The sequence below is a fragment of the Larus michahellis genome, chromosome 1, assembly GCF_964199755.1.
Source record: "Larus michahellis chromosome 1, bLarMic1.1, whole genome shotgun sequence".
Lineage (NCBI taxonomy): Eukaryota > Metazoa > Chordata > Aves > Charadriiformes > Laridae > Larus > Larus michahellis.
This window is the reverse complement of record NC_133896.1, coordinates 114,631,024-114,703,112: the sequence shown is the minus strand read 5'-3', so window position 1 is coordinate 114,703,112 and position 72,089 is coordinate 114,631,024. Positions and strand designations below refer to the sequence as shown.

At 42.4% G+C, this 72,089-nt stretch overlaps 1 protein-coding gene across 6 annotated transcripts; it reads right to left on the bottom strand.

The window, feature by feature from the left end:
* Positions 1–23,127: 23,127 nt before the first annotated feature.
* On the bottom strand, positions 23,128–59,760 carry CXADR (CXADR cell adhesion molecule). Of its 6 annotated transcripts, none has more exons than XM_074599917.1 (9): positions 59,604–59,704; positions 54,728–54,860; positions 42,314–42,483; positions 41,422–41,626; positions 40,905–41,060; positions 38,743–38,865; positions 38,265–38,403; positions 37,723–37,909; positions 23,128–23,708 (listed from the first exon to the last, which is right to left on the bottom strand). In XM_074599917.1, the coding sequence occupies exons 3-9, from the start codon at positions 42,440–42,442 to the stop codon at positions 23,667–23,669; spliced, it is 981 nt and encodes a 326-aa protein (XP_074456018.1). In that variant the 5' UTR covers positions 42,443–42,483; positions 54,728–54,860; positions 59,604–59,704; the 3' UTR covers positions 23,128–23,666. The 6 variants fall into 6 exon arrangements, with proteins under 6 accessions (XP_074456018.1, XP_074455987.1, XP_074456027.1 ...); XM_074599926.1 differs by lacking the exon at positions 23,128–23,708 and adding an exon at positions 33,532–33,936 and having other exon boundaries at positions 59,604–59,720; XM_074599886.1 differs by lacking the exon at positions 54,728–54,860 and having other exon boundaries at positions 59,604–59,744.
* Positions 59,761–72,089: the final 12,329 nt, after the last annotated feature.

Here is a 72,089-nt window from a genome sequence, read left to right as displayed (position 1 = left end):
CAGCTCAGCGCCAGCTCTGGTGAGGCCAAAGGCCTTCTGCCCATGTGGGCCTTTGGCCACTGATGGGGCGGGTAAAGGGCATCTGTTCCCATTCCATTCGTAGCCATCATACAACAGAAAGAGCAACAATCATCATTCATGGCATTAACCAAAACTGACCAGGCTCATGGTGAAAGCAAGCAAGGCAGAGACCAGCTGAGGTGAGCAGCTGCCCGGCAAAGCTGAGGAGGCTGTGTTATGGTTTGAGGAACTCACAACGATTTATTGTCTTTTAGACAATTATTCTATCACCCAATGACCCCTCCCCACCCAGGAAGGGGAATCAGGGAAAAACAAGGAAACCTGAGGATTGAAATAAAAACATATTTAATAGAATAAGACTAAATAATTGACATTAATAATACTAAAGAACCAGTATTGATCCCAGTACCAATATAAAATATGCAAGGATTATACTTAGTCAGTTCTATCAGCAGGAAGCTGTGCACTCCCAGCAGTGGACAGCAAATGTCAGACACTGCAAGTGCTAGGGCTTCAGCAGGAAGGGAAGGCTTCAAGGGGTCCGGCACCAGGGCAAGAAGTTGTCTGGACCGCCGCCATCAAGTGAGAGAGAACTCCTCAGCAAGCTTCCTAATTTGTATTAAATGTCGTGTTCATGGTATGAAATAATCCTGTTGGACAGCTTGGGTCAAGTGACCAGGTCTCACTCCTCCTCATCCCTGCACCTGGCAAGGCTTGAAAACACTGAGACCTTGAATCCCACATAGCGTAGCTGGCTATAAAGTAACTGTTTTCACAAATTCAGACACTAGAGTCTTCTAAAAGTGCAATTTTCTCAAGCATTAGAAGGTAAATTAGTCCTGTGTCGCCCAAACCAGGAGAGGCTGCAAGGACCTGACAGTGCTGGAGATGGGCTGGGACAAACAGCTGCTTCTTGCTCTGGTATAGTGTCCCCCAAACTCTTGTCAGCTCATTGTACTTCCATCCCAAAAGCACCTGCAGACCACCAGCCCACACCCCTGGGTACGAGCGGGACCCCTTGGCGCAGGCCTTCCTTGGGGATGCAGCAGAGGGGTCCAGCTTTCTGGGGCCGCAGGCCGGTGCTGGGGTGGCACCGAGAGGCACAGGATGGTGAAATCCTTCCCCTGAGCAGCTGAGCGTGAGGGGCGTTGGACTGGGTCTGAGGGGGGGGACACTGCAGGTGGAGTTACCCAAAAAGGGGTTAGAAGCTGGTCAGGGTGAGCGGAGGCTGCTGGCGCACCCCAGGCCCCCAAGTAGTCTGGGTTGTTTCTCAGTACACGGGTGCATAGAGCGGTTAAACCCTGAATAAGTTAGAGAATAAGAAAAGTCAGTGTCTCTGCTTGCTCGTTCAGTGAGTCCCATCTATTGTGGGAATGAGGGGGAGGAGGAGGAAAGCACAGAAAAAAACATATGTGGTTGTCTGAGCAAAGGCTGTCTCATCGTGACTAACCACAGAGGGACAAACTGCGTTGTGTGGCTAACTTTAACTCTGTCATGGCAAACCAGAACCCCTCGTTTTGCAGATTTAGCTGTATGTGCTGTGCCTTTTACAGTGCCCTGCTGCTGTTTTTAAGACAGGAGAAAAACAACCATATTCCCTTTCTTGCATCATATTCAGACACAAGATCAGATCTGTCCAGAAACACTTATCGTGCTGACATCTTTGCTTACACTCATGGGAAAGGCAAATTCATGGTGCTCTGACAGAGCCCTAATTCCCAAGCCAGGCTTGAGGCTTGCCCAGTAAACAAGGACTAAATTATAGCCTGGAAATGAGTAGCATGCACTGACCGGGAGGGACCTGGATGAGCTAGAGAGGTGGGCCTGTGCAAACCTCATGAAGTTCAACAAGGCCAAATGCAAGGTCCTGCACCTGGGTCGGGACAATCCTCATTATCAATACAGGCTGGGGGATGATGTGATAGAAAGCAGCCGTGTGGAAAAGGATTTGGGGGTACTGGTGGATAAAAAGCTGGACACGAGCCAACAGTGTGCGCTTGCAGGCCAGAAGGCCAATTGCATCCTGGACTGCATCAAAAGAACTGTGGCCAGCAGGTCAAGAGAGGTGATTCTGCCCCTCTATTCTGCTCTCGTGAGACCCCACCTGCAGTACCGCGTCCAGCTCTGGAACCCTCAGCACAAGAAGGACATGGACCTGTTGGAGCGGGCCCAGAGGAGGGCCACAAAGGTGATCAGAGGGCTGAAGCACCTCTCCTATGAAGACAGGCTGAGAGAGTTGGGGTGGTTCAGCCTGGAGAAGAGAAGGCTCTGGGGAGATCTCATAGCGGCCTTCCAATACCTAAAGGGGCCTACAGGAAAGCTGGGGAGGGGCTGTTTGCAAGGACATGTAGCGATAGGGCGAGGGGCAATGGCTTTAAATAGAGCAGGGTAGGGTTAGGTTAGACATTAGGAAGAAGTTCTTTACAATGAGGGTGGTGAGACACTGGAACAGATTGCCCAGAGAGGTGGTGGAGGTCCCATCCCTGGAGACATTCAAGGCCAGGCTGGATGAGGCTCTGAGCAATAGGATTTAGTTGAAGATGTCCCTGCTTACTGCAGGGGGCTTGGACTAGATGACCTTTAAAGGTCCCTTCCAACCCAACACATTCTATGACTCTATGGTTCTATGACTGTAGCCACTGCACAGCCCTCGTGCTGACTGTCGCTCTTTCTCACACACACACACACACACACATGGCACCATCATGGACAGGCTGAGGCAGGAAGGCACCTCAGGAGATGGCCTGGTCCAACCCCTGCTCAGTGCAGGGTCAGCCAGAGCAAGTTGCTCAGGGCCATGTCCAGCTGGGTTTTCAATATCTCTAGGGATGGAGACTCCACAGCCTCTCTTGGCATTCTCTTTCAGAAGTCAAACACTCTCACAGAAGAAAAGTGTTTGCTTACATGAAGTGAAATTGCCTGCATTTCAGTTTGTGCCCATCACCTCCCATCGTCCTGTCACTGGGCACCACTGACAAGAGCCTGTCTCCCTCTTCTTTACGCCCTCTTCATCAGGTATTGTGGGGGACTTGGCAGTGTTAGGTTAATGGTTGGACTGGATTGTAAGAGTCTTTTCCAACCTAAATGATTCTATGATGCTGTGATTTATAAACATGGATCAGATCCCCTTGAGCCTTTTCTGCTCGAGGTTGGACAGTCCCAGATGTCTCAGCTTTTCCTCGAAGGACAGATGCTCCTGCCCCTTAATCACCTTTGTGGCACTTCACTTGCCTCTCTCCAGTACGTCTCTTATACTGGGGAGCCCAGCACTGAACTCTCAGGCTAAAGCTCCTTCAAAGTAATAAAGCCACTCATTTTGTGACTACTGACCTTCGTCAGTCTACCACGATGCTGGGGACACACTGAGGGTTTTCACTGTCACCTCCTGTCACGGTTGCACTGTCTTGCATCATCCTTTTCCTCATTGGAGCCAAAGCTGAGCTGAGCAAGGCTGTAAAACTGTCTTCGTCTACGAGCTCTCTTTCTAGCTGTGTTACTGGATTTTTTGGGGATGACAGTATGCAAATCCATTACCAGTAACCTATCTGCGCTTGTTTCTTCAACTACAAAATGTGGCAATACTGAATTTGATCGCAAAGCCTAATCTATATATGTCTGAGAGCCTCTAGGGCTGTGTAATATGCACTAGTGCCGTTACTCACTACTTCTCAGCCTTTAGGGAGGATTAATCTTTCCAGAAAGTCTCTGAAATGGACTGCAGCATTCTTCAGGCTTATTTACAAAGTGTGGAGCCCAAAACACAAACAGAAGGTGTTTTGTGCAATACAGTCCTTGCTTTGGTAATTTCAAAATTGCCTGAGACCCAGTGGCAACTACTGTCATTGTCCATACATGTCCATACTGCTGAAAGCAGTAAGCAATAATTAAATAGCAGTAAGCAAGCATGGTGCCTGGTCACCCGTAACAGGATGGCTATTTCGCCGCCTTAGAGAGGTAAATCTGCTTGTGTTGCTCTGCAGTTTGAATCCTCCTCTGCTTCTCCTCCCACCACAACTGCTGCATGAAATTAGCTGTAAAAATTCCTATTATTTTCCCTCTGATATGAGTCAGCTGTTTTATATCACAAGACTGTATGCCACTTTTATTCTGAACTGCTGCTCTTTGGAGCTAGTTTTTACCTCGTAGTATGTGTTGAGCTAAGGAACATGCTGCAACTGGAAGCCCCGGGCTAAAACACTGATAGAAGAGGAAGTAATTTTTCAGTTCTCTGCTTCAAAAACCCAGTGTAAACCCTCAGCCTGGCACTGGTATTTATGAAAGCCAGGCAGAGCAGCTCATCTGGTGTGTCACTTTCCCTTTATAAACTCCGCAAAGGTACAGTTGGAAAGGGTGGGGGAGCCATTTGCAGGGAAAAGAAGTGTTGAAATCTAACAAGACAGATCAGGCACACTGGGGGATGACAGCGTAATTGAAAAGACATCCTGACCGCTGGAGTCCCTGTTGTTTTCGGGGCTTTTCTTCCTCACTGTTAAATGGAGGGTACTTTCTCACCCACTCCAGAAGCCCTCAGCCAGCAAGGGTGCAGCTCCACCAATGCCTCGCTCTCTTGGCAAACCGAGAGCCTGCAGGCCTGGCAGCCTTTGAAGCAGGATACCCCAGGCTGGCACGGTGCCTTCCTGGCCAGCTGAGCCCAGCGAAGGCGTCCCCGCTGCCCCACTTCACCTCCGCCAGCACTGGAGCCCCCTGACTCCCCGCCGCCACCGCCGAGCCAGCCCTGGCCTTTGCCAGCCATTAAAGAGGCAGAAAACCAGCTGCCACCTTTGTTGCGGTCAGTCCCGCTGGCTCACGGAGCAGTGCCCAAGGCCGGGCAGGGCGGAGGAAGGCCGGGTGGGCAATGGGGGTGAGTTGGTGCAGACGGTCGGACGATGTTCCGTGCCTGCCCCGGGGCATGAGGCGGGCTGAGGAGGTGCGTGCTGCCAGCTCACACCCTGTGTACCGGGCTAACTGCTTACTGGGCTGACTTCCCGACACGAAGGAAGTCGAAGAGGTACAATGCTGTTCACACCGAGGCACGTTTTAACCAGGGGGTCGGTGTGTCTTTGCTGGCTTCGTGCCTTCCCAGATTTCTCCACATCTCCTCCTCCTCTGCTGTTGCAGGTGGGCGGGCAGAGCTCCCCGTGGCGCTGCGTTTCGCCGGCTTATTTTTCAAACAAATCACTTCCCTGAGCTGATTCACAGTGCCGTCTGGCAAATGGTTGTATCGACCCTGCTTCATCGGGCAGCTTCACCCGTCCGGCCCTGTGAGCGTGCACTGCTGGGCAGAGGGAGGGTCCATGCCCCAGGCAACACCCAGCTCCGGCATCACACCTTGCCCTTCGTGTACAGGAGCAGGTCGTAGAGCGGTTGCAAAAGGGCTGAACTGTATCCACAGACATAGCCAGACAGCCAGTCCACTGAAGTTTTTAAATGCTTTATGTCACACCCTTACATCCCAGTTAAAAGGACCAGGTGTCCCCAGGAGCGGTCAGCACCTGCACGCCTTCAGCTGTTGTGCCCAAGTCTCCTGAACACAGCCGCGTGTCGACAAGTCCACGGGCATCCTGGAGATTTTCCTAGCAAGGGATCCACTGGGGCATGTGCTTTCTCAGCTCCAAACTCGGTGGCATGAGAGAAGGGAAGGCGTGCTTTGCCCACACGCTGAGCCCTCCGTGAAATTATCAGAAAGGCTGAAGAAGACTGCAGAGACAGACTGATGACAGGAGGAAAAATTTCTTTAATTATCATTTACTCTGAATGATGAAGGTGGGTAAGCGGAGAATTTCATATACTATCAAAAGTGTTCAGTATCTTGCAGAGTCAAATCCTGTTTTATTTAAGACAACTTTTCACCTTTTCGCTGAAGTACAGTCTTGAACTGTAACAACTCTAAAACCTCAGTTGGAGCTGACTTTTTTTATTTGTTCAGCCCTGATTACATATCTGGTCAACCAAGTGGTGCAGCAATGTGATGCCAAGGGCTGGAATACCACAGGACTCACAGCAAGCAGCTAATGCAACGCTCATGAATAAAGAGCTCACTACAGGGTGAAAACTAGGGTGGAATAAATCTAGGAGGCCCATTTCTGTTAAAATAAATTTTTGAAAACTACATTGGAATGCACCTACTGCCACAATGTTTTCTTTTTTTAAGTAAGCAAAACAAATTAGAGCCTGATTCTGTAGTAGGATGCTTTAGCACAGTCGCCCATTCCTAGGAGGAATTGCTGAACTTTGAAGCTTTGTTTATATGAAACCCAAGACAAAATTAATAGCTTAGGTTTTTTTAGGACTTCAGAAAAGCTGTTGGCTGTCATTTATTTAGTTGGCTGTTATTTATTTAGTGACACACACACACAAAATAAAAGCCTAGAACGCAGAATTAAAGACAACCTATAATTAAGTTGGCTTGATACAACCTGCCAGCATAATTCACGTGACCTGTAGCACGCTCATTTTCTTCAGGGCTTCTTGGATATCCACGTGTACATATGGTTAGATTGTGTGGACTTTTGTCACGTGTTTGGCTCACTTAGAGGATATGTGTTCCTTTGGTGGCCATTTAATACATTGTTTGATCTGTTTCTACCAAAAAAAAAAAAGAAAAAGAAAAAAAAATAAAAAGGTGTTGAGTTCACTGTGTCTTTACAATGAAGAGTATTTAAAACACACTATGAAATTCCTAGGTCAGGAATTCCTAGGACAAGACAGTTTCTGGAGAAGTACAGAGGCACGTCCGGTTATTCTAGCTGCAGCAAGAAGAGTTTCTTTACAGGCCTGAACATGCCTATTCCCCTGCAGTCCCTGAAGTTTTAACATGGGAAGGACCAGTGAGGGCCAGTTAAACAAAAGAACTGAACAATAGCAATGATCTTCCTATGAGAACAGAGGACAGCATTGCTTCATTGAAGGTCTCTGTCCATTTCCGCATAGAGCTCAGAAGAATCATGGAAGATGCTATCATTCACCTTCAAAATTGCAAATTACCCTTGGAGAAGGGATATTGGAGATGAGAATGGCACTTCATCTTTTTCATGCAAAGTCCGTGGAGATGCTGGACCACAGCAAAGGTCCATTTTGCCCGGTGTCATCGTTGCAACATCATACACCCAGGAAAGAAGCCAGGAAGCCTGCAAATGTGTCATGACACTTCCCAGAAATAGCTTCAGAGCTTCGACCCACCCGCTGTTCTTCCTGAGACAATGCTGGTGGCTTTGCCACAAAAAATATGAGACATCAGGTAAAGTATATTCCAAGCTCTACCAAGCAGACAAATGAAAAGTGAAACAAAAATTACTGTAAAGTTGTGTCCATTTCATGGAAGCTGGTTTTCTACTTAAGAAATCCAGAGTGATCAGAAAGAGTATTTCAAATCTGAAGGAAGACGTGCTCACAGACATTCAAGAAATATTCTGCTAGTGTATCATATGTCAGTGGTGGAAACCAAAAGCTATATTCCCAGAGTGAGATTATGCCTGAGATTTCATGACAAAGGAGAAATGTGCAGCGTAGGACCCCACTCAGCCAGCTCAGCTCCAAGCACAGTTCCACCTTCACAAAATGCCCCTCACTCTCTGGGCCAAACCGGGAGACCAAACCAAAATCAAAGGAACCGTTATCAGATTATGACCTTTGTAGACACCAGTCATTCAGTTTGTACCGGGCTCCCCCCAGTTGTCATTAGTTTTAACATTTGCTAAGATCTCCTAACAGTTGTCATAGGATGAAGTGTGCAATAAAAATGACTTGTACTCATGTGTACACTCACACACACGGAGCATTTATGTTTCCTATCGGTGCCGTGGATTTCGATTCTTTGCTCTCCTCCTGGTATCTAGAGAGAAATAATTTAATACGTATAAAAACTTTCATTAGAAAAGCAGAGATTAAGTGCAGCGCTGTGTAGCCTGCCTGATAACGTTCCCGAGACAAAAGCTCCCTCTGGTGGTAGATTTCAGTAGCTGCATTTTTCCTTTCCTCTGCCGTACGCGTTGGGCAGCCGAGTGCTGTCACTCGGTTTTCTAGCCGGCCCCCCAAGGTGTACTAGTGACACCGCTGCAGGGAACAAAATGTAGGGTGTTGTCTTGTTGAACAGCGCTGCAGACATTTGGGATTTGATAGCGTATAGATGTTAAACTGGAAACAAGGTGTAAAGCTGTGACATCAGAAAACTCCTATGTATCGATATTTATGACTGCTCCATACATGACATTAAACCCGAAGACATTCAGGAGCTCAGGAAACAGAAACTACCCTGAGTGCCGTTGATTTATCTATTCTTACAGATACAATTTCTTACCACAGCAAAATATAAGCTGGTTGCATTTTCAGCCTCAGGAAGAAGCTTGGAGCAGAAAACATGCTTACTTTCAAATCCGATTTCTACACATATCACCGACTGCTGAGCAGCTATCACTCTAAATTCCTTTGCCACTTCCAATGTGGAAATATAACAAGGAGAGGGATAGAGGTAGCCATGGCTTGTGTAATTTACTGTGATTTCTCTGAGTTCGGTTCACATCAACGGTTCACATCAACAGTTCACATCCTTAGGTTTAATAAGGATAGTGTTAGTGAAGCTAGCAATAAATTGTAAGACAATATGTCTTCTCATCCTTTCACATAATATCATTATGCATCTTCCTTTGGGGAATATGTCCCACATAAAAAAACCCTCATCTACAAGATCAAAAATACATGATACCAAGAAATCCTTTTGTCTCTAAGTCAAAAGCTAAGCCACAGACTGTGTTGCTTCTTTGCATTTATATAATATTTACTTGTCTGTCAACTACAGCCCAGTTATCTCTGAACACTGAAAAAAAATCAGCTGCCACTCAAATAGGTATACTATGGCTGTCTCCTTATTAGGTATTTATCTGTATTTGCTACAGGCTTGTCATTCATCATATCACGTGAATGATGGATTTCACAGAATTGCCTTCTCATTTCACCGACCTATTTGTACCTTTCGGTGCGCATAGCGAAGGGAGCTGGGAGAGGCTGGAGTCCGGTACAATTGGGTAATGCTCAAAAATTCATCTAATTGTTATGAGGTTGCCATATACATCAGTGGTTTTTGTACTGATATATATGTGTGCATATGTAAACACACACATATACACATGTATATATATAGATTTGACTTTTGCTTTTTGTAGAGTGAACTAACACATGCTTGGGAAAATCACATGCAGAACTCCAGATATATGATTTCGGTAAAACTGTTCATAAGTACAAATCAAACATTTGCTTAGGAATGTGTCTATACTGATACCCAGGCAGCTTGGAATTATTTGCGGGGGCAGGAGGATTTTATAAGCAAATTTGTTTACTGTTATTACGATAACAAATGATTGCACATGCCAGGTTTCAGGGGCCTTTAGCACCTTGTCATGTCTTGGAGGAATTTTAAGAGAAGGAAATATATTTTATAAGAATCTGGTGTCAACTCTCTCTGTCACGTACACATCTACAGGTTTCAAATCTGTCACAAGGGGGAAACTTGTTAAGTCTTATTTGTTATTCTTCTAAAGTTTGTCATTAATGTTTAGTAACAATATATTCTAAATACAGGTGGATTTACAACACTCCTAAAGAAACCAAGAAACTTGGGTCCTGTATCATACTCCTTCTATCAATTCTTGCAAGCCCGCATTTCCATGTCGTTGGATAAGTATTTCTTGTATTAAAAAGATAGATTCTGATGTTTGCTTTATGGCAGAAGATCACTGGTATGTTCCAGTAGCAGCACGCTGTAGATGAATGAGAACATACAGAGTTGCGTTACAAATGTACAAAAAAGACAATATGTATTTATACTGCTTATTGCAGAAAGACACCTGAACACCCTTGTCACAGCCCTGGTGGATAAAGAGGCTGCCAGTGGACGTTTGGAACAGGAAGGGTAGAATACAGATAGGATATGGCCAGCAAGAGTCTTATTTTAAAGGAGGATTACTCCAGCTGATGTAATGCATTTTGCCAAACTTGACCTCATTCCATCCCAGCAGTTTAGAGGTGTAAGCCTCCCTGTCACTTTTCATATTACTTTGTTCATTGCTGAAACTGGTGTCTCACCTAGGATGGTAGGCACTGGGGAAACAACCCCTTCGCCCGTTTCACAAGAAGCTTCAAGAGCGATTGCAGTCTTCTCCTCTTCTTGCTTACTTCTAGCCTGCTGCAGAGTCCAAAGAAGAGATCAAGGTGATGATACGGGGGAGGAAACCGCTGACAGAACAACGAGTTTTGGGACTGAATCAGAAGCAACTGGCTGACTTTTCTCTGGAGCAGGGACCAAGCTTCCCAGCGCTTGTTCAGGCTTGCTCTGAACGCAGAAACAATGGTGCAAAAATGCACTTCATCAGTGAATTCCACAGTTTTAGCTTGCTTGCGCCTCTCCCCAGTGTGTCAGGGGGTGAGGATACAGCCAGGACTACGGTCTGGAACTGTTGCTCCAGAGGAGACAATGGGGCTGCTGGACCTGGACTGGGCTTAATGTAAAGCTGCCTGGATCTAGAGCTTCAGCACGTGTTTATTTCCATCCTCACAATAACGGCTGGCTACTTCTGCTCTTCTTCCACAGGGATTTTATACTGCCCAGAAGAAGAAAATTTGAGCTTTCTTTCAAAGCCTGCCTTCCTTGCATACCAAACCAGATCCAATGTCATACACAAAACGTGTACAATTTCCCTCCTTTTAGTGCATAATGTCCGAGTTCTTGTCCTTCACGTCTCTTCCCATCCCTTTCCAGCCCCCCCCAGAACCAGCCTGGTTCTGGGCAGACGGTGCTCCTTCAGCCAGCAAGTAGACTTTGGGAGGTGGTAAACGCAGAGAGTAATAGTTTTATCTCTGTTAATAAGTGGCCAGAACCTAGGTCAACAGGGAGGCAGCACACTGATTTATTGTGTAAAACGATGACCTCACAGCTACAGGCACGATGGACTAAAGCATTAAACTACAGAAACAGGACATTAGTGTTTATATATGGATAGATGGTGTTTCTAAGCACCTTGTTACTTAGATCATGACAGCCCTACTAAACTGAAAGATGGATTAATGTAGCAACATACACTATTAGTAAAATGGTAATAAAGCTCTTCTTCAAGCATCACTAAAATATGAGGGACTTTAACTAGAGAATGAGGTCGGATAGCGTTGCCTTCTCCCTGGCTCACAAATCAAGCTGTAAACTGCAATGTACAATCAAGACATAACTTTCAAAGCAGTGTTTAAACCTACACGGCAACTGCTGTCAACCAAAGTGCACCTTAGGCTGCTTCCTACCATGCCTCCTCCCGCTCCCAGAAGTCTGGCCACTAATTTTTAGTTGCTTAGTAGTATGTCACGTAATCCGTCTCCTAGAGACAAACACTGTCAAAATACTGTTAATTAGAGTGTGAAAATCCATTTGATAAAATAATGTTCTTAAAAAAAAAAGAAAACAAAACAAAGCAAAAAACCCACAAACAAGCCATGAATTGGCTCACGTTGGAGCTGTCTGCTGCATTATACAAAGTGCCTGCTTCACTGGACAACTAATCCAAAGTAATCCTCTTTTGAGATCACTGATTCACCATCTGATTTGCACTCCGATTTGCACTGCTGCAAATGGGAATGCCTGCTGCTACAAATTATTCCAAAGTGGCAGATTACTTTATTTTTCACTGCCTGCACTTTGATCTGTGGAAACTGGGAGACAGCACAGTCTTTCCAACAGCTGATGAAATAAAACTGAAAAAAATAAGATCCACACGTTTTTATAAAGTCTCCGACTGGAAATAAACTTATAATAAACGTCTTATTTTGGCAGCCATACCTCAAATATATATGAAGGGAATGTTCATACATTAAAAGCTTTGCTTTTAGCTTATCCATAATCCTATCCTCCAGCTTCCAGTTTCCTCTCTTTAGCTAATGAGTCACAATTCCGTCAATCATTTCAACTGATGCCTAGGTATCCTTCCTCTTCTTTGACTTGTACAGCTGTTGTTGCTGGAAGAATGTTGACCTGGTGGATGCACTGGATTTTGCTACAGGAAGCCTGGTTCGGGATTATCTCTCAGTTGCAAGGCTCCTTTTCGATCCGTTGCATCTCACTTAACCAACCCCTGTGTCGGTTCCCCCTCTGTAGAAGACAGACAACCATCTGCCCACCCTTCCATCTCCCAGCACTTGGTTGTCTTCACTGTTTAGACTATAAGGTCTATGTGGTAGGACGGGTTTTTTACTGTTTGCCTGTAGTGTCTAACACAGCCGGGCCAGTCTGGGTCGGAATATTGAGACTCGACCCTACCATAAGTATAGCAGTTGCACGTTATTTGCTAGTGGTAAGAGTAAATATGTTTAACGTTTTAACCGAATTAGCATCTGAAAGAAGAACATTAGTAGGTTTGTGTTTCACTACATTCCTATTCCTTAACTACATCATAAGGGGTAACAATATTGTACGTGTGTGTGAGGGTTTTGTATATAAAATCTTGTGGGTTTCTTTTACTTTTCATACTTGTTTCACCTTTTTAATCAAATATTCCCCCAATAAATTGCCCTTTTATTAAATAATTCCAGCAGTTAGAGACTAAAGTGGCAAAAATATCAAATATCATGAGATACATTAAGACTGCAGAATTTATCACTTTCTTCCTATTTGTATGTACCATTTCATAATCAAGAATGTATAACATCAAAATAAATGATTAGGGAGGAAAGTTTTGTCGTATGTTTTTTTTTTTCTCATCAGTTACGTAGATTAAGTTAACATTAACTAAGCCCATAAGATAAATCAGAATTACAAACTGAGAACAGAGGAGTAAAGAGGACAGTAATATTTTCAGATTTCAGAAAGTTTTTGATTCACGGCTAGGACACTCTGCCATATCTAGCGAATACACAGGGTGCTGGTGTCCACTTGAGTTTCTGGATGAGGTACAGCAACAATATTAACAGTCATTTAAAAAACATTGATGTTACTAATTAGCTTGAGCCTAATTTTATGAAGCCTGTCAGATTTCTTAGATGGCTGTATGATACATCCAGCAGAACTGAATATTGGCAAGAGGCTATTAACGACATTTCTCTCTTCTGTGGCTGCCAAAATACATTGAAGAGTCGATGGAGATTCCTTACAGTAACTTCCAAAGAGCAGCAGAAATGCAAACCAGCTTCCCATTGCAAGCCTTGCTGCTTCTGTAGCGAAACTGACTGAAACTGATGCTTTCATAATGCACCCAGGTTAGATCTCAGAATCTGGTCAACACAGATTTCCATAGACAACTAGAGTACGTCCTTTGCATCGCTTTTAATGAAGATGCAGTTTTCATTCTTAGCTACATCTCGTTGCCTGAGCAACAACGGTTTGGATTCGGCTTTCTTTGTTTTTCGATCCTACTTGATCAAATTAAATGGGGGGAAAAAAAAATCATCATGGAGTTCAGCAAAAAGGGGAGTGCTCTTCTAGCCTCGCCTCCCTTTGATTCGATGCCTATCCTGTCCACAAGTTGTGCCCCAACAGAAATAAAAAGGAAATGAAATGTGTACTTGCCACACAAGCTCACCGGCACAGGGCTTGATTAGCAGCATCCGTAAGTTATGGCATATGTTGACTCTAATAATGAAAGTCACTTGACCGGGAAAATTAAAAAAAGAGGAGAGAGACAGGAAGGTGAAGAGGGGAAAAGGAAAGGGGCCAGCAGGGAGAGCAGCAACAGGGTCCAGGAGGCTTAGGAGGCTCTCTCCCATGCAGCAGTTAGCAGTAATGGAGATGATGATGCTTTTTTTGACATGCTTTTCCTTTGGTACTATACGCCAGCTCTTACTAGCCCAGCACTCGTGACCAACAGTCACATTGAGGGATGTGCAGGGGCTGGAAGAAGGGGCCTCTCTGGTGAGGTTACCTGGCCTGTGGGAACCCAAATGAGAGGCATAAACAAGCTTCACGTAGGCTTCCAAGCAGTCTTCCATGAGCGCTTGCCTTTCATCCTCTTAGACAGGAGTCAAACTGACAAGCTAAAGACAACCACAGTCTTATTTGTGGTTTTGCTTTGTAAATCTTATTTTTCAGGGCTTGTACACCAGAACCATTTTGTCATGCCTGGGTTGCTCACAATGAAGATGAGAGATGAAATCTGAGCAGAATAACTGTTTCTAGCTTTATGTTTGTGTACTGTCAATTTTTTTCTCTTTTTTTTTTTTTTTATTTTTCCTGAGGAGAGAGTTCAAATGGAGATTTTCTGAAAGTGTCTGTTTAAGATTAACATAACAAAATTAGGCCCTTATATCCAAATGAAAATCTTTTAGAGAAGGCTTTTTACCGAGAAACATGTTAAGCTTGATGTTCCCTTTCACTTCAGAATAAATTAATTGTACAGAAAGAAAATCAGCCATACGCAAATGCAAAGCTTGTTACATCCTATGAATTTCCACTGTTCCTTAAAAAGACACAACAAGTAACAAACATAAAATGCATTTCCTACAGTGCTCACTGCTGGATAGAATTAATGCCAATTACAGGGTTATGTTAACATCTCTGGGAAAGCATGAATAATACTGAAGTTGGGAAACACTTTTATTTTGGTAAATATTAGCTAATACTTAGACATTTTTAGATAAAGGAAGAGACAGCTTGACATCCAGTTGCTGTTATATTAACTTTAAATATCCAGCCCTGTTCTAGTATTATGTAAGCGTTGATGCTCTCCTAAAGCAAAATCATATAATAAAATTGGGAAACCACCTCAGGGAGTACGTATTTGGGTTTATTATATAGCTATATAAGTATATATATATACACATCCATATAAAACAGAGTATCCAATATAAATAAATATGTATATATTTCCCAAAATCAAAGAGTAAGCTGTATATCTACAAAAAAAAAAAATTAAAAAATAATGAGGAACCACAACTTTAGCAGCAAAAATAGTCAGATAAGCAATCATAATTGCTTGAGATCTCAACTTGAGTTTAAATTTTTTTTTATTAAATTCTTTTTTCCCTGCTCAGCTATCAGTTTATTATTGATTCTTATCACAAGCCCCTCTTCAGTGATGTACTCTTGAAATCTCACTCTTCCTGAATATGCACATTCCCTGTACATGAATCATCTCGCAGCAGGACAAACCTAATCCTCATTCTTCTGCATGAAAGCGCAGTGCCAAGCCAGTACATTCAGGGGACACAACGGAAGGGAAGCCGCCACCAATAGCAACATACAATATATCGTTTACATTCTTCTTCAGGCATTCTTACAAAATGCCTGAAGCATTTTCTTGCTTCAGGCAAACCACTGACATGCCAAAATCTGACTTTTTAGTGTAATAGAGCAGGACAATGATTTACTTGCGTACAATGCATTTCGTGAATAATAATAGCATTATTTTAGGTCAGATAGATAACAGTTGGGATTATTCTCTGGCTGAAGAGATCAGTGGAGCTAGTCCTAAGAGTCAGGCAAAGTGTCTCTGAAAGCCCACGCTTTCCCCTTGGTCTCCTGGAGCTCCATCCCGTGAGAGCCACTTTCCTGCTACTAAAGGGAAAAAAAGCAAAACACGAGTCTTCCATCCGCAGCACAGGTAGCCAGGGAGTCTGGGAAAGGTAAATAAGCACACTTTTACAGGAGACTGTGCCACCAGAGGGCATGCAAAAACCTCTCGTTCATGCCATCGGGATCCTTCCCTGGCCTATGCCACCAGTGTCCCCTCTGGCCCCAGCTGTGGGTGGCACAGGAGCCCAGCACCCCCATCTGATGCCTTCCTGATGCTTCTGGCACCCCCAGAAGCGATCAGCAAGCCAGAAGGAAGCTGAGATTGCCAGGTCGCAGGGTACGTACGTACCACTAAGAAAGACAGGGCAAAGGTCCAGTCCCTGGACTACAGCTTGTCCACCTTGATTCCTTTTTATAACAAAGTTGTCTCAAAGATAACAACTGGAGCATCCAAAATTGTAGTAGAAAATGAGCTTCTCCCTGCCCCCATCCCAAGCAATCAGAGGTCCGGTGCTCAAGTTCATTTCTTGCTAGAAATATACATACGACCCAAGCTGCATGGGGGAAGCCATCATCCTCCCCTCCAGTCCCTCCATGATTCCTTCTGGATGACCACTTTGATTCTTTCAAAAAATAATAATAATGTGCTACAGGAGACAAGAAGGCAGCTTTGGACAGACAGTGCTCTTGGTAGCATGGGTTTAAGAGTATGTGCAGAGAGGGACGTAGGCTGTCCGTGAGTGGCCATATTGCACCGGAAAGACAGAGAGAGAGGGCATTAGTTGCATACATGCTCCCTTAGTCCCCTGTGTGCAGTAAGCATTACTGCTGCACTCTAGAATAAGGTGCTTGGTCGACCCCTGAGCCCCTGAGACCAAGCGTCCACTATGACGGATCACAGAGCATCTAAGTGTCTGCTAGTGGTACAATCAAGCCACTCAGTTGTGACTGAGCCCTGAACTATGAGCTGCTTGGCGCACACAAGAGTCAATGGGATTAAGTAATCAGGGGACTGCTGTTGCAAGCATATGTTAAAAAAAACCATATTCATCATCAAATAAGCTGATAAAACCTTAGTGAAAGAATTACAAAGTTTCTTTCTTACATGTCTCAAAACTTTATAAATAAAGATTAAATTCTTACAATTTTCCCTTCTGGTTAGCTATGTAGAGAAAGATGCGTGGCTCTTTGTACTACAAATACGGATTTTTGTATCTTAGCATTTCCATTGCTTCCTACCATATAAACTAGGCCAACGGCAGCACTGCAGAGATTATGCACAAGTCATTAGAATTTGTATCATGACATCAAGTCAGATCCATCACTTATCACACCTTTGCTCTACACAGGTGCTTCTGTCCTGGTTTGAGGTAGAACAGAACCAACTTTCTGTTCAGTAATTTTTCTTCTCAGCTAGGCCTCTTCTAATTTTCTGCAATTAACAGCATATTGTGCAGAAAACTCTTTGTTCTCAGACTGATAAGACCTGTGTTTATAGTTTATGCCAAGGAATGGTATGCAGAGAGGCTCTTGTTTATACTTATTGCTATAACAACCAAGGTCAGCTAACTTTGTTATTTGACCTGCTGGAGGGTTGGAAACAGAAAAGCACGGAGGGGTCGCACCTGCAGGGAGAAGCAGACAGGACAGGTCACCCAAAACTGACCAACAGGGTATTCCATCCCATCTGCCCCATGCTCAGTATAAAAGCTGAGGGACCGAAGGGGTCAGCCTCTTTCTTCACTGGCCGATGTCTGAGGAGAACTCTGTCTGTTCATCTGCCTTTCATCCCGATCCACGCATTCCTGACTCCAGATCTGGAATCCAGTTCCCATCCATTGCCGAATCCAGTCTGGGACTTCCCCAGTGCCTGCCGGTGACATCATCCTGGGAGCTTGATAAGGTTTTGTATACATTGTACCTATTTTATTATTTTATTTTTATTTAATTATAAATATTTCATTAAAGTAGTTTAGTTCCTTCTAACCTTGTAAATCTCTGCCTATGTCCTCCTCCTCCTTGGAGCGAGAGGTGGGGGAGAACATCTGTCCGTTGTCATTGGCCGATCTGGCCTAAAACACGACAGCTTCCTGACAGCATCTCCTCTTCCGTATCTAGATGGAGCAGCTGAAGATGTTGCCTCCCCACCAGCTCCTTTTTGCTGCCAGATAGTTCTGATGGCATAGTAGAAATTGTATGCACACACCAAACTTAGTCCAGCAAAAATCTACTGCAGCTAATTTAATCCATCCTCAGTAGCTGAAGCCAAAGCAGAGGCCCTAGATAAACAACCCTCAGACAATCAAACACTGGTCATTGAAATACAACCTTGAGAGATGACAAAAGACTCCTTTTGCTTTAAGAAAAGAAGAAAAAAGCCAAAGAAGAAAAAAAAAAGTTGAGCAAAATGTAGGATACCTGCTGTATGTCCTAGGAAAGTAGCCACCCCATCTCCCCAGGTCTCTGCAGCACATAGTCCAGGGCGAAAGACCAAGGGCTAGGAACTGCCTGGAAACTCAAAATTTCTTGTAAAAGGCCAAGATTTTGACTCAAGGGAGGGGCAGAAGGGCAGAGAAAAGAAGTCCCCCACCTCAGCTGTGGTTTCCCTGCCCAACAGCTCTCTCTGGGACTAAAACGGCCTGGGATGGCAGCCAGCGCTGCTGACTATAGAGGTTCAACTCTGTGGTTTGGGATCACACGCTCACAGCTCATCCAGGGGACGATGGCTACGGACCAATGCTTTGCCTACATAGTGATGATGACTGGCAATGCTTATTGTTCATGGCAGTCAGTCTAGTAAAATTTTGCTCTAAGGCTTGAAACTAGTCTAGATTCTTCTAAGAACTCCCATCATGGAATTCTTTGGTTCCCAATTTAAATTATAAAATAACATGAAAATTTGAATTTGAAAGTATGAAACTTTTCTGTCTGTCATAGGACAGGCCTCAGTGTGTTAGGACTCTCTTTCTTAGTTTCAGCAACTCACATATAGCTTCCTTTAAGGAGTTCTGCAAGGCTCGCGCACACTTCACTTCCATGTTAGTGCATGATGTCAGATTTATTAAATTTTCCACCTTCTCTTCTGTTAACCTCAGGAGCAGGACTATCAGAGCCTTTGGAAAAGTCTGTTTTCTGGTAGGAGGACTGCATGGAAGAAAGTTCAAAGCTGAGAAAGATGTATGTAAAGGGAATATGATTTTTCTGCAAAGACAGGAAATTCTTGTTGTATTAATGGTGCCTCAATCACAAGGACAGAGAGAACAGCCATTGGCAAGCTAGACACTCAGAGATGGTAAAATGCACCATGACCCAGTGTTAATGCAGAAGGCAGTAATGCCAGTATTCTTGTCAGACAAAACTTTCATGGCTGCTATTGTGATAATTGGAATTAATGACCTTTACTTTGTAACTGGGAAATCACTTAACCAAGAACACAGTACATCCCGTGCATTGTAAACATTTTTGCATATTCAGTATCAGCTCAGGCTCCTGCTCACGTCTAGCTGCTTCCTGAACATTAATGCAGCCTGCATTGTATTATATAAGGAAGCAATTCAAAATAAATTACTTGAGATCCCTAACGTATTACATTTTCCTGTAAACAATGAAAGTCACATGAGGAATACAAATGAACTGGAATGAACCCCACTAAAGTTGTAGTTACTCATGTTAAAATCCACTGAGATGGGCCTCGAGTATGAGGATTTCAGCAAGCAACCTTTGAACATGGCACCAAAGTGTTGTGAAAAATGGTGGGTTTTCCTTTTAAGTAATGGTTTCCCTCTTTACCTTCCACATCTTACTGGAGTTGAGACTGAAGCAAGCTATTCCTCTTATTCGATCCATCTATATTTTCTAAGGAACACAGGAGACCTGGGGCCTGCAGAGAGAATTGCAGTGCCAGTGACCCACCTGCACGGCCACTGAAATCAGAAGTGATTTGCCCATGTGAACCTGTTTCACAAGGTGCCTTAGGGAGAGACTCGGAATTACTTCGGAATCACATAAAATAGCTGCGTATATTTTTGCAAGCTCATAGTTGAAGACAACATCAGCATTATCAACTACCATCTTCTCTAAGTAATAAAAGAAAAGTGGCAGCTGCTGCCCAGTCAGTGTGCTTTGTCCCATCACTGACTGGAGCAGGATGCCCTGGGAACACGCTCTGGATACCTGTGGACACCGGTGAGGGTTCGTATATGCGGTAACCAGCAGGATGCACACGCAATACAACACAAGCTGTGCATCCTGTTCAGACCAAGGGGCAGGACAGGAAGCTAGAGGTGCCTGGAAACATCAGTCTCAAAAGCTGAGGTGCCTGTAGCCTTCCAGCACCTTCAACTTTACACGGCAGCTGAGGATCACCATTTTTTGACGCAGAGAGAATTTGGGCATGTGCATCGTTTTCACAGGATCGCAGAAGAGCTGAAGTTGGAAGCACCTTTGAGTTCACCCGAGTGCCTTGAGCCCTTTCAGTGCTGCTGCAGAAAGCAGTCCTCCGCCTCTTCCTTGTACTTTGATCCTTGTTCCCACTTTCACTCTGCCTCCTTCCCCTGTTGTCAGCACAAACACTGGTGCAGCCACCTGGTGAACCGAAATGACAAACGTACCTGAGCCAAAACTACACTACAGCGTATGTCAGTAATTTTAAACTATATCATGTCTCTGATGTGGCTCATGGCAGCTGCACCAGTGCTTATGCTGACAAGATAGGAGGTAGCCCAAGGCCAGGAAAGAAAAGCCAAGAGCCAGACAGGCTGGGCCAATTCTTTCCATAGTGTGCTGAACTCCGACATTCAAACTGCATATGCTAGAGTCACGGTTTGAGGCTTCTTAATTTTATGCAAATCCTTACGACGATATAAATTCAGGCATGGATACAGCTGGAGCGACGTGAAATTGCCTTGCGCTGGCATAGATTTTCCCATTTTGCATCCCTGTTGCCTGTAGGGCAAAGTTTGAATCTGAATCAGCCCCGAGACCATGGGAAAGTTCACCTGGTGAGCTACCTGGCTCGCCCCAAACCCTAGCCAGCGAGCGAGACACCACCGGCGCAGCCTGAACCCACACAACCAAGCTCGGTAACAGCTTGCAACATACATTTTCCAAAGCCTACATGAAACCTAAAGGCCCACATGACTGCAAGGTTTGGTAATAACAAAGAGGGTGAGTGAGAACAGATGAGCACAGAGCCACTCTTCAGACGTCTGTAATTATATTGGCTTTTGGAGAAATGAAACTGAAGTGGTCTCAAGTAAATGGAGTAAGGTATCAGCTCGATCTAACAATTCGCATTTGACTGAACACCACATTACACAGGGATGGCGGGAAAGCACTGCAAGTTAGTTTATCTGCTTTGCGGGAAAGATGCAGGCTACTGAGTATCGGCGACATTTAGGCTTTGTCTGACTCTCTAGGTCCAGGCCAGTTAGCTTGCATATAAAACATCAGATGAGATACTTTTGGGTGTGGACTGGAGCACAGTTACCAAGTAAGTACCTGCTTGAACTTTCCTATGAAAAGCAAGCCCTGGCAAGAAGTTCAGGTATGCGAAATGCACTGCTGCTTCTCATTTAATAGCGTTGGCACAAAAGCCAGGGTGTTTTCCACGCGCTGACCATGCATGGCCAAGCTATTATGCATATTAGATACAAAGGATAAACGGTTGAAAAATTCACCTATAACCAAGTAAAGATGCTTCCTGACATCTACGATCAGTCCTAAACAGCCACCAGGTCATGATAATCTATACGGGCACGACCTCCAGGCTTCATTATTGTACCTCCCAAGCCTGAGAAAGGTGGCAGAAAGCAGACTGAGGGACAGACTCAATCTTCAGACTTTCTGTGTGGCCTCAGAGAAGCTTTCAAACTTGTACCCCGCTTACACCACAGCAACACGAAGTTAACAACGCTTACTCGGTGACCTCACCGGGGCAGAGTTCTGGCCCAAATACCCAGCACACGGTACCTTTCAAAAGACTCAGTATTGGTATCAGGACACCTTGGTAAGAACATGTGGATTAGCCACGCAACTCATTAGACAGATGACAAAGTAGTTGTCCAGTTACAAGTTTCTTGAAGAAAAACTATATGCAAATTCCTTTCCAAAATGGACACACATTTAACTTCAATGACAGCATTTGTGACTTACCTCTTTTTTACTTAAAATATATACCCATTAAAAGGTAATTTAGGTAGGAATTTGAGTACAAAAAAGAGTTTATTTCACTTATTCCTTCAAGAACATACTTTGGTGCATCAAGTTTTGCAGATTTTTCTGCAAAAGAGAGTTCTTCTACAAAACTCATATTTTAAACAACACTGTAAGCTTGCACAGTGATTCCTACCTTTTTCCTCCCTTCCTAAACAACCAGCAATTAAGCACTTAGCTGATGGTGATCATTAGGGGGGAAAAAGACACTTATTCATCTTATATGGAGCACACAGTAGCAAAAAAGATAAGCTACATCTATAAATCACTACCTTCTGATTAAACAGGCAGTTGCTGGTTCTTGACCAGACAACTTTCATACTGATCCCAATGGAATTTTACCCTGATTAATTACTTGCCAGATTCACTCGCAGACAAGTTTAGGCAGCATTGGAGGCAAAGGAGAGAATGAGGAATGTAATCTTTTGGCATAAAAACAAGAGCTTCTTAAAGGCAAAGTATCTTCCCTGTAATTATAATATTGAACTGAAATTAGATTTGGAACAATATTTTTTTTTAAATCGGCTACTTAAAACATGTGACATTTAGAAAGCTTCCACTCATTTTTCCTAAGAAGATATTACCATATCCTTAGATGGTTTTACATGTTTTTTCATGTACAGGGACAAAACCAATCATATGGAACTTTTGGTCAAAAGCATCTGAGTTTGAATTTATTCTAGCATTAGCTGCGCACTTCTAAAAACCAGAAGCGAAATAAATTAATAAGTAGCATATTTTATCAGCATTATAACCACCAGTTTCACCGATGGATTATATGGTTGCCTTCAGAGCACAGCATAGCAGGTATGACTGGATTAACCTTTAAATTAGTATCTACAGATCTACAACAGCAAAAAACCCAGCCTGGTCTAGTGGGAGGTGTCCCTGCCCATGGCAGGGGGGTTGGAACTAGATGGTCTTTAAGGTCCCTTCCAACCCGAACCATTCTGTGATTCTATGTGCACACGTACCCATCATTTCTCAAGAACACAGAAAGATGTAGTTGATCAAAGACAGGTTTAATTTTGCATATGTTCGCTGTTAGTTCCTAAATGCTGGGGTGTCCTTCAGCGTGCTCGGATTTATGTGGACTGTGACAGATAAAAAAATGCCCGAGTACCAGCGGGGTACCAGGCTCCAAAAATTAATTACTATGCTCCCATCGACGGGATCAGTCTACAGTGGTCTCATCTTTACGTGGTTAGGTAGATCAGTGTTTTCATTCGGAAGTGAATCCCCAAAGTCTCCACGCCGGAGGAGGCAACAAGTAGCCCGTAAGTAGCCTGGTTTAAAGAGCGCGCTCTTCTTCCTCCGGTCTCCTGCCGGGTACGTTGGGGAGCAGAAGGCATGAGGCAGTGTACAGGCATGAGTTACCACAACACCTGCATTAACAGATTATGCTGAAGCGCGTGTGAACTGCAACATTCAAGTACTTTTTATTAAGTGTTATAAAATATACACAATCTCAAAATACAGCACATTTCACACATGGGTTGTAAGACCTCGCTGGTATCGCTACAGCATCGAATAGGTGACACACTTCCCATCGAATCAGCAGGCCAGAAAGCTAGGAAAAAACAAAACTACTCTATTTCAGATTACAATCTCTTTCGAACGCCCCACTGCTTAAGGCTATATTTTCTAGGACCTGAGTTGATTTTGTTAACCTCGTGAGCTTTTGAATCTCCGCGGCGGTGGGGCAGAGAGGAGTGATTGTGCACGCTTTTCACAGTACAGAACTAGCAAGAAAAACGCTGGTAGTCACTTTGTAAACTCTGCATTAAAAACACGTGAAAGAAAAAAATTGGTACTTACAAAACCGAATACAGCCTACTTAACAATCTTGACTCTAAAGTGAGAACAGGTAAAAAACCAGCACTTCATTTCATAATGTACTTCAGTTTCACCACACTTGAAAGTCATGCAAAACATGATGCCTGTTTCTTCATGTTTATACCACTGTTATGTCACCAATCTTGTGTGCGATGTCATACTATAAAAAGAAAGAATATCATTAAACTTTATTAAAAAGAGGCTAGCTACTGTAATAGAGAGTAATTAAATGCATGATTCCAATCATCACCCAAGTTACGGTCACTCAGATTAGTGTCTTGCAGAAAACCAGTGCAGTGGTGTAGCAAACTGACTCCATTTACCACTGGACTTTAAATGACTGTATGCTTAACTTAATAGCAAATTTTCAGTATCTTCACATAGGTTATATGATAATCCTCATGGACTTTCCAGGGTGTACCTACTGCCATCAATTTTTAAAGTATCTGTTAAAGCCTGCTTAGATGTCTCTCTCCTCAGTTTCATACCAGTAACTCGAATTATCAAAGACCCACACATTTTTGTTGTTTACTACAAACACTCCGTGTTCTTAAAGAATCCTGTGACCCGCCCCAATCTGCCGCTTCATTGTTTCACTGTTTCCTTAGAAGTCAGTTCTAGTTCCTTGACTATTTTTGTTTACTTTTTCTGGAGATACTTTCTTGCAGAAAGATAGTAAAAAAATACGTCATCATTCCAGTTACAGTTCTTTATCAGCTCTGTGTTCTTTGACTCAATATTCCAAGACTGATATTGTAAAAAAAAAGGGTAACTAAGCATTTTTGCGACCACTCCATGATGAAAAACTGCCTTTTCTATATGCTGCCTGTACTCAAACTCTGCTGACAGTCACCGATATTAATTTTCCAAACGTGAAATTAATTTTCCCAACAGAAAACAACTCTTCCTAATTAATAATCCACAAACATGTATGGATATGTTGCATTTACTGGAAACATCTCAATTTTCTTATTCCACCATTGCAGCTTATTACAGGCTTTTGCATTATTATACCAGTCCTCACAGATTTTTACAACATGCCTCAATGCCACAATAGTTTCTCCATAAGACCAGTAATTAAAAAAAACTGACTCAGGCTACCTCTGTAACATCGCACGTTCTTCCCTGCAAACTGTCACGTTGCAATTAGAATTACACATCAAATAAAACCTTCCAGTTGCACGTGACAGTAAAAATAATCGAGTACCTTCACAAAACCTTGCTTGGATGCATAACTCAAACCAGTACCGAGTACTGCTTAGCATTAAATCACCACATTTGCTTTCTATTTAAAGCTATTATCTAGCATGAGAATCTGTTCTACAACATTGTCCTGGCTATTTTTTATATACTTATTCTTTTAAGGAAGGTATCAATGTAAAAGTATATTTTCGGGATCAGTTATCTAACATTTCCTCCATTGTGGAAGATTTTGGCAGCTTTGCTTATTTTTTTTTATTCCTCCCCCCCCCCCCCCGGAACTTATTTTCCACCCTAACCTAATACATTTATCTTCAGCTCTAGTGTCACAGGAACAAGAACCCCAGTATCAGCCTGAAATTGTACTTGATCAAATTAACTGATACTCTGTAAGAAGCACATTAATTGGGACTGAACACTGAGGCGAGAGGTGTCCTTTCTGTCTGTACTCAAGTCTTTGCACCACAGCTACCGCAACATTCCTATTTCCGACCTCTTGCATCAATAGCTCTCGAACAGATAACTAGTTAATAATTAGCAAACATATGCCTTCCAAATAAAGATTAAGCTGCTCCCCTCACAGTTCATCCTAACCCATTCCATTGGGAAAGCCTGAAGAAACAGAGCTCTCACACGCCAAAACCTTTATAAATTTAGCTGTTCTCCAGGATAAGGCAGGCGGGTGAGTAGGGGCTCACGTAACGACGGCTCTCCATCAAACACGTCCCGTTCGCTGCCTTTCATGAATGAGTCAAAAGACAATTAACATACCCTACTTAAAAAAAAATATCTGCTCTATGTCACACAGAGACGAGCTGGGATGGGGTGAGACCTTTCGATCCCCCAGATGTTTGGAAAAGCCCAATCTTTTTCAAATCGTATGCTTAAAGGAGTTAGAAGGGCAAAACGGAACAAACGCAACATAATCCATTCTCCTTCGCCTGCACTGCCCTCATACTTTCACTCTTGATTTTCTTCTTCTTTCCTTCTCATCTAAGCAAATCCCTACCCAAACAAACAAACAACAAAAAAAAAAGTAAAGAAAAACGCAGCCTGGCAAGTGAACCCTAGCATGCAGCTAGAGGTTATGCATGCAACTGTGATAAAGAAAAAAAAGAAAAAAAAAAAATCCACCCACCAGTGTTGTAACTTATAAACAAGATGTGGTAACTCTTTTGGATCTCACAAGGAACAATATCAATTAATGAGAAACTGCTGTTTCCCCAGGTACTCACAATCATAACCTTATTACTTTTTAAGCTGGAAAAACAGGGGCCAGTCTGAAAAACAATGTATGGTGTATTTAGTTTAAAGTGCCTAATGACAGAATCACAGAATGGTGGGGGTTGGAAGGGACCTCTGGAGATCATCTAGTCCAACCCCCCTGCCAGAGCAGAGACTCATAAATGAGTGAACTGGTTGGGAACAAAAACTGTGACAGAAGAGATCAGTAAAAGGAATAACCTTCCACAAAAGCGTGTTCAATAACAACATGTACTATAGCCAGAAAAGGGAAAAACTGTCTAAAAATCCATCCTGCTTCAGTGGCGATATAAATCCAGCGATCAGAAATAAAAAGGCAGCATGTAATAGAAAGAGGAAGATCAGCCGTGAATGTAAGAGGGAAGCTGTAGGCAGAGAAAAGTTGTATTAAAAAAAAAAAAGAGTAATAAGTAATTTGTTGCTGACAGGCCCAGTGCAATGAAGACAAGAAGGAGTTTTATATGTCTCTTTATATGCCTCAGCCTGCAGCATACACAACTGGGTACCTCCAATATCAGTAATGATGAAGAGGAGTACTCAACGTATCTTGATTCTGCATTTGCAAAATAAATGGGATGAGTTCCCTCACCCTGAGAACACTTCCCAACGCGCTAGTAGCTGAGCAGCAGGGAACAACAGGGTGGCGAGGGAGCGCCGAGTGGCCCAGCTGAGTGACGAAGGACACCAGCCCGGGTGGACGCTCTCCTACGCGCCACGGAGTGGAAGGAGAGAGAAGCCGCCTCCTCCCGAGGTGATGGCAAGCAGGCGTCCGAGCTGGGATCTGCCACAAAGCCTGCGGAGGAAAGACGTTTCCCCTTGCGCTGGCAGTGGGTTTTGGGGGATCTTTCACCCTCAAGAAGCTGCCTAATGAGATCTGCCCTACTGTCATTTTTACTACAACTTGAAATACCCAGGTAGTGCTAGAAGTACTGGAAGAGTAACTACTGTCAGGATAGTATCAAAAACCAGCAAGCAGCAGGGGAGGAAGACAGACACAGATGTGCTGACCAAGGCAAGTATCTTCAAATACATGTATTTGAAAGTTTTCTGTGGTTATGAAAGAAGTGAAAATAAGTACTAGATGGGCAGCTGGTGAAGACTGAAAAGACTCATCAAGGATCGCTTTAAAAAAAAATGATAGTGCAATGGGAAACTCTAGTTCCAAAAGTCCCTGAAAGTCCACAGAACCATCTCCATTCTAACAGATGTGGAAGCCAAGGAATAAGGGGAAGATGCCAACATTTGAAACAAAACCAAACAACTCGCACAGCTAAACCATGACAGAGCCAGGACATCAATCCTTCACTTCGCTAACCAGACCCTCTTGCCTTGGCATTCTTTTGTTATTGTTATTATTGTAGGTGAGTGATTTTCTGTTAGCCATTTTGAACATTAAGGATGTCCTAAGCTTCCTTGCATGTTCAGTAACTTCCCCCCCGGCCGCCACGTACAAACTGTAAAGCCGGCAGCAAGTTAACTAGTTAATATGGTTGGCACGGACATGGAATGTTGTCAGAATAAAATTCACATGTGTAATATAATGACCCAATTTTCACTGTCAGTTGGATACCCCACTCGGAGCGCTGATTAAAATCCGAGCTGCCCAGGTAACACCAGGGGCAGGGAAATTACGCTAATTCAGGCAACAAAAAAGGACTGTTGAGCATAAAGGCTCTAACACCCCTTCCAGCTCTTTCATCTAGGAATAAAGGATTTTAGTGGGGTGTCTGAGATTCCTGCCTGCCCACCTAGTTCACGCACTATTAAAAAAAAAATCATACTGATACACATATATTTAAATAATACACCTAAAATACTTCAAGTAGCAACATAACCTTGATTTTAAAAACATGTAATTCATGTTTAGAACTTCGATGCCTTTCAAGTATGCAAGTCTAGCGTGATCAGAACTGTACGTTATCTGTACAAGAATCACAATTTTCATTGTCTTGCTACTAGAAGAAAACCAACAGATACAATTACGATGTGTCTGAGGAATGTTTTTTTCTTGAATGAAGTGCAAATGAAGCAGCGTCCTTGGTGACCTTCACTTCAGTCTGAGGAAAATAGACATTTTAATAATTAACTCTAAGCTCTGATTCATACAGGTCAATTAGGCTTCAGTTACACTTTTCTTTTGGTAAGTCAAGTGCTGGAGCATGTCCAGAGGAGAGCTACCAGGCTGGTGAGGGGTCTGGAGACCAGGGCATATGAGGAGAGGCTGAGGGAGCTGGGCATGTTCAGCTTGGAGAAGAGGAGGCTGAGGGGAGACCTCATTGCCCTCTACAACTACCTGAAAGGAGGTTGGAGAGAGGTGGGTGTTGGCCTCTTCTCCCAGGTGAATAATGACAGGACCAGAGGAAATGGTCTGAAGTTGCGGCAGGGGAGGTTTAGATTAGATATTAGGGAGAATTACTTTACTGAAAGAGTGGTCAGGCACTGGAACAGCCTGCCCAGGGAGGTGGTGGAGTCACCATCCCTAGAGGTATTTAAGAAACGTCTAGATTTGGCACTTCAGGGCATGCTCTAGTGACAGAGACTGTAGGGGTTTTTTGTGTGTGTGTGTATGGTTGGACTTGATGCTCTCAAAGGTCCCTTCCAACCATGAAGATTCTATGATTCTATTCTAAATGAAAGGGATGTAGAAGTATGTACTTCCAGCCTAGCGATAGTGTGCGTATAGGTAATATAAATACAGCGTTCCTCACCGCAACTGGTAAAACCTATCAAAAACTACATTCATACCTCAGCGGTACATTTCCTTTAGTGATCTCTGTACAGTTCACAGCTTTTTGTCAGAGTTTATACAGAAAAACATCTTAAATATGATGCAGATTACAATAACCATTTTCTTACCTAAATTATTTTCCTGGGTAAGCAATAAGGAAATAACTTTCCGGCACCTAAGAAAGTTATTTTGCTTTCTGTTGGAAAACCTAACATTTAGCAGAGCCGCTGGGTCGCGTTGAGCCACAGAAGGGGACACAGGCCGCCCAAGTGCCAGCTGCGCGAGGGTGGTCAGTATTGCCAAACACAAAATATATTGCTTCATTTCAATACAAAGCACTCATATTTAGCCATAAAATGTTTTTTTCCCAAGTGGGCTGGAGACGGCATACATTTCTTTTGAAGTTCTGTGCTTTAAACGCAGTGAGTTCCCCCATCTTAAATAGGGATACACGGTCATTAAATTAAAAAGGTTACCTAAAGAGGTCACACAAGCCACAACTCAAGTCCAAAGCGAGAGAAGGAGACGCTGCAATTCTTAAGCAATTTCGTATTGAATTAAAGAATATAAAGACGAAACCAGGGCAAGATCAAACAGCTCATCTGAAGCTGTGTCCTTTTAGTAAGCTGTAAGTTTTCTTGTGTACCAACAAGAAACAAGGAAATACATATTAAATGGTAGTAATTGCAAGCTTTCTTTTGTATTTTACAGCTTAGATGAACTGTTTCTGCTCTTGACAGTTACAGGATTGGAAGTGACATGGAAGGGCATTTTATTTATCCGGATAAGAAGTTCAGTGCTAGCAGCCACAACATAAGCTTTTTGACATGTTCCACAAACCACCAGCTGTGCCCCAGAGCTGTCACCTTCTTTGGCAGTCACAAGCAATTCAGTAGCTTCATGGATTACCACCAGTTGCCTTTATTTCTGGTCTACGGGTAACAGTTCCCCCCCACCTGAGTTATTCTAGTAGTAAATGGAAATCTACAGTAATAATTTTATCTTGATTTCCTACAAGTAAGGTACAGCACAAGTGTTTTGACTTTGGCAAATCTTCTTTCAGAGGAGGGCCACAAAGATGATCAGAGGGCTGAAGCACCTCTGCTATGAAGACAGGCTGAGAGAGTTGGGGTTGTTCAGCCTGGAGAAGAGAAGGCTCTGGGGAGATCTCATAGCAGCCTTCCAGTACCTAAAGGGGCCTACAGGAAAGCTGGAGAGGGGCTGTTTTACAAGGACATGTAGCAATAGGGCGAGGGGCAATGGCTTTAAATAGAGCAGGGTAGGGTTAGGTTAGACATTAGGAAGAAGTTCTTTACACTGAGGGTGGTGAGACACTGGAACAGGTTGCCCAGAGAGGTGGTGGAGGCCCCATCCCTGGAGACATTTAAGGCCAGGCTTGATGAGGCTCTCAGCAACCTGATCTAGTTGAAGATGTCCCTGCTTACTGCAAGGGGCGGGGGGGGGGGGAAGGGTTGGACTAGATGACCTTTAAAGGTCCCTTCCAACCCAACACATTCTATGATTCTATGAAACACCACCCATTGGGATGACTAGTGAGTGAGTCATCTGTGAGTCGCTGCTGGTGGCAATCAGGACACCTTAAACCCTGAGAATGGATGCTCCGCTGCGCACCAATTTCTATGAAATTTGACTAATCCCAACTGCTGTTTCATGAGTAAAACATTACCAAGTGATATGAAATAAGGATTCAGGTTCCTGTATGGGACAATAGTTTCACTTAGAAATCACGGAGCAGGGCAAATCGTACGCTCTGAAAAGGTGTTACCTCACTGTGCAACAGTGGCTGGCCACAAGAAACAAAACCTCAAGTCTCTTTCCTGTTCACACAGAACGTAATTTGCAAAATTGACATAATTGGAAGCTATTACACTAATGGTCCTAAATTACTTTTATAGCTCCTTACCATCTGATTTAGTATTCCTCGACACCACATTCTGAATGAGATGGTACCTAACCTCAGTGCCCACTGCACCCCTGGAGATGTTTGTGCCCAGAGCACCAAGAAGCCGTGCTGTCACCACCTGCCCTGGCTGGGGCCTTCAGGAGACTTTAGTCTACAGTTTCTGTTTCTTTATACAGTAGTGTTAGCAATAATGTAACCAAAACCAACACATACAGAAATTACTTCATAGTAGGAAGAGTACAAAACCCTGCAATTTAAGCGATGAAGATATGCTGGCTATATATATGTGTGTATATATATATAGAGAGAGATATATATATAAGGAATTCAAAATGCAAAAAGGTTTTGCAGACTGCCTGAAACCCCCTACATCAGATGCTGCTGGAAACCAGACCAGAGAAATACTTCAAGGAGTTGGACAGTTCATTCGTGTTTCCAAAATACGGATCCCTTCTATAAAATTCCCCACTAACCCATTAGACTCGCGGTTTTCCCCTCCTCATTTCGCAATTTGGAAAAGTACTCCAGGAAAGAGAGTCCGATACCCTTCAGACACGGCACTCTGCTTCCGTCCTGCCTCCCTGCAGCTGGCAGAACCACAGCCTCCAGCCCTGAGAAGTGGGACGACTGTCACTGCATCACACAGCCTTTGGACATGCTGCCTCCAGAGGTTTTTCCCCCACCCCCAAAGAGAAAAAAAATTAGATCACCAAAAGTAAAATGATGTGCTTTCAGATGTTAATGTCTCTTCTAATATTGCCATGTTTTGAAATTGTTACATAATCAAATTGTGTAACCAACACGCTCAGCTTCTTTATAGAAGTTCTTCTACTCCCTTCCCCTCCCTCCTGCCATCTAGCAATCCTGACATCACACAGCGTTCCAGTGGAGGAGTTGTACAACTTTCTTAATGGTTCCTGAATAACGTGCTGGAGGCGTCCTTCATCTGGGTCAATGGTATTAAAAAAAAAAAAAAAAAAAAAAGGAAATTTCAATGACTCCGCTGAAGCACTAGAAATGAGGACCCAACCCAGCTAGCAGCTTCTGCCACTAAACCCCGTTGACTTTGCATATGCAAAGCAACCCGAGCAGCACTCAACAGCCGAAAGTTGAAGTCTTTCAAACCTAGAGGGTGATACTAACATTGACTTACAACAGGAAAATCAAAGGATCCTTAAAGGATCCCTATTTTCAGAAACTTGACTTTGAATGGGAGTCAAAAGCAATCCTCAGGGCCAGTTTGCTGCCAGAGTGGTTATTTTATAAAATTAAAGGTTCATATTCTTCTCCTGACAGCTGAGCCTGTAACATTCTGCAAAAAGCAAGTTAAAAAAGCAACAGAATCATCGTAACATGAGCAAACACATTATTTTTTATATTAAGGAGCAATCACCTACAGTCATCCCACAAGTGTAAAGGTAATTTCAGAATAAGCTGAGACTTGGAAAGATAGGCAGCCTTCATAGCTTGGTTTTGCTCCTTGCTCAGCTATTTTCTTCACAAGATCTTTTGGCTTTGTTTTACACACGAGAAAGCAAAGCTAAGTCGCTGGCATTAACTGTTTTCTAAAACAGCCTAACAATTGATCGCCTATCAGCATTATCATACAGCTTGAAAGAACCCAAGTTTCTCCAGCTGAGAACAGAAAAACAGTAAGCTCAAAGCACACAGTCAAAGATGTTCAGAGAAAAAAAAAACAACCATCAAGACAGACCTTTTAAGAAGCTTTATCCAAGGCACTATCTAATACATATATAAAAAGACTGCAAAGGTTTTGTAGAACTAGCACATGATGAGTGCCTCTGTTCTTTCAGGACGCTCTCCAGAAAGCACTAGCTGATTTGCTGGAATTCCCACGGACAAGCTGGAGGTACTCAGCTTCTCTGATTCACAATCATCTCATCTCCAAATAAAAGACCTGGGGCAGCTGAGACACAGCAGTGCCGCCTGTGACAAAACTGCCACCTTAGGAAAGGACAGAAGTCTTGAGCTTAAGTCTTGACATTCACGTTAAAAGGGTGTAGAAAGGTTTCTTAGAGCTCTACAAAGAGACAGACCTCAACCTTAATTTTTTATTAGGTTTCCTTTTGCATTTAAGCACAAATTTTAATCTGAAATAGAAAAAAATCCTAAAGGTTTTTCCACTGGTAGTCCATTTAATTTCATATGCTTGTGCACATATGTATCAAACAGATTTTTATATATACACAGAGAAGTGACTGAAACATCTAGCATGGCACAGGTACACATTAAAATATGAAAATATGCATACATCATAACATATAAAGATATGCATACATTATGAACAAATATAAGCTAATTAAGCCTCCAATGATACAGGTGACATTAATGCAAACAGAGCCCGTGCCAGACTTTGTTACCTAAAACTATGTGCCCAAGACGACACTGGAGAAGTTGCATTAATCTCAGGCAAAATTACAAGGACAGTAATCAGTTGGTTTGCAAGGCCAAGGGGCTCGGAGTATCTCAAGTCAGTATCTCAAGTCAACTTCGTTTGAATCAAAAAAGATGCCCATTAACTGACAATACAGAACCAGGCAACAACAGCTTTGAGTGCTGTAAACCTGGTTGTTTGAATTTTAAAAGACAAGAATTTATCCCTTTCAGGAATTTTTGGTTCTACCCAAGATGAAGGGGGATGAAATTTAATCGGAAGTCGCTTTCCAGCCTTATGTTTCAGAATAACTGTTGAGATCACTCCATTATGTTTTCAATAGCAATCACTACATTTGTGTATCTACCGTTAGAAACCACAAATAAGTGCATGTTTTAAAATACCTAAAGTTCTACTTCCCTTAGAAACTAACAGGGGGGAAAAAGCAAGAAATAAAATGATTAATGCCAGCGTGGTATACACAGCCATATTTATTAATTCACTTCCAATTACATAAAGAGAAAGCTGAAGCCATACACGGGTGCTACTTTAAAATAAAGACAGACTACTGTTTTCTCCAACAGTTTTATTTCAAAAAGTACACAAGTCTGTCATGGAACTACAGCATTTTAAAATTTTGGATTTTGTTTTTACAAATTCACTCACAATACTTGTATTTTAAAATACCATTCCCCCAAAAGTGTGAATATAAAACCTCATACTGAAATTCATATCAATATTCAAGTCCATGCTTTGTGCATGAGAAGTGTAACGTAACTTCGTAACATTTTGGATTCCAGGAAATATTATTGCTCCAGTTTCAATTGAGCTGTGCCTCAACGCTAGAGGACCAATAACGAAAGGGTCCCATAAAGCACCTATCAAGTGTATAAAACAAGGTGTAAGTGACACAAGTAGTATTATGTCTTTAGACTGGAACAAAGATCTAAAGTGATCCAGAATATACGCTGTTAAGAACAAACCCAGAAGCTTATCATGGAAACCAGCAATATACAATATTCAGCATTACACAAAAACTTGCAATTAAGAAGTCGTACTTGTACTACTAAGCAGGACGCATACATCTAATACGAATGCGACTATCAGAGTTGATAAAGATGTATGCATTGTACATTTCTTTCAAAAGTCATATTTTACCCCTCCAACAAGGCATTTCTGTGCACTACACAGTTTTGGAAGAAGTATTCATTTTTAGGTAAGGAAGTTTCACACAAATATCTTTAAATATCCATTTCAGAAAGTTTATGAAAATGCTTGTAATGTATGGACAAGTGTTACGTAACCTCTACAGCATTACAAGTCTAACACTTTATTCACACCATGCTAAAATTGAGGGGTTTCTTCTATATATAGTAGTCCTCAACAGGCAAGTTTACAGTCATGACATTAACTAGAGGTTTCTTGAGCTCACTTAAAGTATTTACATAATAGTACCCCCCCCCCTTTTTTTTTTTTTAATAAAATGAGACATTAAAAATGCCACCTTCTAACTGGTATATCAGCTGCCATTACTTCCTAAAAGAGCTCTCTTAGCAGAGCTATCTGTAAGATCGGACACCTCACGTGTTTAACCAGTTCATCTCCTACACAGCTAGAAATCATTGCTAAACTATAGTAGCTGCTTTCGAGAATCATAATCCAGTGTAAGTGAACAATCTATTGATGAAAGAAATAAATTATAACCGTGTTATGTTTTCATAGTATAGTCACATCCATTCAGAAAGGCATGATGATAGCAACTAGAGGCAAAGCTTACCCCAAGTCAGAGGTTCTTTATTTCAGATAAGGACTATGTCAAATTCTGTTTCTTTTATTTTCCGTGCAATTACATAAATAGACAGACACTGTCAAGGCTGCTAAGCCTAACAGCTAGGCTCTGAGGGCACATCACGCTGTCCTTCTGTTCTGTCCATTTATTATTTTGTACAAGCTGACAAAGCATTAAGCGTGTGTAAACTCTGCTCTGTAGGCTTTAGTGAGATAGGTTTCTGTTCTCGAGTGTCCTAGGGCTTACCTGACTCTAAGTACAGGGTCTCAGGCCAAACCAAAAGAAACCAAAACCAAAAGCAAACAAACAAAAAACAAAAACCACGCCTAATCTCACGTATGTCCACAGATGGCTAAGAACCAAATTCAGCAGGTTTGTTGCCTGGTTGCTTAGGTTTATAGCTATCTCTCAGTCTGTGATTCTGTTTAGTTTTGTACTCAACTTGTATTTATAATAACTATACCCTTTTAATTAAGGAAGGCCTTAGTTTCAAGGTAGACAATCAGTGCATGATTAAAGTCTCGGAAGTCTCTTCTATCACAATAATTGGATGCAAGACAATGTCTCCTCATCTACTGTTCTTCATAAGCATACGTTTGGCACAGTTACTAAACCTATTATTTACCACACAAATAAGAGTCAATCACCCATCTCATTGGTACAACTGAACAGTTTTCAGGAATATAAACACTTAGATTATGATTAGCAATTGAAGGAGTAACTGACATTTTGAAATACAGAACAATACAAAGAGAGAGACACTGAAGTCACATCCAAAAATAGGCATGAAGAGGTATAAATAGTACATAAGAGTCAAGAAATCAGATCACAGTGTCATGTTTTAAGAACTGTACCATCATCTAAGCACCTGTTCGAACAGTTAAGTTTAGGCACCAGAAATTTCATAAAAACTTAAGTTACAATCAGGCAAAGTTTATTGACAAGGCACACATGAAAGATAAAAAAATCTGATCTCTAACAGTATCAGTTTACAATCTAAAAAAGTCCCAAATGTGTAAAATCGTAAGTCTAGAATATTTAATAGTCATTCAAGTTTCTAAATTCAGTATGAAGGGTACGTTCTTTACATTAATAGTGCCAGTCAGAAATTGTGCACCTACCTACAGATAAGACAAACATTTAGTAAGCCAAAGAATTTATCACAGATCTAAAAGCAGCTACAAAAAAGCAGACACTAAACCTAGAACTCTAGGGAAACGTTTTCTCTCACACTGTTGCTACATACAAATAATCCTCTAACATCTTTCAACAGGCTATTCAGATATTTCCTTCATCAACATCAGTGCCACGTACTATATGCCTTTAGAGTTTTCCAAAATACCTTGCAGTTTAACATCTATAGGTAAAAAAAGCCAATGGGACTCCCTCCCACACCGCAGGATGAAGAAGAAAGCAGAAAATAGGAAGGAAGAAAAAAAAAATCCACAAAGATTCAAACTGCACTAAGCTTTAAATCCAGCTTCCACAGGTATATAGTATCAGTCATCCGAAGCTATCGGAAGTCATGAAGTATGCGCGAAAGTAAGATAAGGAATTGTTCTGTTCCTCCTGTAATGCCTTAGATTTGCAAAACTGGGAAGAAGGGGTTTTAATCTTGAAACACGGGATTTGTATCGACAATTCCGGATAACTACTTCCTCTCAGATTCTGGCTGCATAGAACTCTTGCTCTTAAAAGTCTAAATGTCCGTTTATAATATTTAGTGCTGTTGAAGAGGCAAGGAAAAATGAGCTTTAAACTCCTCGCAAATTCATGCAGAAAGATAATAGCATCTTAAGTAAAGGCTAACTACTGCTTACATGTATATGGAGGAAAAGATGTTTCCACAGTGATGTTAGAGCAAGAGGACAGATATCAAATACCAGTTACTTAACAGTGTTCATTAAAAACCCATGGAGCTTCCAGGTAATCGGTTTGGAAAAAAGAGCACTGCCTTGGAATCTAAACAGGCTTTGGAAAATGCAAGGTACAATTAACTTAAAACCTGTGTAAAGATACATATTCATTCTTACTGTGACAGTAACAGTTGATCTATAGATTTTAAAGCTTAGGTACCACTACCAACAACCCTACGGGACCTCTTGCATCAGATAATAATCTGACATGACTAGAACTAGTTATTACAGAAAAACTAATGTTTCAAAGCGCTTGCAAGGTCTCCTGTCACATTTCCACTCACTGAAATTTTAAATTCAGAATAGACGCATTAAATTAATTGAACCAATCAAATAACTGGCAGCCCCTGAAATAAGAGCTCAAGATGTGCTCCAAACAAACACTACCAAGTTAAAGAACTGCAGAAATAGTTTGAACAGAATTCAAAGTCATCCTCAGTACTTCAGCCCCCTGCAACTACATCAGACAGTGGCAGAGTTCAAATATTTCTGTTATCCCAACATTGAGGATAAAGTTTCAGGAACTCTGAGAAACACCATGGTCTACAAATGAAATGCTTTTGTTACTTCTCACTTGTGTCTCGCTGTTACATATTCAGAACTGCACATTAGCTGACAGTGTCTCTTCAGCAACCTACCAGAGGTCCAAATACCTTCAGTGTCCGATATTTAGGAACTTCAATGCTTTTAGCAAATAGTTCAACTGTCATATACTAGTAAGTTTAAAATTAAAAATGAGAATTGGTGGCTTTTCACTAACTCATTCAGTTTCTTCAAGGAAAATCGCATGCCATTGTTTAAATGAGGGGTGGAACACAGTAGTTTTCTCTAATACTTACAATGAACACGTAAAAACCAGCATTTAAATTAATAATATTTTATACTATGGACCCGTCTTTGCTTTGTGCTGGAATCATCACAGGAACAGCTCCCATTCTACTTAAATTAGGTGCAGCTACCTTTGAAGGTGCAAAGGTTGGGTTTTGACCAGGAGGACGTTCAAAGTCTTCACTTGGGACTTGGCTATACGGAGTTTTGGTATATCCTTCCATATTTGAGGGAGACATTGAACCCAGAGAAGAACGATTGCTGCCTATGTAGCTGCGGGCTGTTGAACTGCGACTTTTTGGAGGTGGAACATCTTCTCTGAAATAAATAAACAAACGGTCGCAGAACAAAAGTTCAGTCACCATTACTATGTGGGAGCTTACAAAAACAAATTTTCTGTTTGTTTCTTTTTATTCTGACACAGTAGCCAAGAGGCTCACACATTAAGTTAAAACAAATTAAAGTACTCATGGCCCTGAAAATCTTTACTGAAATTAGACATGACTACCCACACCATATTCAAAACAAAGTTCTGTGACAAGCTGTTAGTATGCTAATAAACTTTCCAGATTAAGACAGAAATTTTGACTGTTAAGTATCTTACTTGCAGAAATACATATTTAAAAGTTAATCTTCAAATAATACTGCTCTGACACTAGAGCTATGCCGTTACCTGATGTCATGATGTACTTCTTTCTCATACTTCTTCTCTCTATGTTTCTTACAGCAACAGAAGACAAGAAAAGCCAGTACAGAAAGACCCAGCAGAGTTCCTATAATAGCTCCAGCAATTATACCAGCTGTATTTATAGCTAGAATAGATAAATAACAATACTGTTTGTCAAGTGTCAAATTTATATGACCAACTTATTTTCTCTTAACGTTAAAACCAGTATGTTTACACATGATCCAGGTTAATAATATATCACTGAATCACAGAGGGTATGCTTCAATTGCATGCATTTAAAACAATAGTAAGAGTTGCAGCTTTCTGCATAAAAAGCAACATTTTGGAAAGTAAAGACTTGAAGCAGCACCCATCAGTTACACAACAGGATTTGCTTTCTTAACCTTTTAGGAGTTTAGAGAAACAGGATTATTCAGTTTTAATACACAAAACACTATGTGACCGTTACACAGCAAACACTTACGAGGGGTGACATTCAGCTCAACAGAACATTCATCTGTGCCAACTCTGTTTGAGGCAACACAATGGTATGTACCAGAGTAGTCTTGAGAGGCATTTTTCAAGAGAAGTTCCCCTGTATTTTTATCTACAAACAACAAAAGGTAGATGTTTATCGTTTTCCAAAGTTTATTTCCACATTCAATACTACATAATTATTAATCTGGAACATAGATGAAATACTAACTAAAAAATGCCATATTAGAAATATTTAAATAAAAACAAAAGTCTGTCTTGCTGCAAAATACTATTATTTGTAAAAGCCTTTTACCTTGAAAGAAATTTACTCCACAGCATTTGACTTAATATTAAGCCTACAAACTAATTGCTCTGTCAATGGATGGGAACAGATGCTTAAAACGGCCAATTCTCTCATTCTAACATAGAATTCTAAAAATCAAAATATTACCAGCATCCCCGAAATACCACCTCCTCTTCTTTCCGTCTAAACTGATTCTGAAAAACCAACTCAGATGCCTGCAGAACCCATGAGGTGGATCTAACCTGAACACAGCCCTCCAACGGGTGACCAATGAAGTCTAGCTATACTGACAGCCCAGGAAACAATCAGTAAAAACACAGTTACTTCCCCAAGGTTTTCAAAGCCATTGACAGCTACCTTTGTGAGATGCTGCAATGTGAACTTCAATCGGCTGCAAAAGACTACATCACAGGAACAAGGCACCGCACTAATACTTAGCTCTCCCTGCTGAACAAGTTAGGTAGTGTCTCAGTTCTTGCGAACATGCTCAGTGTCCCCAAACTTAACACTCACAAGCCCAAAACAAACATTCTTTTATCGAGTTACATGCCACTTCTGCGTACTTCCTCACTCATTATGGCCCAGCGCTGATACTGTCAATTGATTTTTTTTGTTATCATAAGACAATTTGGCTTGTGGAGAAAGAAGGGTCATAACAACAGAAGCTTAAGGCCTTGAGTGGTACAGGGAAGGACATTAGTGATAAATGTTCACTGTCAAAACAAAAAACAAGAGATGTCAGACAGTACTACCGGGAGGCAAGTTCAAAATGAAGAACAGTATGAGGTTCTTCATATGTGATTTTTAGACATACTGTAGTCTCGTAGAAACTCTAAAAGTTTAACGGAAACTGGAGAAGTTCATAGAAGTCAGTGTTTGTTTCTTTTAAGTCAATTAAAATGAAGGCACATCTGAATTTCCTGAGGCATAAATTACACGAGGATAGGAGACCCCCACGAGGAAGAGCCATACAACTTCTTATTCTCTCTCCCCTAGACATACACTTTTGTTACTCTTAGACGCGATACCACTTTGTCCTGTATGTTCTAGACAACCTGAGTTAAAATACGTTTATTTGAAAGCAGATTCTTAAACTGCTTCATCTGCAATAAAATACCACCGTCTCAAGGCTTAAGGTTTCGCAACTACAGAGAAGATCAAAAAGAACTGGTAATGAGCAGTACTTTTCCAAAAAATGTTCCAGAATAACTTTCACAAAGCCAAAACTCACCAATTAACCTTCTACAATGAAGTTCTCACAATAAAAATCCAGCACCACCACTATAATAATTTGGAATCCATCAGTTAAAATTCAGAATATATAACTCTTTCCTTTACATCAGTTCTTGTAAGAAGAGGGCAAGCCTTCTCTTCTCTGCTACTCTTGACAACTTTTCTTCTAAAGACACATACCCCTTTTCAAGCAAGTTCGGTCACTTGATCAGGAAGGGAAGACCTCAGTTCAGTCTCTCACAAAATTCAAGCTTTTATCTCCACTTCCCCGAGTACAGCTCTAACCACTAGTCTAGACTCTGTTCTGACACTTTCCTAGTGTCCGCTTGAGCATAAAAGCGGCCAACATCAGCAAGCAAGAGAACGCACAACACTGAGGCACAGGTGAGCATGACTCTGCAGCAAAATGGTAAGAATCTCAACTTAATGCTTGAAACATTTCCCAGTATGACTAAAAAGAAATAAAAAACCAACTTCTTTTAAAGTCAGTTTTATCACCCAGTGAAATGACACTTATCTTGACTACTCTAGACTAATATCAAGTGTGAGATGCCCACAAGTCAAGATAAGCCAAAAATATGCATGCAATCTTTCTTAAGTATATGAGAATAATAAATAAAGTTCAACAGTACTCAGCGTCGAAGTGGCAGGAAGTTCCTGTCTGCCAGATACTCTCCTCCAGTCATAAGACAAAAGCGGGGATCCTTCTTGTGATGCACATTTCAAGGTAACGTCTTTTCCAATCTCCTGTGATCCTTCAATGGAACATTTAGTTCTTGCTGGCTTTACTAACAAACAAAGTATGACTGAATTAGTGACAGCCACAATCAAAATGCTTACTAGTTGTGGTACAGTAGGTCAGACCATTTTGCTAGAGACAAAGCTTGTGCAACAAACCATTTCTATGCATGGAAAGATTTTCTATGAAATACAAGCCAGGCATAGAATTTTTTAAAATTCTGAATATTATTCCCTTCATGCCCCAGAACAGAATGATGTCCACCCCTCCCAAAGCATCAATAATGGATGCATCATCATAGATTCAGTATGACTTTCCCCAACAGAAGTTTTGATTTTAGACATCAACGACAGGATCAAATGAACACATAAAAAAATGCCACTGAAAATTCAATAAATGCATTATCTTACCAAGTACAGTCAACTGTATTTTTTGGCTTTGAACTCCAGGTGCCTTCTTCACTTTGCACTGATAGGTGCCAGTGTCTGCTGCCTTTAAATTCAGGATATCCAATGAACCATCACCAGATCTGGGATCAGGATTAGTAAACTGCATCCGCCCAGTCATAGCAGCATAATAGTGATTATAAATCCTGTCTACAGCATACATAATTATCTATTAAAAAAAAAAAAAGAAATATGATTCAGAAATCCATTTGGCATGTAAACATTCAAAGTAATTTGGTATCTTCAGATTCTTGACAGTTTCTTTCTACTGTTTGAAATAATCCCAGAAGTATGACGTAGCCAAATATCTCAATCTTCAAAATATCACCACACACAGTACTCTAATAAATACTCCAACCAAACACCTGTCCAAGCAGCAATATATCAGGATTGACTTTTAACTGAACGAAAACTGTTTAAAATTGCTCTAATTTCATTCTGTAAGATCTGTCTACTAAAAGGAGTCCTCTTATTGACAAGGTTTACAAAGAAAGGGAAGGATTAATAACTAAAAGAGTTAATACATTTAATATTAAATCCTCATAAATCAGTTTTCAGTCAGGAAAATAACGCAGGTACGAAAGCATAGTTTGTTTTCTGGAACCAAAGTGTATTTAATTTGAGAATTCTTCTTTAGAAGACAAGTTTATAGTGACAGATTTCTTGATATTTCATACTTAATCTGCTATTCCAAAACTTCCACTATATTTCATATGACTGGTCCTTCAAAGTAATTTAAGATCACAAACATCCCAACCTGAAAAGGTGGAAGTTTAATTTAAAGTCAGTAGCAAAGTTCATACATTGACCTACTCAAACAACTGAATTAACACCATCCAAAAAAGTCTCTACTTACTATTTGTTCCTTCTTTTGATTATCTGCTGGTATCAATACCCACTCAATATCTAGTGGGCCTTCATCTTCTTCTGAGAGTACAAAAGTACATGGCAATGTAACTTTATCTCCTTGTGCTTTTTCAACCATTGGTTGTTCAACTGAAGTTATACTTAGGCTTCTTGTTAGACCTATAAAAACATATTTTATGCTTTAAAAAATACTTCACATGCAGCTTTTGTCATGATTATATATTAGTATATATTCAAATCCCTCATATACTTTTCCTGTATCGAAATCATGCCATTAGTCAGACTTGTCACCACTTAAGAGATCCTGCGCAGTCTGTTACTCAACACAATGCAAAGTCATGTACTGTCCATTTGGAATCACATCCAACAGGCAGTTACATCTTTCAAACCATGCAATTTTTTCTCTACAATTCAAGTCCCATACGAAGCTATCAAAAAATTTTCAGGAGCAGGTTTTTCAAGTTATTAGATAATCACTTCACCACTACTGCCTCATTGTAGAATGAAAGCACGGAACAGCAATGAAGTCCACCAGGATGGACAGAATTGTCGTGAAGTCCCGGGTTAGAGCAAGTTAAGTACCTCTGCCTTAAGGTATAAGGTCTCTTCTATCTACAGGGAGTGGACAAATGAATCCCTTCCAAAAATCTCAATGAGTTTTTTTAGATTTGTTCACCCCCTCTGGTTGTCTAATCCTGATCTGCGTGCCTCTAAGCAAAACACATTGCCAAACAACAAATTTTCCTCAATTCAGTCATAAAGAACAATCTAGATAGTGACACAGACAGACTTACTCAAAAGGCCTGAAGCAAGATTCCCCCCATTTTACAACAAACACAGGCTTCCCTCATGAAGCGTACAGACCCATACATCGCAGTCAAGACATGGAAAGCTCCCTTTGCTCATTATGCAAACAGGTTTGGCATTTGGACATCCACTGTTTTGTCCACCTTGCTGGGTACCAAGCTTAGATTTTCACGTCATTTTGCACATGTAGGTTGCTGCCCATCATAGCAAGACAGTCCCACATATGTTACCACAGCAACAACAGATACAAGGCCACAAGACAAATGGCCCGTGCGAAGATGATAGATTGTTTCGCTGCATCTGTAGAATCATAGCCTCAGATGAAATAAAATTAAAAACTATTATAAACACTGCATTTATGCTCTAACTTGCGCTGCTGTGCTAGCTCAAGTTATTATCTAACTTGCAATCCTCCATACAGTAGAGAAGCTGTAGAGCACTTCTGCCACACAGATCCCACTGCAAAAGCTATCCTTCTGCCTTATTAAAATTTTGCTCTGCATTAAGTCTGGATTGCCTTCCTGATGTCAAAACAAAGGGATCTTTAACAACTATTTAAAAATAAAAACATTTAGAAAGAGAAAGCACCTGACATACTAAATACCAGACAAAAGCCTGCAAGAAATTACCTTCATAATTGTTAATTACAAACATACAGTTACAAAATAGGTAGGATTATTTTGCTTCCTACCATTCATGGTATTACTTTGCATAGTATTACCTTCATTCCAGGGGGGAAAAAACCAAACAAAACACACACCCAAAACACAAAAAAAAAAAACCAACAAAACCCAAGAAACATCACTTTGAGGTACAAAAGAGATATAGGTGCAATGTTTCTCACCAACCCACAAACATCTTTTCAAAGATAGTTCTAGCAGGTTTGTATCGCCTCTTTTTTGACCACAATAAACACATCTGAGCAACTAATTCCCTCAAGTCTATAACCCAGGAAATCAAAAGCCTTCATTCTGCAGTAAGAGTTAATCACTGAAGCAGTACTGCTGCTCTGTGACAGCATCTCCGGCAACGGTTACTTTGCCACTTGAAGCTCCACAGCAGATGACCACAGAACACACGTTTGCTTTCCCCTCCCCACGAGGGGACCTGCTGAGGATTTCACATAGCGTTCAGTAATTCAGGTAAGGGGAACACAATGACATCTGCCTCTTCACAGTGGGTAGGTAGCAGGTAACGGAATTCATCTTTTGGACATGCTATGACACATCTGTACTACTAAGAAGTATGAAATCTCTGATTTTTAGTTGATACCTGCTGACACACACAACACGGATGAAACAAACTAGAGAAGTGAGTATGCCTATGTTGATTTTTTGACTAATTTTCTAAACAAACAGGACTCCTACTTTCCTTCTCTCACTCTTCTGTCATTACTTGTTCATCTCTCTGACAATTTCAAACAAACACAAAAGCCGAAATAACAGTCCAGTGAAACCAGAAGTCCCTGAAGTTATTAATTTGTTCTGACATAGCTAAGCAGCATTAGATTCTTCCGTTATCTCTTGCCTCTTCATCGCCAAACAACTCCATGTGAGCATAATTTCAAAGTGGACATTACACAAACTGTTTCTCATTCAGATGGCATAACACTGAGAAAGGGACACTGGGAATAGGGAAGAAAAATGATGTTAAAAGCTGGCTGTACTACATTTCAGAGACACACTCCTAGGAGACTAGGCTCCAATAGTCCTGCCTATCACATGGCAGCTTGCTTAAAGCGCTTTGAAAGCCACAAATAGCAAACACTTCAGTCTCAGCTTCTACTACAGCACTCATTTCTCTGATCCAAAATACATGAAACAGCATAGGAACCATAAGTCAAGTACAAGCAGAACCCAACAGCCTGAAGTGACTTGCTGGAAATATATCCAACATAGAAGACTGTTACAAAAATTAAAACTTTTGAAATATGAGTAGCATGTTCATGCACATTGACTACACGTAAACCTGTCAATGGAAGATCATAGAATCATAGAATGTGTTGGGCTGGAAGGGACCTTTAAAGGTCATCTAGTCCAACCCCCCTGCAGTAAGCAGGGACATCTTCAACTAGATCAGATTGCTCAGAGCCTCATCAAGCCTGGCCTTGAATGTCTCCAAGACAGAGCACGCGAACCTCAGGATAGCTCTCAACAATCATTCCTGCATGTGAAGCTTGCAGCACACATTAGCTGTCATGAGAGCTACCCAAACATTGGCCTGAGCCTTCTAAGTCTCAGAGATTTTTCATAAATCTCAGTTCCTTTCTTACTACACACCTCCCAACACCTCATTTTTGTTATACTGGTGCTCCACACTCTCTTTCTTATGCTAAAAACACAAGCATATAAAGCTGTTTTCCACCATCACTTTTTTCCCCCCCCAACATCAGAATGACAGGAAGAAGCAGCAAGAATCTCAATTAAAGTAGGTGTCAGAGCTAGCTCAGTTTGAATTAAGCATTAGCAGTATGAGGGAGTGGCAGGTAATACTAGTTGGAGATTCCCTTCTGTAGAGGAGAGACACACATCTGCTGCCAGATATGCTGGCGAAGAAGGTTTGGACAGATTCAGCATGTTAAAGAGATTGCCAAGAGTCCTCCGACCCTTGGACTATGAAGTATTAAACTACTAGCCTGTATTATTACCACCACTATCGACCTTTTTCCGCACCTCACCCCCCATCACTACTACCTACTCACACAGGCACCCATGCTATTAATGAAGGAGACCTGGAGCAAACCAAGAGCGACTAGAAAACTCCAGAGGCAAAGGACATCGGACCCCAGGTGACATTTGTTCTCCTTGCTGTTTCATGCGACGGGGAAAAGGCTTGTGGAGACACATCCTGCGAGTTAGCTACTTGCTGCAGGACTGGCAGTGTTTCGATTTTTATGGCCACAAATACCCCTGAGAAATAATAACAGCTGCTATGTTAGAGATGGGATGCACTTAACAAAGTAGGTTAGGAACATCCTCATCAAATCTGGTGACAAGCACTTTAAATAAGAGGTTTACCAGGAAACGGTGATGGAAGTTTGCAGTTAAGGGAGGGAATAGAGACTCAGACATATTAAGTACACAGGTCAGGCTGGTGGGAGGAAGAGAGACCTTGGCAAGTATAAAGTATCACCTCAAGTATCTGTACACAGAACTATGACACCGGAGTAACAGAGACACATGGGATAATTCACACATCTACAGCTTTGTCAGGACGCATACAAGCTTTTTAAGAAAGCCAGAAAGTAAAGAAGAGCAGGTGAATTGCCCTCTACCTGAAGGAGCAGCTGGAAAACAAAAAGCTGTTCTACAGGATGGACAACAGGCTGGTTAAGAGCATCGGGGTCAGGATTAAAGGAGAGGTCCATATGGGCAACATCACGGTCAAAGTTTACAAACCACCTGATCAGGGTAACAAAGTCTATTTCAGCAATTCCATAAAGTCTCTAAAAATCACAGACTGGTTATTGTGGGACACTTAAACCTCCCTGACATCTACTGGAAGGGCAACACAGCAGGACACAAACAATCTAGGAGGCTTCTGGAAGATTTCAGGAAAAAACAGATGCTGTATGCGTCGACCCATTTGATACTTTCTTGGACTTGCTTTCAACAGAAAAAGGAAGAACTTGTTGGGGATGGGATCAATGGCAGCCTTGACTGCAGTGACCATGAAACAGTGGAGTGAGGAAGGCACATCCAGTACAGACCCTGAACTTCAGAAGGGCAGAATTCTGTGGGACCCAGGTCTGAAAGGTAGAACAGCTCAAGAAAGCTGGTGGATAATTTAAGGACACTGCTTCTAACCACATGAAAAGTACATCCCAACACTCAGGGAAAATGAGCAGATCAATAAGCACCTCTGCCTAAGGAGGAGGAAGCGAGAACAGTCTACCAAGGGAGCAATACAGAAATATTGCCCAGGCATGCAGCGTCCCTGCTAGGGAAGTCACAACCAAAACTGAAAGCACTGGCGGACTTCAGTGCAAGCTTCTACTTGCACTCCTACTAGCTTCTAAAAGCTTCTACTAGCGCAAGAGCAGTAAAGAATCAAAAAGGAAAACAGGACAGGTGATATAGTGACAGCTGACACAGACAAGACCAAAGCACTCAGTGTTGACTCCGCTTGGAGCAGTAGGTTGGATGACTGAGGTCACGTCCAACACAAACAATTCTGTAAGTGCATTAAAGATCTATATGAAGCCAATGCACATAGTGACAAGATGATATTTTCTCCAAGCTTTCCCAAGCCTTGCCTCCTTCAGTTTCCACTCAAATCAGGAAGATTCTTTTCACTCCCCTAGTATGCTCCTCAAAACATGAGTGGATCAACTGTGGCATCTAACTGCTAGTACATGACAGGTAGACATTTTATCAAGCTGAGTGAAGATCTGTATTTGTTTTGGTTAGCAGGGTTTCATGGATAAAATTTCAGACCTTTTTCAGACTTCTTTTAACACACCAGAAAGATGAGGGTTCCTCAAATCAGTTATGCCGATATTCAAAGATGCTCAGCATTAAAATATATAATTTTTAATTGTGTCAAACAAAGCACTGCAAACTTAAGACTCAGAAGCATGCAACAGATCCTCAAAAAACAAGTGCCTACAATCAACATAGAAGTGCAACTGGTCCAAATGCATGTATATTGTTCTCCAAATATTTTCCAAGAAGAACATATGCCATATTCTGCCAGGGCAAACAGAAGAATGAACCTTTGTGACTGGGTGAGAAGAGGTAAGTACCATTCCTCGATGTAGAATAATAAGTATTATCCCTTATAAAGGTTTATATCAGAAGGTAAGAGGTAAATACACATTCTGGATTCTGAGCGTTCAGATTTAAGTTTCTTAATGTGGAATAAAATACTCTTTCTCTGAGAAACTGACCCTGACGAGCACTGCAAACTATATCTGCATGACTGAACAAGTCTTTTACATGATTCCTGAAGGGGTACAAACCACTATACCATCTTTAGAGAAACTGTATTTCCTTCTCAATATCTGGGCACACCTTCAAATACCACTCAAGTGGAATACAGCTTAGCAAACTACATTATCGATTTTTTAAGAATAATCTAGGGAAAATGAATCGTTTGATAGAATTTGATGAAAACTGCTTTCTAGTATAAAAGAATCTTCAACAAACCAGACAAAAAATTAAAATGGAGCAAAGCTTCCTCCATTTCAACACAGATACAGAGCTGTGATGCATACTAACAAATAACAAGGCAAATTTTCATTAGATGAATTACTTATGCATTTAGTATTTTCTTATTTTAATTTAAAAAGTTACAAGTTCAGGATACACTGAAATTCTGGATTGCTGGCTTACATAAATTTAAGCATACATTCAAAGTTGGCATGAATGTTCCTGACATCAGATAGCACTGTTACAGAAGTGCTGCGTAGCCCAACTGACACAGTCCCTTCCCTAAATGGGTAACAGGGGAGGAAGACCATCAGCTGGGACAGCAGAAGGTATAGCGGCTGACACGCCGAGGGGCAGGAGCAGGGGAGAAGCATCACAACAGCAGGACTGCTGCCAGGTTCAAACTCATGTCTGAAATGGCAATCACTAAGGAGCACAAGTGCAAAGAAGCACAGACTGCTTCTACATGGGGTAAAGAGATGCTGCTGTACTTAAAGCCATACGTCATCCATCTGCAATCTGCATTTGCACAGTACTTCAGCTTTACTGGTAGGCTCTCCAAAAACCATCTTGTTTGCCAATACCTGCTTGTAAACAAGGAATGGCTTAAAATACAAAAATGTTTTTCTTCGCAGAATGAGGCCTTAAGTATCAAATAACAATGACACCCAGAAATGCATGTTAGTGCTTAGAGCTATAAAATTCACTTAAGAGATGCTTCAGCTTAGACTCTTCTTCCAAATACAGATTACAGACATACCTGTGATCAAATCTTTTCACTTGATAGACTTCAGTCTCAAGAACCACCTTCCCATCACCCACATTTTACTTCCGAATATGCCTCTCATCCACAGTTAATCTCCTACTTTATTCAGCTAGCTCTAATGATATTATAAAGCAAAGTTCCCCAATTCTCTTTCCCACATCCACTCAGAAGTTCTACAACATCTTATTTCAAAACAGCATTTCTGAAATAAAGCCCTGCAGAATGAGGGAGTCAAATGTACAGCCTTGGCGAGTAGGGAGTACACACCAAAGCAGGTACACACTGCGGAGTCCCTAGTTGAGGGAGACTTCCCAGTGTTTACTGGTGCAATCCAAGACAAATGTTAAGTCTCCTTCATGGCTGAAATCCCCACAAGAAGCCACCATCTCATAATCTTCTCCTGCTTCCTCACTACACAGAACTTGAGTATCCTCAAGTGATGCCAAAATAAGCCTCTGCAAGGCAGGGTGCTGCTAATGAAGTAACTGGATTAAAAGTTGCCTTTAACTTCACTGTTTTTTCCATGACCAGGTACCTAGGTACCAAAGACCATTTAACCTTCACAGCAACCTTATCTGAGGTAGGAATAAGCAAGAGATGAGGGAAATTAACAAGCAACAGGCAATGAACTACCAAAAGCTAAGTAATCATGCAGCAATGAACAAAACAAGAAAGAAAAAATGTCTCAGCATTACTGCACCTGAGTCTCTAGTGGATACATATCTAAAGAGCAGGTGTGGTTTTAGTATGTAATAATTGTAGAACCCTGCAGAGAATTCAGCTTTTTAGGATAATCCACTGCTGATAAAGACAAATTGAACAGCTTCTTCTAACAAAGAAAGTACTGTCCTGCTAGTATCAAAAGTGTTAAAAAGTTAATCTTTGATATGCTCCACAGACCACATTTTTCCCACACTTGACACTCTGTGGTTATCATACAATGCTCAATACTCTGAACTGTGCTTTTCTATGAAATTTGTAAGTGGTAAAAAAAGAACCACAAAACCACAACCAACCCACACCATCTTCGCAAAAGCATCAAGCACTTCTAAATCTAACATTTCCAAACTTATTGACATTAACATACTACATATCCCTCTACTTAAACCTCAAAAAGCTCCAAACCAAAAAGGTTATGGAGAAGATAAAAACTTGCCTCCCTATACTAGCCTAAGTCCAACTAGGCAGAACAGGGATTAATCCCCAAAGACACAGGTTTAACATTCAGACAAAAGATGTTCACACCTGCATTTCATACCTCCCGGGATAGTGCGCTCTGAGCTAATCGGAGTCACACATCTTAGTGAAGCCCTTCTACTATGTAGAAAAGATACAGTTTATGGAGCCAGAGAAAGTGAAGACAACCCAGGAATCAAAGCACTCACCTAGAAAAGATGATATTTGGCTCCCAGTCCTTGCTCCAAACACTGTCTCCTCCTTCCTAGTCCATTTAGTCCCAGACTAAATATAAAAATAGTTCAGGAAACTAAATCCACAAAGCAATTTCCAGAGAAAAGAGCTTGAGTTTTACATTGACACTTCATGTTAGTAGATGCAAGATTTTAAATCCCTCTCTTTCATATTTCATCTCAGCTGCAGAAAGGTGCTGAGTGACCAAACTCCCAGAGCTCTGGTCTGGTTAAGTTTTCAGGACACTTTTTCCCCAGGTTGTGCAGCTAAGAGACTTACATGCATGGAGGAAGGTTCGGCCATAAGCTACAAAGAGAAGGCTGATGAAAAAGCAGCAGCACTTAAAGCAAAATACATAAAAAACCTGCATGTCAGAATAAGTCTGCCACAGTTCTACCACCTGGATAATCAACTCTGCTGCTGGTGGGTCTCAAAACAGTGAGTTTCTGTTTCCAAAACTTAACTTCTTCTGACTAACTGGAGGGGAAGCACCACTTTTCTGAGGCACATTTACCAGGCAAAGTCTCTTCGCTGTACATAACCAGTAACCCTTTAAGTAACCAGTGTGACGTTACTTTAAATCATGGATTTACTTCCTCCCCGCCTATTTCTGACTTTTTTCATCTGCTTCCACAATTAAAGAGGACTCCACTACTAAGTCTGATATTCCTTTCTACTGTCTGATCCCCAGACTCACAGAAGAAACAGCAACCACTAAAATCTGACTGGTTCTAAAAAATGGCACTTTTGCCACTCTAAGCTCACAATTTCTGCAGAACAGCTCAAAAAGAACTATTCCCCTTCAGAATGCCACAAACACTACCTTACGGTGACCTGCTTCGAACAGAAGCCAAAGCTGAAGCAATCTTGCATTGGTCTAGCCTGAAAAATGTGACAAAATACATCAATTCAACAATAACCGTAAAATTACTGAGTATCTACCAGAGTTCACCTGAATCCACAAATCCTCTGTCAAATCACACAAGGAAAAAAGAAACCTAAAACAACAGGAAACGGACTAAGCATACTGCATCAAAGACAGAAAAAAATAAAGTGTTCTTTCAGTCTGGATGTCCTCAGACAGCATTAAATAACTGGCTCTAATTCATATAGTACCCATGCTGCAGTTTAAAACGTACAGCTCAATTAAGTTAGAAGTTACTCTTCCTCCCAAACTACTAAAAAAATTCTTAAGACTTATATAAACAGAACTACAAATAACCCCAACCCTGCAAACTACATAGCATGAGCTTAATTTCATTCTCAACCGCAATTCACTGAGATTAGGTGGAACAGTCACGCAACCAAGAAAAACTAAAAATCATGGCTAAAGCTTTACTGATCTTTTACTTTTCTTCTTTACTTTCGCTTCTTCCCTGACATCCCCTTTTGCCTTCAGTTTCTATCCAATGTCCCTTTCCAACTGTCCTTGTGCTCCTTACTTGTTCAGCACATTCTTGAAGCTTTTTTGTTGCTAAACCCGAAGTCACCAGCCGAGTATCCTAGCAACTGCAGCAGTTGATGACCTTACTGAAGAGGGACGTGCTTATCAAGTTGAGAGGGGGAGCATTTGTATCCCAGTACTGAAGGAAAGGATACGCTTTTGGGGGAGGGCAACACGAAGGGGTTGGGGGGATATTCTAACACAAATCAGGATTAAGACTAATTTTAAGCATGAGAGTACCGTTTAGCCCAACAACTACGGAAAATCGCTGAGTTCTTTTAATGCCTGGTCATGTTTAAATGATCCAGCATGACCTAGTTCAACCTGCAGTATTAAGGGAACGACAACGAGAATATTTTGGATTTGCTGAGGTCCTGCCCTCTCATCTTCCAGCTTGATCCTGTCACCTCCCTTTGTGCCAGTATAACACTTTAGGCAAAAAGGCAGGAACCCAGAACAAAGAGCTGACTCCAGTAAAAACTGACACTGCATGGGAAGCTTTGCTTTTTCTCTCCAGGTGGGGTTCTCTGAAGGAGACACCCCCCCACCCCAAGCACAAGGTAGGTTGGTGGGAGCACAAGGCCAGAGAAGCAGCGATGCTGCCATAGTTCTCCATTAGGATTTGTTTGTGCTGCCAGGGAAAATCCCAGCTGCAGAGAGCAATTCCACACTGCACCTACACCAGCCACGCTCCCGCCAGCTCTCCCAGCCAGCCGCGCAGCCACCCAGTGGTTTGAATCCGGGAACTGGCCCAATAGGAGAACAACATACTCCAAAAAAAAAAAAAAAAAAGGCATTTTCTTTTGTATCAGCTGAACGGGCTGGCACAGCAGCTGCCTGATGCTGCTCTGACACAAGGGAGGGAAGAAGGAACCCAACACCATCACTGGAAGCAGCAACAACCTCGACGGGCACACAAAGTGACACCAGATGTAACCGCATCACATCCGTAATGTGACTAGGTGTAACGTGAGACTGTACCTTCAGACTGCACTTAAGAGCCATTAAGGAACCATTCAGAAATAGTATGAAGAAGTGTAAAATGAAATGAGTGCCAGAGGTTACAAAGACTTTTTTCAGCCAAAAAAAAAAAAAAATAAATCAGAACCCAAATCCTGACATGATTTATTCATAAAAAGCCTGCCTCTCCTCTACCCAAGTTCACATCAACTGCATGGGTTGTTTTTGCTTTTAGCCCTGCATGCCACTTATTTTCCCATTACGAACTGATATTGAAGGCTTATGCAGTAACTAAGCAATCAAGTCACACGATTCGATTTTTTTTTTCCTGCCAATTTGATGGCATTTAAAAGGCAACTGAATGAAGCAGCTCTTTTGCAGTGTGAATGCGTTAGGCACATCTGTCAGTCAATGCATCACGGAGTTAAGTACAATCAAACACTTAACTGAGCAGCCATATTATTTTCACTTGAGTAAAGGGGTTTTGGCTCTTCCGAGCTACTGAACAAGCAATGCTTTTTCACAGCACATGCACGCTTCGCATTAAAAGTGATTTCATTCAGTAATACAGGGTTGGGTTTTTTGGTTTTGTTTTGTTGTTGCTGGTTTTTAAAATAAAAAGATGAAGCATCACAATGACAGAACTGGCTGTCTGCCTGCTTTTGCTTCCCTCCCTGTCCCTGTCCTGCCCCTCCCCCCATGTAAGAAACAGACAGAAAGGAATAAGCTCAAAGAAATAGAATATCCACCCTAAATAGACACAAAGTTAACTAGTCATTTAAAAATTTAGGGAAGTTTTAAAATATATATACACACACATTATTTTTACACGCCTTAAAACAACCGAGATTAAACATTCCTTGTAGCTTATGCTGTTAATACGTCTAAAAGGAAGAACTGAAAACGCAGGATCAGTGAACATATGAAATTTCAATTACCTATACAAGGTTACTCTGCAAAAGTTAAAACAGTTGTGAATTTATGAAATTCTCATCCTTCCTTCTACGCACACCACATTTCTTGTTGATTAATCACCTTTCTACATATTAAGTGTAGGTTTTAGCTACAGGGCATGAAAAACACATCTATTTAAAAAATGTAGCAGTAAGTGAAACTGCAAAACTCGTGACCATCAAGTACCTTAGATGCTTAACAGCAGCTAAAGGACACCACAGCACTGGTGAATGACTCCAGCCTACAGCCAACAAAGTGCCAAATCTTGCCTCTCTGTCACATCACAAGTTTTGAGTATATGGCCCAACAAGTAGGTGACCAAAAAAAAAAAAATCAATAGTAATATACTCTACCCGCATGGGTTTCACGTTCCAGCTGACACTCTTTTGTAACAACTCAGAGTCCATCTCACTGAGTTGGATCAGCAAAAGAAATGGGTAGAAAACTGACCGTACAAAAATTTAGTATTTCTCTGACTTTGAAACTCCCTGAACTGGCTCGCCATGAAACCAGATGAATGCCAGGTAAAACATGAAATGGGATGAAAAAAATAATTTTTGAGGTAACATTTAGCCATTGAACAGATCGCCTGATTTAGTGATGTAGTCAGACTCACCGGCTAAGCCAAGGTTATACAGGCATTTCTCACCTATGGGAGAATACTGACCAAGCAGAATGGGTTTCCCTCCTAATGCTCTTCTGCCATCCCTCCTGTCACTCATTCCTGCCCTGAACCAGGACAAGTTGTTGGCAAAACTCTTTGTTTCAAATCCTGCAATCTAAGCTAACTGGTTAAAAAAATTAATGAAAGTTTTAAGCAGATTCAACTCAGACCCATTCACCACCCACTCACACAGCTAAGGCAGTCATTCAGTAAAGGAAATGACCAGCAAGGATGCCGGGGCTGCTCACGTTCAAGCCGCTACTGAAACAGGTTTCCACAGAACCACAGCTTCACTGCCACTTACTCCCATGGCAACAGGCTGACATGGCTCTTCTTACAACCATCCCCTGAAAGATGCAAACTAGTAATAAGAGGAATTCCCTAAAAAGAAAGAAAAAAGACAAAAGAAAAAAAAAAAGGAAGAGCCAGCATAAGCTAACTCTGTATTTAGCTAGTGGTCTAGTAGTGACTAAATTGATGGGGGGGAGCATTCACACAAGCTGGTGAGCCACGGCTTGTATGAATGTTTTTCATTGTTGAAACTTCTTATTTATGTTTCACATAGCATCTAAAAGCTCTATGAAATGAACCAGAGATTGCAACAAGAGAATCCCTGCCATTAAAAACTTATGAATGAATGCAAACAACAAATGATTAAATTAGTTAGGAAGTTTGATGAAACCAATACTGCCCCCAAAAACCAGTTCCCTAGTCTGTACGAATTTCCGTAGGCACAGTGGCAAATGAGTTTTAAACCGCTCCAATACTGAGGCAGATTGAAAGATATTTGCAAGGAATTTCTCGAAGCATGAATGGAATCAGTAGCAAAGGATACAAGTGCTCGTATGAAAATGTAATTTTTGTAAAGCAGCGACGGAAGCAAATCCAGCCATTTAGGAGTGGTAGTTTCATCTCTATATTAAGCAGACTCAGCTTTCAAAGAGGCTGTGACAAGCGCTGGAAGTGAAGACAGACAGGAAGCTGAGGTTTGACACAACCCAGGGGAAGCCACCACGGCAGGAGGGCAGTCAGAGCAGACCAAAGTGGCAAACTATAATAATCTGTGCAGAAGCATTCTGAATGCATAAAATGCCTTCCAATAAACACAAAATTAGTTAAGGAAAAATGACTGTAATCCAAATCTCATGGTCAATGTCACACCAGTAACTAGTTGATTAACTTACCTCTCGTTACGGTTTTTCATACTTCTTGAAACATTGAGATCTGGGAAACCTCGGAAAGGAGCCCTGAACTTGTGATAACTTTTAATGTTAACAGACACTTAAGAAAAACTTGAACCCTCCAAATTGTTACAATTACTCTGCAAGGGATGAAGCCTACCAGGTTTGGCAATGAAGTGATCATTCCTATCCCAGTCTCTTAACTCCTGTGGTAGTCAAATTTCTCCTAAATTAAGCTTCTGCAAGATCCTGTTGCATGCATAAAAAACATGAACAGGCTTAAATTCCTTATTATACCTATCTGGCAAAGTGCACTAGCCGCCAAATGCTGACTTACCATGTCTGCATTAGGTTATTCTCCTGCATTCTAAGGATAACCACATATAAATGTGGGCAATAACCACAGACTTTTCCTCAAAGCTTACCCGAACTCTATTTTTATTTAAAAGATTAATATTCTATTAATAAAGCATCACACATTGCAGAAGCTTAATATTCTATGAATAAAGCATCACACATTGCAACATTTCAATATAGTACAAAATTACCTCCTACTAGTACTGTAAAAAAAAAAGCCATGAAAGCAGCAACAACACTACAGACTAAAGAAATTCTTGCCTAGTTATTTACCTTAAAAGTCTACTCAAACTCTTATCATCAATTTGAGCATTTATGTGCACAGCATTGCTATATATATGTATATTTTGTAATGATCACCACAGATGTGATCACTTTTTTATACTTACACAAAGATAATACTAATCTAGCTATGTTAACGTTTCATAGTCATTGCAAATTTGCGTTCTGCCATTATACATTTTTAAAAGCTTAACAGCCATAAGTCACTATCTTATTTGTTAGATCAGGATCACGAGTTAGGCACCTATATTTATTGTCAGCCTTCTAAGACCCTACAGAAACTTGAATCTGCTCCAAATGGAATGAGATGATTTCCCCAACACTGCATAACCAGGAAAAAGTCACCAGTATGTACACAGTTCCCCTGAAGTCACAGCACAGGCAAACACACGCTCAGTGCCACTGACGATGAAGATGAGAAACAATAGGCTTTCTTTATATTAGCTCTTGTGATTACCATGCATTCTGGAAAGCTTAGAATTAATAAAAAAAGAAAAACAACACCTGAACACCAGTTGACACATCCATAAGATTTAACAAAACGATCCAGCAGCACTTATCATCACAACTGAGCTTTCCTCTTCAGAATTCTGTATTGCCCTTTGAAAAACAGTTTAATATCAATTATCTCAATAAAATATTTGAAGATCTGAGGAGGTACATCATTTCTATTACCCTGTTCCAGTACAAGTTGATGACTTATGATTCTGTCCATTGAAGTTAAACAGAACGTGCATATTTTGGGAATCCCCAGCTACTTGAAATGACTGATCACACTTAACTGCAATACACACCAAATGGCCATCAAGTCACCACAGACTTGGAGTGCATTTTTAGATAGAGAATTACTTTAATTACAAATCAGAAAGATAAAGCAGAAAAGAACTGTTCTCCCCTAGTATCCTGAAGTGCTCAAGGATGAACTCTTCCCTTCCTGCACAGGAAAGAAGTTCCCCATTCAGTTATTTATGACTGTGAAATTGACCTTAACAGAGGGATTAAACCCCTGAGCAGAGTTCGGGTACACTTTCCTACTTCAACACGTAATGGTATGGCCCTGTTGCCTGCTGAAGTTGTATTCTGCAAATTCAAGGTAAGTCTCCTTATTTATAGAATATCAGTTATGTTGAATCCTGTACTTTCAGCAATAGTGAAACAAGGAAAGTGGGGCTTACAGGGGGCAAAAAAAAAAAAAGCTGTGAAAAGAGCACATAGTGCAAACCGTAAAATACCACGACAAATAACTCTAGTACCACAAACCTAAGTAAAGACTTCAGCACCTAGACAATCTTCCACTGCCAACAGCTTTCACTCAACTGCACACAAATTAGCTTCCTTCCTCTAAGTTTGGTCCATTTGGAGAACTGCAACATACTGACCTCCATTCTCTTAGTGAAGGAAGTAATGTCTACCTGAAACACAGACCCAGAAATATTAACTCAATCTGACAGTGGAAAACACCACAAGCAAACTCAGATGACCTATCAACTCCTATGATACATAGATTATTAAGTTATTTCCTTCAGAGAACTGTGAAATGTATGTCTTTTGGGGTACAGTCATCTAAATAACCATGTAAAAGATATTCTTAATCAAAATACAGATATATTACTTTCTTTACAAAGTAACCCAATTTCACAGTGAAGTCTGAAGACACCTGTATACTTCAGTAAAGATGAAGTGTAAAATTTTGTTCTGGTTATACATTTCATCATATATTAATTATTCCTAGCTTTATAGTATCATAGCCTTTAATATCCTAGCAGTGATCCCGCTCATCTGTGGTACATATAATAATTCTACTCACAAAAAGCTTTTTTTCCACAGATTTAGTTACTTCAAGTGTTTCTACATAAATCTTAATCACTAACCTCATCAACTAAATACTAGTAACTCATAGTTTTTACACCGCATCTCCCTTGTTTCTAACCCTGCTTAGACAAACAGAGTTAATGTAGAACTACCAATATCCTTTCATGCAGGAGACCAGAGTTCATCATTCCATTATAGTGACACAATTTTGATCCCGTAACTTCCCAAAACAGCAGTGATATCAACAAAGGCATTAACATTTCAACAGGAAACAAAGCTGGCCTCCTGACACCACTGATATATGTTTTATTATGAACCTGAACCACCACAGGTGTTTTGTCATCTTTTGTACTTTCACATAAGTTTGGGTCAACTTTAATGGAAACTAGTGGGGTTTTTTTAAAAAGATATTTTTAGGAAATGTTAGCATGGCACTCCAACTGAGTTAATTACAGGAACCTCATAACATCTAATGTTTGAGATGAAAAATATTTGGCTACGTTTTAGTTGCCCAGTCACATTTGGTTTATGTTTTGGTGGGGTTTTTTGTTTGTTTGTTTGAGAGTATCTACCCCTTTGTTTTCTCTCGGCAAGAAAAACAAACGAGTTTAGATCGATCTAACTCAACTCCTTTCCCCCCACCCGCAAATTCTCTCCCATTTTCTCCAGAGAGCTCGGCCACAGCCACCGAGCCCGAGACAGCCCAGTGGCCAGGGCTCTCTGGAAGCCACCCGGCCCCTTCCACCCTCTCGAAACAAGACCAACCTTCAAGTCAGACCCGGTTAATAAGGAAATATCACACGTGCGGGGCTGGGGTTTTAAATCTAATTTTTTTTATTTTTTTTTTTTGCTCTTTCACCTCGGTTCCCACCCGTGGCGCTGACTTGCCCCCACGCCCGCAGCGGGCACCGCTCCGGCCCCGCACCGCCTCCCCTCCACCCCCCACCCGCCGCCGCGGGGAGCGGGGCGCGACGGCGGGAGCGACACCGGGCGGGCACCGCACCGCCGCCGGGGGCCGCGAGGAAAGCCTGGCACCCACAGCCCCGGCCGCCACGCCACGGCAGACGGAGAGAGCCCGCAGCGGGACGCGTCGCCCTCCCCAGGAAGGAAGGGGGCGCGGAGGAGGTGAAAGAGACGAAGGGCGGCAGCGGCGCTGGCCGCCCCGCCGGCGGGCGGCGAACAAAGCCCAGGTCGGCCCCGCAGCGCCCGCCCGGCCGCCAGCGCCTCAGGCACCGCGCCTCAGGCGCCGCTCCCCGGCCGCGCCCGCCGGCGGGCAGAGGCCGGGCGGCGACAGAGCCCCCCCGTCTCCCGCCCAGCCACCTCCCTTCTCTCACACACCGGCGGACGGGCCGGCGCCCCCGGCCAGCGGGGGAGAAGCGGGGCGGGCAGCCGTCCCCCGCCGCCCGTTCTCCCAACGCGGCAGAGCCGCCGCCGCCTCCCTTCCCTTCGGTCCGGTCCCCTCCCCTCCCCTCCACCTGCGCCCGTCGCCCACCTGCGGAGCAGAGCAGCACGACGGACACCACCAGCAGCGGCGGCTCCATGGCGCGGTGCGAGCGACGAGCAACCGGCGGCGGCGGCTCCGTCCCCCGGCGGGCACCTCCCGCGCACCGCCCAGCAGGTGAATCAGCCCAGTCCCGTCACTTCCGGCCGACACCCGCCCCGGCTCACCCACCACCGCCCCCCGCGACGGCCGCTCGGCGACGCCCGCCCCCGGCGGCGGCAGCGGCGGCACCTGCCGCCGATCCCCGACCGCCACGGAGCCTGCGGGGCTGCCGCCGCTCCCCGTCCCTGGGGTGGCCACACGCCCAGCCGCGCACCTCGGCGAGGGGCAGCGCCCGCCGCCGGGCCGGTTGGGGCTCTCCGCGCCTCACCGGGGCCCGCCCGAACGTGGCGGCGGGTTGGCCCGAGCGGGCGGGCGGGCGAAGGGTGTCGGTGACAGCAGACGGGGAGTCCCGGGGCGCTGGGAGCGGTGGCCGGTGCCCTGGGTGGTTCCCGGCCATTGCCATTGCTGTAGGCACCCGAAAAAGCCGCGTGTCTCCATCGGTCCCCATGGCAACGCGGCGGCAGGGCCTTGGGTCCCCTGGCAGGAAAGCAGCTGCTTCTGGCCCAGAGGTGGGGAACCGAGGGACGGTGGCTGAGGGGACAAAGGGCCACTCGACAGGGGACAGCCAGAGCTGCCGCACGGCGCCCAAAATGGCAGCCCCGGCTGATCACCGAAGAAAAGCCCATGGTTTGTACTCCACGTGCGGCAAAACCCGCAGTTACGTTTGTGAGAAGCTAAAGCCCAGGTTTATTCTCCCCGCTGTGAATTCATTGCTACGCGCGCATCGCTACAGACTGCAACAGCGAAGCTGTGAGCTGGCACAAACGCGCCTCTACGGCTGTGGTTTATTCTTGCAAAGGGTTAAGCTGTGTGGGTACCATCTCCTTTGTTATGTCCACAGCTCTCTCTACATTAAGAAAGGGTCCCAAAAAACCAAATATTTACACAAATGCCAAAGCGATGTAGTCCAGATTTTTCAGTCCAAACAAATTTTGAAAGGAATCGTATTACTGTTCCTTGGTTTTCCTTTGATGTCCATAATAAATAAAGGTCAAATATGTTTTTATGTGATTATGTTCTGTATGTATGGGATGAGAGTTTAAAACAGAAAGTTCTTTCTGCCCTTATTGAAAACATTAGATCAAATGGGTAACTACTCATAAGGGTATTTTCCCAAATACTTATCTAAAAAGGAGGTGTTACACCTTTCATTTCAATATAGGATTCCTAGTGATGAAATCAGCGGCGTCTCCATTTTTGCTGGAATAATGAATATGTGAACGTGCACTGACGTCTCTCAAAATGGTTGGTTACTCGACGTAAAGCGGCAGCTTTTACCTGCCAGCTCAGAATTAGCGTTTTGATAAGTAGGGTAAACGCACTGTCATTTTCCGTGAGGGTCCAGGTAGGTACTGCTTCCATCTCATAAGGACATGACAATTCACAGTGTCTGTTAGATCTCCTTTTAGAAACAAATCTACCTGATAAGATGCTGGATACTATATGGAAAGCATAGAATTTTAAATCGGGACATTTCAGGCATTTTATTTGACAGAACAGAATTGTCTTTCCCTTCTATGAAGGAAAGAAAATATTATTCGTACAATATTAAGCTAAAGAAACCAGAACCTCAAAGTGGGGATGTTCAGGTTTTGTTTCCTTCTGTTGTTTCATATGTGCTATAAAGGCTAATCTGACTGGAGTCTCCTAGGCTGACTGGACGAGCGAGGTTTTTCGCTGTACATCCACTTGTGTCAACACAGAAATTATATACCATGGAAAGTATAATGAGGCAATCACAGTCATTACAGAAAGAGAAAATGATTCGTCATTAGAGTGGAGATGCTCACCCTTCTGTGAAATAAATCCTGGCTAGTAATTAAAATAAATACTGTACTGCATTTAGGAAACATGAGGTCCACACTTTGTCTAGCCTAGCCAGACCCATTTCTTTTAAATCAAAAGCGCCATGGATGCAGTCATGTTCACACTCCTGAACATTGTTCACCTCCTGCAAATTAAGAGTACATCAAAATACAATGTTTAAAGAATAATTGTTTTTAGAAAGCGAAAAATCCCTGCTTCCCCACTGCCGATGTTGGTCAGGCTAATAAGTGTAAAGCTACCAGATTTATTAGAGGATGTGACATTCCGTAGATTTTGAGTGGCCTATACTTCCTGGTACACTAAACACAATGAGGGAAAAAGATAACTGTGAAAACGACCAACGCTGTTCCACTAACAAAGGAAAAGGTCAAGTTCAAAACTCTTTGAACAGATGTCTACTCATGCCAGCATTTTGGATCAAGCCCAAAAAAGAATCCAGGGTGGATCACAGAATCATAAAATTGCCTAGGTTGGAAGGGACCTCTCAGATCATCTAGTCCAACCATCAACCTAACACTGACAAAACCATCACTAAACCACATCTCTAAGCACTATGTCTACTCTCCTTTTAAATACCTCCAGGGATGGTGACTCAATCACTTCCCTGGGCAGCGTGTTCCAATGCTTAATAACCCTTTCAGTGTAAAAATTTTTCCTAACATCCAGGCTAAACCTCCCCTGGTGCAACTTGAGGCCGTTTCCTCAAGTTCTCTTTCCTTCGTGAAGGCAGAATCCAGTCAACAAGGAGGAGAGGTCCACTGTGCAGAGGCCTATGGTCCAGACCCACATTTTGCGAATGGATAATTGTTTAGCACGTCTTTTATGGACAATGCTCTCTCATGCTCCGGGATCTTAAGATTTATGTTAAATAGGGAAAAAATCATTTAATGTGTTCAAGAAAAACTTCTAGTATGAGCCTAAATTTATAGGTATCTTGAAATAAAACAATACCAATACAATTTTTATTTTTGTTTAAATAGGTTTTTACACAAAAAGCACAAATTCAGAAGAAATTGTAAAATGAGTTTACAAAATGGTGTATTTTGTAATACGCGGTATATCCAAAACTAAACTTTTCAGAACTTGCAATAAAATGGTTTGCATATTTCTGCAACGTCCCTCTGCTTTTAGCTATCCTCCAATTTCAACTTCGGGTTGGGAATAATTTGTGTTCTTTGCTTTGGAAACTCTTCCTTATCTGCTTGACCTTCCACAAAGTGAAATTACTATTGGTTTGGGGTTTCTTTCGGGGGAAGGGTGTAAGAGTATCACCATAGGCAGGACCTACAGAAACCATGAAACAGAGATCATCCATGCTTGCATTACACAGATCACATGGGACGGGACTGTGCTGCACAAGGGACACGGGGTTATTTTCTGTTTCAGTTTCAATCCTGTGCTGGAGGAGGTGCTGTGGTCAGCCACCCCAGTTCTTGAGGGGAAATTCCCCACAGGGCTATGCGTTTCCAAACAGGGACAACAATATGTCTCAAGAAAGGTAAGGGAAAGAAACAGGGAAGAAAGATAAAAAGAAGGAGCAAATAGTACCCTGGGAACTTTGGATTTCTACTTGTAGGAGGGAGCCGCTCCAGGGGGACCTTATAGAGGCCTTCCAGTACCTAAAGGGGGCCTACAGGAAAGATGGGGAGGGACTCTTTATCAGGGAGTGTAATGATAGGACGACGGGTAACGGTTTCAAACTGAAGAAGGGTAGATTTCGATTGGATATGAGGAAGAAATTCTTTACAGTGCGGGTGGTGAGGCACTGGAACAGGTTGCCCAGGGAAGCTGTGGATGCCCCATCCCTGGAAGTGTTCAAGGCCAGGCTGGATGGGGCTTTGAGCAGCCTGGTCTAGTGGGAGGTGTCCCTGCCCATGGCAGGGGGGTTGGAACTAGATGATCTTTAAGGTCCCTCCAACCCAAACCATTCTGTGATTCTGGATCAGCAGACTCCATTGTTTGGTTTGCTTGGTAATTCAGGCCAGAGCCGGCAACAAGGGAGGCCACAGGGTGTTTGGCCAGGAGAGAGGAGATGGGGTAGGAGGACGGGACCATTCTGTTCAGTAGGTGCAGGCTGCTGCCATTAGGTGTGAATCCGCCTGGAGCTGGGTCACGTAAATTGGAGGTGCCGCAGTCCTGCTCTCCCCCCAGCCCCAGTATTCCCACCTGTGCTCTCGTGCTGGCTGGCACTGGAGCTCACTATGCTCCCTGATAAGTTAGTTTGGGAAGCCAGGCTGGCCAAAGATTACTACCTTTTGTTTTCAGGCAGCTGCACTCCCCGAACTGTTTTCCTGCTTATTTGCCTGAGTGCCAGCTGGCATTAGAGAGAAAAAAAAAAAAAAAACAAGGGAAAAAAAAGGGGGTGTGGGGGGGAGCTGAGTGGCAGTCAGGGGAAGGGCAGGACGGTGAATTAGCCCAGATCAGTTTCAGCTGCTGTGGCACCACCTCCAGAGCTGTAAGGAAGGGCGAGGTCTAGCTCGCACAACCGTTTTCTTTCCAAAATAATTCTCAGCATTGTTTATGTTGGTGTCTGTGCCCCGCTGTGAGGAACTGGCACTTCTGTACTGCTGAGCTTTTTGGCGTTAGCTCTCCTTATCAGCATTCGTGAAACCAGCCCAAGGCAAATCAGGCTGAAAATAGCAGCCAGAGTGAAGAGATAGTCCACACTTAAGGTCTCATCGGCATGGCTAGATTACAGCGAAGGATTTTGGAAGGCGGAGTTACAGAGCGCTTGAAGCATTCCCAAATAAAGCCGTGGGCGTCCTGTCCTGGCAGGCAGAGCACCAGAGGGGTACCGCATTCCAGTGGCTGGGAGTTGCAGCTCCCTGCTGGGATGGGTCTGGGGGGGTACCGCCATCCTCATCCTCATCCTCACCCTGGCTTCCACGGGGAGGGCACCCAGGTGGTGCCTCGGAGGAGCCACCCATCTGCACACATGGGGTGACCCACCATGTTCTGCCTTGTTCCTTAACAACCTTGGGCTGTTTCCAATTAAGCTCTCATGTGCTTGCTGCCTTTTAATAATGATAACTAAACTCAATCCATTACTAAGGAAAATAAGGAGAAAAAAGGGAAAAATTAGCCTACAATAGCTGGGGTTTAATTATCCTTAATTTGGGTTAATGTAACAGACAGACTGTCTTGTTCGGAGTTAAAATAACAGCTTTCACATTTAGCACCGCAATCAAGTGACAGTTGCTATCAGGGTAAAATTCACACCTTGCTGCGCTCCTCTTTTGGAGTGACAATTTTTGGCAAAGATGTTTTAAGAGGGCAGCAATTTACACTTTTGTGTCGCTGTGATATTGAAGTTTAGAAATATAGTTTGCCTCAAATACTTTTCTCTCAGAGGTTACTTGAATGTTTGCATTGTTTAGACACAAAAACAGCAGAAAGAAGAAAGAAGGAACACTAGTTCCCTAGCAGTGGCAGTAAGAGTTGACCCAAACTTAAGGCTACATACTTACCTTGTAAAAGGGAAGCAAAATCTGTGTAATATAAGATAGATTTTGTTTGTTTAAAATCCCAAAGAGGAATGCATTGTGTGATTCATCTTTATAAAAATATTAGCGCTACACATCTTTTATTAGCTATATATCAGAGTTTTATTTGTGTTCAAACTTTCATTGTATATGTGCATGGCAGTAAAAGTGCAATGTCTGTTGGCTGGAACATTAATTCAATTGACAATACAGATCTGTCCTGTAGCAAACTATTTTTCTGAGCTAACATTCACCACACCTTGATTGGAGAAAACTTCCCTTAAGAGGAAAAATAGATGTGATTTCCTGAAGTGATGAGGAAGTGCTTCTTCAGCAGCTGATATGAAGATTTGCTGTCTCCACAGGAGGTGACATGCACATTCCTCTCCCCTCTTTTCTCTCTGTCTCTCTCTTTGCATTGAATTTCAGCTGTGACGTTTGCTGATGCCTGTATGACAGCATTTCACAGAAGCACAGTCCCAGTCCCCTCTCCCCACTGGGAGCTTTGCAGTCACGAGACTTGCCCTTGCGCCAGCTGTGATAGTTATCCGACAACTTAGTGAGCTAATTTAGCTCATCAGAGTAGCAAATAATTACTCCCCTCCACTTTTTTTTATCAGCTTGGTTTACCTGCAGAATGGATTACTGGCCATTGCTGGTGACACAAAAGCAGCCCAAGCATAAGCTAAGAGGAGGTGAAGTTGTAAGAAAGGGTTGGAAGAACAGGCCCACGCTTGTTGGTTGTAGCAATAACTAGTTCTCAGCTGCCTCATGAAATTCGGCCTTTAGAGTGAAATTAGCTGTATCATAGGGCAGTTGTGTTGAAGCGCAACTACACTTGTGAGAAGTGCTTCATTCCCACTCCTACAACTGGCTGTTTATGGAGGGATCTCAGCATGGACACCCAGCATCCATCCAGGGGCTGTACCCCTAACATGGACCTTTAAAATTACAGCCAAAGAGAGCAGTTACGTGCTTCCTCACAGGGTTAGCGTGGCTTATGCTTGGTTTGGCTTGTGTTTTCCAATCGGAGCTGCTCAGCACTGGGGGGGATTCTTGCATGGCCAGGCTGGAAATGATCCTTACAGAGCTAAAAGGCCAAGGGAAATATGGAAACCCATAAAAAGGCTGAAAGGGGCACTGTAGAAGCTGGCATCTGTGGATAGAAGGAGAGTGTCTGTAGTATGTTTTTCTAGTGCCGAGAAAAAAAAGATCATCTTGTGAGAATCGAACAGGCAAGACTAGGAACAGGATCTACCCTTGCACAGGAGAGAGAGGAGAAACAATATCTGAAAACCAAGAGCATTCATGAGCAAGGAGCAGTGGGAAGGGGTTCCTCCAGCCCTTCAGGGACTACAGTTGAACAGGAAGATAATCACAGATATGCCAGAGGCAATGGCATTTCATACCTAATCCCAAAAATAACTGTCAGTTTTAATAGTGCAGAACTAGTAGCTGATGGTGGCTTGGACTGCATCATGAACTTTCAGAATATTTTGTTTGTGCAAGGCTTTTATAAATGGTGCTTTAGCACTTGCTAACCTCTTTGGTGTCTGTATCTGACACTTAAGGCACCAGTGACATTTTCTGAACTACTACTCAGCTGCCACTGTCCTACTAGGCGGCCCAGTTTCTCCTCATTGTCACTCCTGACGTTGCCCAGTCACTAGCAAGCTGCTCAAAGCCCTTTCCTGAGATGAAATCCCAGAACCCCTGAGGCAAGATCCTCTATAATCAGGGGAAATTACTTTTTCATACCAAGCTTGAGGCATAGGTGTTAAGTGGTATGAGGGTGACCGGAGTGCACAAGCCTGCTATGTGGTATTTCTAGTGACTGCCTTAACAATTGTGTTGTGATACAACCATTAGCTAGCGGAAGAAACAAGACGGTGCATTAAGATAGGAGCCAACTGCATGTAATGCTCACTTCCTCTGACATTCATTTGCTTATTCGGACAGTGAGACCAGATCCCACAGGCATGCCCAGATCACTCCTAACATCTGTGGCCTGCCAGCTCACGTGCCTGAAGGGTTGGGTACAGTCCAATGGTGGATGGAAGAACAGAGTGTCAGCACAGAAGACAGCGGGAGGAATAAAACAACAGGGCAAAAATAAGAGATGGGGAGTGCAAGCACAGGATGGGAAAACAAAGTGTTTTATCTCGTACTGGCAATCCAATCTGTGATAACTGATGTAAGGCAGGTGTTCATTGCTAAAGACCTCCAGAACAGGTAGGTAGGTAGGTGCCATTTCAGGTCCATCGGCTAGTTGTACAGAGTCAGTTGCTTAGATGCTACACACTACTCATCATCCCACACTTCACCTTTCACTCTTACCCGTGTGAGACACTCTGTGCTCAGCTGGCTGCTTTTCTGAAATATTTCTTGCGTAGGTGTCTGATATTCCCCTTCCCCAGGGAAGCCTGGTTAGTTAGCTCAGGGCTGTCAAATCTGCTTGTCACAGGAGTGTAGGTGTTTCAGGGTAACTGCAACAGTTCCTACAGCCAAGCTGCTCAAACATATCTCAATGTTAACTGCTGTTGTTTCTGCCAGAATAGTTAAATAACGCTGAGGGGCTGTATGTTGGGGCCCACAGTTATGAAGATTTTGATGGTACCTCCATCTAATACCTGCTGTCACTATATGTGGTATCATTGAAGAATGGCAATTATCGCCAATTTGTTTGAAGCCTTGTGCTGCTTGGTCTTTTCTTTTAAGGCATCAGCTTCTACAGTAATGAAAAACAGAACTTTCGTTAAAAAAGAACAAATATCAGAACCTGTTTGCATCTGATAGACTGGGAAGAAGACCTGCAGAAATCACAAAAAAAAACCCCACCAAATAAAAATACTCTTTTATGAAGAAGATTTTTTTTTGTTAATGCAGTCTCAGTATTTGGGGGTGCGGAGAGAAGGGATTTACTTACAAGTGTTTGGTTGGCAGTACTACATAATAGGGTTTCATAGCCCTTTCTGAGATGGATGCCACCTCCTCCTCATCATCATCATTTCCACAAACTCCTGCCTTTTCTGGTTAATCCCCAAGCTTGCATCTTCAAGTTCCCTTCCTTAAATTCCATTTTTTCCCAGGTGGACATGTATCCAGGATACATTTAACTATGGCAATCCCTAAAATCAGTAAATTTTGTCTAGCGGTGCCTAGGAGCTTGAGAATCCCGAAATTGCTGTTGCGAGCCACTTACAGATGTCCCTGCTCTAAATTATGCTGTGTATCAAGGGGGTTCTGCACAAGCAGACAAATGGATATGACAGCCTAAATAGCTAACTGCAAGTAAAATAGTCATACCGTTGGCCCCATGTTTCTTCTGCTTCCATTGTGTTGTCCTCCATTTCCCTTATGTTGGCTACTGATAATGTACCCTGAGAGTAGGTCCAGCTGACTGATACCTTGGCAAGCGCAGCACAAACCAGCCTTTGCCCTTCATTGCTTCCCTCATCGCAGCCACACCCGCTGGGTACGGCAGGGACTTTGGCCCAGGAAATCCACATTTTTTATTCCAGAGTTACATTTCTGATTGTCCAGGTTGGAAGTTCTGGAAGAGCCATCCCCCATGGAGGCAAAAATAAAGGTCTAACAACTTTCTGTACAGAACTTTCTGGAAGGGAGCGTGTGACTTGGCTGCTTGAGATAGCAATGGACGTTGCTCACTGACCCGAAGAGAAGCCCTCGCAAAGGCGCAGGTGTCCTTTGTTGAGATTTTTCTTCTCTGCCCAGCGCATTTAAACAATATTCTGTTGTAAGGGAGAGTTCCAGTTTGTGTTCCAGGTTGGCTTGGACATGTTTTTTATGTTCCTGGATCATTTAACATCACACCGCTATAAAATCTGTAAAAATTTCACTTGGTGAAGGTTTTGGTTTGTTTTTTTTCATGGGGCTTGGGGGTTTTTGTTTTAGGGTTATGTAATTTTCCTTCCTACTGCATAAACAGGCTTGGTTAGTTTCAGTAGTGCATTGTAATTACATTAGCTCAGGAAAAAATGCTGACTGTGTAAGGAATACATATTTTTACTGATAACAACCTTTGTAATGTCTTGCGCAACTATTTACAGTGAAACCTGTTTTAAATGGCCTCCCAGAGAGCCCGTGAAAGGTAAGTATTTGTCCAGTAGAAGTAGCCCCTAACTGGAAGTCTAGCACTGTTAACCTAATGGCAAACTATAATAATGCCTTTATGTATTGAAAGTGGCACTTATTGCACAATTGTGGTGTACATGAGGACATCCTGCAAGTAGTCCTCTACAAAGAAATGAAACTACTTTTCAAATTCTGTTATTTGGGGTTTTTTTCTGGAAGCATTTTATCCCTTTCCTCCATGGTTTCAGCTTATTGCCTCTTGTTAAGGCAGATTTCAGTGCTGAATGTCATCCCGAATTATATTTTAATCTTTCATCAATTAGTGAAACGCTCCAGGAGGATGAGCAAAATGTATTCAGGAGTTCAAAGCCAAATGGCATGATGTGGAGAGGAGAGTGGGGAGGCAGGACAGCCAGAGTCTTAGCTTTGCTCTTTGTTGAAATCTCTGGGCAATTTGCTTTATCTGTCTGTTCCTCAGTTGTTTCATCTGAATAACTGTATAATTAAATATTTGCTTGTCTGAAAGGGACAACGCGAAAAACTAAACTTATACTTGGCAAAACACTTTGTCCTACTCCTTCATACAGGAAATACTGGAAATGCAAGAAATGTTACAGGTGCTACAGTGTCCATTTTGTGGGACAATTTAATGCATTTTATGGCCTCGCACTGAAAGTTCAGAGATCTGTTTACAGTACAGGGTGGTAAAGGCTTTTGCTAGGTCTGCAGGGACATCGGAAGAAGCAGTCCTGGCCCTTCCCTTCCCCCATGCTCTCACTGCTCTGTGCTACTCTGCTGTGCTTGGGCAGTGTTCATTGCCTTGCAGCCGCTGGGGAGACGGGATCAGGCAAATCCCACAGTTCAGGAGGAGGGAAGGAAGCACCAAGCCAGGATAGATGAGGGTTGGAGCCTGCCTCTTTCAGCAGCAGCAAACTTTGAGATCAGCTCAGCTGTCTCGTGAAACCTTATCTTGAGACGTCAGTATCTATGAAAGCTATTGATACTTCACCTAAGTAAAGGTTGCAACAAAGTCCTGGCACTGCTGGAATGAAGGGCCCAGGTCCCACCATCAGAGCTTCTCCATGCAAAGTGTGGCTTCCTATCAGCCCCCAGGCAGCAGCTTGGGATGGCTTAGGCACCTGCCAACACAGCCCTGCTGGTGGCACCGGCCATCTCTACCTGCTTGCTGCATCGGTTCCTGAATCACTCACCGCTGGTTATGAGTATGCATATGAGGATCTTATCGCTCTCTACAACTACCTGAAAGGAGGTTGTAGCGAGGCAGGGGTTGGTCTCTTCTCCCAAGTAACAAGTGATAGGACAAGAGGAAACGGCCTCAAGTTGCACCAGAGGAGGTTTCGATTGGATATTAGGAAAAATTTATTCACAGAAAGGGTTATCAAGCATTAGAACAGGCTGCCCAGGGAAGTGGATGAGTCACCGTCCCTGGAGGTATTTAAAAGACACATAGATGTGGTGCTGAGGGACATGGTTTAGTGGTGGACTTGGCAGTGTTAGGTTAATGATTGGACTCAATGATCTTAAAGGTCTTTTTCATCCTAAATGATTCTGTGATTCTCTGATCAACTTACGCGTTCCTGGCATCATCGCAAGATGATCATTTTTGCAAAAAGACAAGGATGACAATGTGGCTGGGATTATTACATCAGCTAAAGTGATTGTAATTTTAGCTAAATCTGCTGTTAAAAGACTGTCAAAACTATGTATACTATTGCTTGTTTGTGCTACAGCAGTGTCCGAAAGCTCCAGTTATGAATCTGGCTCTATTTCACTAAGTATGCACAACAAAACGTTGATCTGTGCCCTACTTAATGTCTCTACTCTGTTCTCTGAAGCTAGTGGTTCTTTTTAGTCCTCCTAAAGACGCACAATTAAGCTATCGGAATGAACCCAGGTATTTCAAGAGACATTCTCAGTGAAGATAAGGTACTTTAATTTTACCACAAAGTAATATTACTCAGATGATAATTGATCTGGCATTGTAACCTCATGCCAGGTCAAACATGATTGATTTTCAGTGCGACTTTATTTCATAATAGGCCGTTCTTCTTATGGCTGTAGCCTCCTAGCATTTTATATTTTTTTTTTGCTGTCATTTAAGATGGTGCTATTCTGAATGTTTTTGTTTTTCCTCTGTCAGAGATTACTGCTCCAACATCAGAAGCAGCAAACCAGCGAGTGTATCCACACCTCACCTTCTCTAGTTTGGAAATCCATCAAGTCAAAAAGCTTCCAGCTCATCAACTTCAGGATGAACTGCAGTGACCAGAAAAGGGAAGGAAGGAGAACCCTTCTTTTTGTTCCTGCTGTTGCCTGACGTAACTTTTGGCAGCTGGAGGCTGGGGTGGGGTATCTTAGTGGATGGAGTGGGGCAGGACACTCTATAAAGTATCTTTTTTATTATTATTATTTTTAAGCAAATGTTTATCATTTGCTTTGGCTGGCCTGAAGCTAAGTATTTTATACATGGCACCCCTTAGCAGTGCAGTCAAATCAGAACTAAACCCAACTATTTATAATCTTGACCAGAACTATGGAGAGTACACCTCTCTCTACAAATATACTCAATACCATAAATGAACTGACCATTTTTGTAAATAACAAAACCAAGCAACTCAGGGTATAACATAGACTTGTAATTTAGTCAATGTATGCAAAAAGTTAAAAGACATCTAGAGAGGAGAACTGCTAAGTGCCTCTAAGGTAAGCATGAGATGGACAGGAGGACGTGGTTATGATACAAGTAATAACACCTAACTGCCTACTTACTAGCAAACTATTCATGTTTCCTGGGAGAGAGAGGCTTTAAGCAAGGATGTGGAATAAATGAACTTAGTGGCCTTACTTTTTTTTTTTTTTATACTTTTTTTTTTTGTCCTTTGATGCCAATGAGGGTCAAAACAGAATGGTGTTATGGGCAATAAAAGATGATGCCACCAAACAAAGCAGA

Bases quoted from the DNA above. Each gene is read 5' to 3' on its own strand.
- CXADR (XM_074599877.1), bottom strand. From the start codon at position 59,652: ATGGAGCCGCCGCTGCTGGTGGTGTCCGTCGTGCTGCTCTGCTCCGCA. The intron at 41,061-41,421 runs GTAAGATAATGC...TTTGTTTGTTAG, and splicing joins AATACAGTTGACTGTACTTG to TAAAGCCAGCAAGAACTAAA. The intron at 38,866-40,904 runs GTACTGTTGAAC...TGTTGTTTGTAG, and splicing joins TCCTGCCACTTCGACGCTGA to ATAAAAATACAGGGGAACTT.